Source organism: Sorex fumeus, unplaced genomic scaffold (genome assembly GCF_029834395.1).
Source record: "Sorex fumeus unplaced genomic scaffold, SorFum_2.1 ptg000299l, whole genome shotgun sequence".
Lineage (NCBI taxonomy): Eukaryota > Metazoa > Chordata > Mammalia > Eulipotyphla > Soricidae > Sorex > Sorex fumeus.
In genome coordinates this window covers 17,486-89,574 of record NW_026606356.1, presented here as the reverse complement: position 1 = coordinate 89,574, position 72,089 = coordinate 17,486, and positions in this window count along the sequence as shown.

Below are 72,089 nucleotides of genomic sequence, written 5' to 3'. Positions count from 1 at the left end.
AAACCAGTTTGAGGGCACTAGTGTCAGCGCAGTGAGAAGGAGAAAGGTTTGCATCCATTTGCTCCCCTACAGACCCTCCAGGAGTGATCCCTGAGCACTGCCTGGTGTGTCTCTAAAGAAGACAAACTTCAAAATAAAAGGACCAAAAAAAGGATCGATCCTGAGAGCCATCCATTTTGGTGAGATGTTTTCAATGGCCCCCGTGGCTCGTCGTGTCTGCAGGGATGCAGGGTTGCCTTCACTCCATGCATCGGGCGCTCCACACTGAGCTCCACACTGAGCTTGAACTGAACCCTGACTGGAATCTATTTTCTTTTCTCTTGGAATGGTGTGTCAGCTTTCTGCTATCACTGTCGCTGTCCTCCCATGGTTCATCGATTTGCTCGAGCTGGCCTAGTAAGGTCCCCCGTTGGAGACTTGGTTGTTATTGTGTGTGGCATGTCGAATACATCACGGGGAGCTTGCCAGGCTTCGCCGTGCGGGCGAGATACTCTCCGTAGCTTGCCGGGCTCTCCGAGAGGGGTGGAGGAATCGAACTCAGGTCGGCCATGTTGGCTGCGTGCAAGGCAAACGCCCTACCGCGGTGCTCTCTCTCTAACGCTTTCTGCAAAGGGAGATATTTCCACTCGTGTCTGTTTTTTGAGTTTACAAAAAAATAAAACACCGAACATATGGGGCTTTCCTAGTGCATTATTTATGAGGGACAAGATCAGTAAAAAGTGGCGGCCCCTGGTAGAAGGGGTACTCTGAAGGCCAGTTTTGTGGCAGGACACAAGCATCCTCCCGTTAGCATCCCAGAACTCTCAGTCTCCACATTGTTAGTAGCAGGACCATTCGGACCTGGGAGGTGCTTTCGTGCTTTCTTTCTCACTGAATTCCTGACATCCAGGCAGTTCCTGGGGTGCAGTAGAGGCTTCAGAGTGATGCGGAGCTTAGGGCGGTGCAGTGGGGTCTGTACACAGTACAGGGGTTGTGGGATTGAGTGTGCCTTTGTTGCATTTTGGCATGGGGCTGAGCACTGGGGCTACAGGCCTTGGGGTTGCGGAACCCACCCAAGGGCTAGGGGCTTGAGTGGCCAACACTCCCAACATGGGACTTGTCGGTACAAATCCTGAAGCCTTTAGCCTTGACGTAGATGCTATAGAATCTGCAGATTCATGTTCAGGGTCGGGGCTGCAGCCCCCTAAAGGCAAGAGACTCTGTTGCAGACCGTCCTATTCATTGGCGGTTGTGATGGGGAGGGGCCTTTTTGGAAGCGTGGTTCACGCAGGTGGGAGGTTTAGGCCAATGAAATTTTAATTTGGGGGTTTGTTTTAGTTGTTTTTTTTATGTTTTGTGGGGGGAGTGAGAGAGGACATACCCTAAGATGCTCACTCCTGGCTCAGTGCTCAGGAATCATTCCTGGCGGTGCTCTGGGATCTGGGATGCTGAAGCTTGATTGGGGCGAGGAGGGCAAGCATCTTGCCTGCTTTACTGTCTGTCTAATTCCAACGCTGATGTTTTTTTCCAGATGAGGAATTTAGACTCATCTTCAGTTATGAAAAATCCTCTATGCTTCATCTCTTCCTGACTGGGCGATCCCTGGATACTGGCTCTTGGGGTGAGTATAGCAGGTCAAGGATTTAATTTTCCTTGCTCAGGAAGGAAGATGTTCTTATTGTCGCATTGGGGGGGGGGAACTTTGCTCAGGGGTCACTCCTGGCTTGCTGGCAAGAAATTTACTTTGAAAGGGCCAGAGGTATGGTGCAGCAAGTAGGGTGCTTGCCTTGCATGCAGCTAACACAGATTTGATCAGCTGCATCCCAGCAAACCTCAGACATTCCAGGACAGATCCCTGAATGCAGAGCTAGGAGTACTCCTGACACTGTTGGTTCTGGCTCAGACACACACACACGGAATATCTGACAGCAGAGATAGAAGTGTGCTCCTGCAGCATAGGTTTTAAGGACCCACTGTTTGACTCTTGAACTATTTTATGCTACAATTTGTCAGGGTACGTGGATTTATTTCCCTCTATTTGGATAGAGTTTACTGTTTGTCATTGCTGTATTTTGGGGTCACACACTACAGTACTCAGGCCTTACTCCTGCTCTGACCTCAGGGATCACAGCTGTCGGGGTCCCTCGACAATCGGGTGCCTGGCTAGAGGACTTGGTCAGGCAATTGCAAGCTGCTCATACCTGCTGTGTCATCACACAGTCCTCCAAGATAGGATATTTATTATAGGTAAAAGGTAGGCACAGCCAGGAGTGTTTCCTCAGCCCAGAGGTAGTAAAAAGCCCTATAGGTTGCTGTGTGGGGACTATGTGGTGTCTGGCCCTTTAAAACCCTGACCGGAAGTGTAGGTGAGGTCACAGAGCCCCGCCTTTCCCTGGGGTCTTTGTGGGCGGAGCAATCTCCACCCTGTTTGTTGCCTGGTGAGGAGCGGGGGTGGGGCGGGAAGGGGGCGGCCAGGGCGTGGGGGCGTCCCATAGGGCCAGTTTCCTCGCTGGCCTGGCCGCTGAGTGGTCCATCTGGGAGCTCTGAGCCTCCGCCGCCTGCCCAGCCCGGGATGCCCCCAGCGCCCGCCTTTTCGAGAGGTTTGTCTCTCCCTTCCGTCTATCTTAGCGCATCGCATCCAGGGAGGTTTTTATTTAGGAGGCGCGTGCGGGGAGGGGGGCGGTGAGGGAATGGGGGGGGTCGGTGGTGCCTGGCAGGTGGGCTGACAAGTGAAGTGGAAGCTTCGGGAGCAAAAGTCGTTCGGAAAGGGTCAGGAACAACGGAAATCAGGACGACCAGAAGAGAGAGAGTTTTCTTTTCAGGTTTGTTTTTCATTGTGCGTCCTGGTAGCCCTGGCCGGGGCGGCCCCATGGGGTCGGGGGCACGAGACCCTCGCCCTCCCCTCCAAGCCATCGCTCCGGCCCCCAACCGGAGAGGAACGTGTCGGAGCCCGAGGGAGCCCCAGCTTGCCCGCAAGTCTGAACACACTGCCTCATTCCTTTCTTTCCACAAATTCGTAGTCATCTGTTGCGTTTCATTGCATAACTCAAACTGCAGATTCAGGTTTTGGCATTGCAGCCATTTGATTTGAGAGTGGAGTCAGTGGGTGTGAGTCGGCTGGTAAAATTTGCACGTTGGGGACAGATATTCTGCTGGCAGGGGATCAAGGATGTGATTTTGATGGTGGATGACAGGGCACTGCAGAGAGGAAATCGAGAGCCTAATGCTTGGCGTAGAGGCCCTTCCTGAGCTTCACTGGGTGGTGAAATCACTGCTCAAAACCGAAAGAAATTTCTATTTTTTCCTTTGAACAAAATGTTTATTTCTATTTCTTCCATTTGATCGAAACTGGTAATTGTTTGAAAACAACTAGTTTGGGCTTTGGGGGGGGGAGCGATAGATCAGTGGGTGTAGACTTGGTTTTTACGCGACCGGCCCGGGTTTTATTCCTGGCGTCCCTTTTGGTCCCCTGAGGACCACCATGAGGAATTCCTCAGTGCAGAGACAGCAGTAACCCCTGTGCTTCACCAGGTGTGACCCAAAAAGCCAAAACTGAAAAAGAAAACCAGTTTGAGGGCACTAGTGTCAGCGCAGTGAGAAGGAGAAAGGTTTGCATCCATTTGCTCCCCTACAGACCCTCCAGGAGTGATCCCTGAGCACTGCCTGGTGTGTCTCTAAAGAAGACAAACTTCAAAATAAAAGGACCAAAAAAAGGATCGATCCTGAGAGCCATCCATTTTGGTGAGATGTTTTCAATGGCCCCCGTGGCTCGTCGTGTCTGCAGGGATGCAGGGTTGCCTTCACTCCATGCATCGGGCGCTCCACACTGAGCTCCACACTGAGCTTGAACTGAACCCTGGCTGGAATCTATTTTCTTTTCTCTTGGAATGGTGTGTCAGCTTTCTGCTATCACTGTCGCTGTCCTCCCATGGTTCATCGATTTGCTCGAGCTGGCCTAGTAAGTTCCCCCGTTGGAGACTTGGTTGTTATTGTGTGTGGCATGTCGAATACATCACGGGGAGCTTGCCAGGCTTCGCCGTGCGGGCGAGATACTCTCCGTAGCTTGCCGGGCTCTCCGAGAGGGGTGGAGGAATCGAACTCAGGTCGGCCATGTTGGCTGCGTGCAAGGCAAACGCCCTACAGCGGTGCTCTCTCTCTAACGCTTTCTGCAAAGGGAGATATTTCCACTCGTGTCTGTTTATTGAGTTTACAAAAAAATAAAACACCGAACATATGGGGCTTTCCTAGTGCATTATTTATGAGGGACAAGATCAGTAAAAAGTGGCGGCCCCTGGTAGAAGGGGTACTCTGAAGGCCAGTTTTGTGGCAGGACACAAGCATCCTCCTGTTAGCATCCCAGAACTCTCAGTCTCCACATTGTAAGTAGCGGGACCATTCGGACCTGGGAGGTGCTTTCGTGCTTTCTTTCTCACTGAATTCCTGACATCCAGGCAGTTCCTGGGGTGCAGTAGAGGCTTCAGAGTGATGCGGAGCTTAGGGCGGTGCAGTGGGGTCTGTACACAGTACAGGGGTTGTGGGATTGAGTGTGCCCTTGTTGCATTTTGGCATGGGGCTGAGCACTGGGGCTACAGGCCTTGGGGTTGCGGAACCCACCCAAGGGCTAGGGGCTTGAGTGGCCAACACTCCCAACATGGGACTTGTCGGTACAAATCCTGAAGCCTTTAGCCTTGACGTAGATGCTATAGAATCTGCAGATTCATGTTCAGGGTCGGGGCTGCAGCCCCCTAAAGGCAAGAGACTCTGTTGCAGACCGTCCTATTCATTGGCGGTTGTGATGGGGAGGGGCCTTTTTGGAAGCGTGGTTCACGCAGGTGGGAGGTTTAGGCCAATGAAATTTTAATTTGGGGGTTTGTTTTAGTTGTTTTTTTTATGTTTTGTGGGGGGAGTGAGAGAGGACATACCCTAAGATGCTCACTCCTGGCTCAGTGCTCAGGAATCATTCCTGGCGGTGCTCTGGGATCTGGGATGCTGAAGCTTGATTGGGGCGAGGAGGGCAAGCATCTTGCCTGCTTTACTGTCTGTCTAATTCCAACGCTGATGTTTTTTTCCAGATGAGGAATTTAGACTCATCTTCAGTTATGAAAAATCCTCTATGCTTCATCTCTTCCTGACTGGGCGATCCCTGGATACTGGCTCTTGGGGTGAGTATAGCAGGTCAAGGATTTAATTTTCCTTGCTCAGGAAGGAAGATGTTCTTATTGTCGCATGGGGGGGGGGAACTTTGCTCAGGGGTCACTCCTGGCTTGCTGGCAAGAAATTTACTTTGAAAGGGCCAGAGGTATGGTGCAGCAAGTAGGGTGCTTGCCTTGCATGCAGCTAACACAGATTTGATCAGCTGCATCCCAGCAAACCTCAGACATTCCAGGACAGATCCCTGAATGCAGAGCTAGGAGTACTCCTGACACTGTTGGTTCTGGCTCAGACACACACACACGGAATATCTGACAGCAGAGATAGAAGTGTGCTCCTGCAGCATAGGTTTTAAGGACCCACTGTTTGACTCTTGAACTATTTTATGCTACAATTTGTCAGGGTACGTGGATTTATTTCCCTCTATTTGGATAGAGTTTACTGTTTGTCATTGCTGTATTTTGGGGTCACACACTACAGTACTCAGGCCTTACTCCTGCTCTGACCTCAGGGATCACAGCTGTCGGGGTCCCTCGACAATCGGGTGCCTGGCTAGAGGACTTGGTCAGGCAATTGCAAGCTGCTCATACCTGCTGTGTCATCACACAGTCCTCCAAGATAGGATATTTATTATAGGTAAAAGGTAGGCACAGCCAGGAGTGTTTCCTCAGCCCAGAGGTAGTAAAAAGCCCTATAGGTTGCTGTGTGGGGACTATGTGGTGTCTGGCCCTTTAAAACCCTGACCGGAAGTGTAGGTGAGGTCACAGAGCCCCGCCTTTCCCTGGGGTCTTTGTGGGCGGAGCAATCTCCACCCTGTTTGTTGCCTGGTGAGGAGCGGGGGTGGGGCGGGAAGGGGGCGGCCAGGGCGTGGGGGCGTCCCATAGGGCCAGTTTCCTCGCTGGCCTGGCCGCTGAGTGGTCCATCTGGGAGCTCTGAGCCTCCGCCGCCTGCCCAGCCCGGGATGCCCCCAGCGCCCGCCTTTTCGAGAGGTTTGTCTCTCCCTTCCGTCTATCTTAGCGCATCGCATCCAGGGAGGTTTTTATTTAGGAGGCGCGTGCGGGGAGGGGGGCGGTGAGGGAATGGGGGGGGTCGGTGGTGCCTGGCAGGTGGGCTGACAAGTGAAGTGGAAGCTTCGGGAGCAAAAGTCGTTCGGAAAGGGTCAGGAACAACGGAAATCAGGACGACCAGAAGAGAGAGAGTTTTCTTTTCAGGTTTGTTTTTCATTGTGCGTCCTGGTAGCCCTGGCCGGGGCGGCCCCATGGGGTCGGGGGCACGAGACCCTCGCCCTCCCCTCCAAGCCATCGCTCCGGCCCCCAACCGGAGAGGAACGTGTCGGAGCCCGAGGGAGCCCCAGCTTGCCCGCAAGTCTGAACACACTGCCTCATTCCTTTCTTTCCACAAATTCGTAGTCATCTGTTGCGTTTCATTGCATAACTCAAACTGCAGATTCAGGTTTTGGCATTGCAGCCATTTGATTTGAGAGTGGAGTCACTGGGTGTGAGTCGGCTGGTAAAATTTTCACGTTGGGGACAGATATTCTGCTGGCAGGGGATCAAGGATGTGATTTTGATGGTGGATGACAGGGCACTGCAGAGAGGAAATCGAGAGCCTAATGCTTGGCGTAGAGGCCCTTCCTGAGCTTCACTGGGTGGTGAAATCACTGCTCAAAACCGAAAGAAATTTCTATTTTTTCCTTTGAACAAAATGTTTATTTCTATTTCTTCCATTTGATCGAAACTGGTAATTGTTTGAAAACAACTAGTTTGGGCTTTGGGGGGGGGAGCGATAGATCAGTGGGTGTAGACTTGGTTTTTACGCGACCGGCCCGGGTTTTATTCCTGGCGTCCCTTTTGGTCCCCTGAGGACCACCATGAGGAATTCCTCAGTGCAGAGACAGCAGTAACCCCTGTGCTTCACCAGGTGTGACCCAAAAAGCCAAAACTGAAAAAGAAAACCAGTTTGAGGGCACTAGTGTCAGCGCAGTGAGAAGGAGAAAGGTTTGCATCCATTTGCTCCCCTACAGACCCTCCAGGAGTGATCCCTGAGCACTGCCTGGTGTGTCTCTAAAGAAGACAAACTTCAAAATAAAAGGACCAAAAAAAGGATCGATCCTGAGAGCCATCCATTTTGGTGAGATGTTTTCAATGGCCCCCGTGGCTCGTCGTGTCTGCAGGGATGCAGGGTTGCCTTCACTCCATGCATCGGGCGCTCCACACTGAGCTCCACACTGAGCTTGAACTGAACCCTGGCTGGAATCTATTTTCTTTTCTCTTGGAATGGTGTGTCAGCTTTCTGCTATCACTGTCGCTGTCCTCCCATGGTTCATCGATTTGCTCGAGCTGGCCTAGTAAGGTCCCCCGTTGGAGACTTGGTTGTTATTGTGTGTGGCATGTCGAATACATCACGGGGAGCTTGCCAGGCTTCGCCGTGCGGGCGAGATACTCTCCGTAGCTTGCCGGGCTCTCCGAGAGGGGTGGAGGAATCGAACTCAGGTCGGCCATGTTGGCTGCGTGCAAGGCAAACGCCCTACCGCGGTGCTCTCTCTCTAACGCTTTCTGCAAAGGGAGATATTTCCACTCGTGTCTGTTTATTGAGTTTACAAAAAAATAAAACACCGAACATATGGGGCTTTCCTAGTGCATTATTTATGAGGGACAAGATCAGTAAAAAGTGGCGGCCCCTGGTAGAAGGGGTACTCTGAAGGCCAGTTTTGTGGCAGGACACAAGCATCCTCCCGTTAGCATCCCAGAACTCTCAGTCTCCACATTGTTAGTAGCGGGACCATTCGGACCTGGGAGGTGCTTTCGTGCTTTCTTTCTCACTGAATTCCTGACATCCAGGCAGTTCCTGGGGTGCAGTAGAGGCTTCAGAGTGATGCGGAGCTTAGGGCGGTGCAGTGGGGTCTGTACACAGTACAGGGGTTGTGGGATTGAGTGTGCCCTTGTTGCATTTTGGCATGGGGCTGAGCACTGGGGCTACAGGCCTTGGGGTTGCGGAACCCACCCAAGGGCTAGGGGCTTGAGTGGCCAACACTCCCAACATGGGACTTGTCGGTACAAATCCTGAAGCCTTTAGCCTTGACGTAGATGCTATAGAATCTACAGATTCATGTTCAGGGTCGGGGCTGCAGCCCCCTAAAGGCAAGAGACTCTGTTGCAGACCGTCCTATTCATTGGCGGTTGGGATGGGGAGGGGCCTTTTTGGAAGCGTGGTTCACGCAGGTGGGAGGTTTAGGCCAATGAAATTTTAATTTGGGGGTTTGTTTTAGTTGTTTTTTTATGTTTTGTGGGGGGAGTGAGAGAGGACATACCCTAAGATGCTCACTCCTGGCTCAGTGCTCAGGAATCATTCCTGGCGGTGCTCTGGGATCTGGGATGCTGAAGCTTGATTGGGGCGAGGAGGGCAAGCATCTTGCCTGCTTTACTGTCTGTCTAATTCCAACGCTGATGTTTTTTTCCAGATGAGGAATTTAGACTCATCTTCAGTTATGAAAAATCCTCTATGCTTCATCTCTTCCTGACTGGGCGATCCCTGGATACTGGCTCTTGGGGTGAGTATAGCAGGTCAAGGATTTAATTTTCCTTGCTCTTGAAGGAAGATGTTCTTATTGTCGCATGGGGGGGGGAAACTTTGCTCAGGGGTCACTCCTGGCTTGCTGGCAAGAAATTTACTTTGAAAGGGCCAGAGGTATGGTGCAGCAAGTAGGGTGCTTGCCTTGCATGCAGCTAACACAGATTTGATCAGCTGCATCCCAGCAAACCTCAGACATTCCAGGACAGATCCCTGAATGCAGAGCTAGGAGTACTCCTGACACTGTTGGTTCTGGCTCAGACACACACACACGGAATATCTGACAGCAGAGATAGAAGTGTGCTCCTGCAGCATAGGTTTTAAGGACCCACTGTTTGACTCTTGAACTATTTTATGCTACAATTTGTCAGGGTACGTGGATTTATTTCCCTCTATTTGGATAGAGTTTACTGTTTGTCATTGCTGTATTTTGGGGTCACACACTACAGTACTCAGGCCTTACTCCTGCTCTGACCTCAGGGATCACAGCTGTCGGGGTCCCTCGACAATCGGGTGCCTGGCTAGAGGACTTGGTCAGGCAATTGCAAGCTGCTCATACCTGCTGTGTCATCACACAGTCCTCCAAGATAGGATATTTATTATAGGTAAAAGGTAGGCACAGCCAGGAGTGTTTCCTCAGCCCAGAGGTAGTAAAAAGCCCTATAGGTTGCTGTGTGGGGACTATGTGGTGTCTGGCCCTTTAAAACCCTGACCGGAAGTGTAGGTGAGGTCACAGAGCCCCGCCTTTCCCTGGGGTCTTTGTGGGCGGAGCAATCTCCACCCTGTTTGTTGCCTGGTGAGGAGCGGGGGTGGGGCGGGAAGGGGGCGGCCAGGGCGTGGGGGCGTCCCATAGGGCCAGTTTCCTCGCTGGCCTGGCCGCTGAGTGGTCCATCTGGGAGCTCTGAGCCTCCGCCGCCTGCCCAGCCCGGGATGCCCCCAGCGCCCGCCTTTTCGAGAGGTTTGTCTCTCCCTTCCGTCTATCTTAGCGCATCGCATCCAGGGAGGTTTTTATTTAGGAGGCGCGTGCGGGGAGGGGGGGGGTGAGGGAATGGGGGGGTCGGTGGTGCCTGGCAGGTGGGCTGACAAGTGAAGTGGAAGGTTCGGGAGCAAAAGTCGTTCGGAAAGGGTCAGGAACAACGGAAATCAGGACGACCAGAAGAGAGAGAGTTTTCTTTTCAGGTTTGTTTTTCATTGTGCGTCCTGGTAGCCCTGGCCGGGGCGGCCCCATGGGGTCGGGGGCACGAGACCCTCGCCCTCCCCTCCAACCCATCGCTCCGGCCCCCAACCGGAGAGGAACGTGTCGGAGCCCGAGGGAGCCCCAGCTTGCCCGCAAGTCTGAACACACTGCCTCATTCCTTCCTTTCCACAAATTCGTAGTCATCTGTTGCGTTTCATTGCATAACTCAAACTGCAGATTCAGGTTTTGGCATTGCAGCCATTTGATTTGAGAGTGGAGTCACTGGGTGTGAGTCGGCTGGTAAAATTTGCACGTTGGGGACAGATATTCTGCTGGCAGGGGATCAAGGATGTGATTTTGATGGTGGATGACAGGGCACTGCAGAGAGGAAATCGAGAGCCTAATGCTTGGCGTAGAGGCCCTTCCTGAGCTTCACTGGGTGGTGAAATCACTGCTCAAAACCGAAAGAAATTTCTATTTTTTCCTTTGAACAAAATGTTTATTTCTATTTCTTCCATTTGATCGAAACTGGTAATTGTTTGAAAACAACTAGTTTGGGCTTTGGGGGGGGAGCGATAGATCAGTGGGTGTAGACTTGGTTTTTACGCGACCGGCCCGGGTTTTATTCCTGGCGTCCCTTTTGGTCCCCTGAGGACCACCATGAGGAATTCCTCAGTGCAGAGACAGCAGTAACCCCTGTGCTTCACCAGGTGTGACCCAAAAAGCCAAAACTGGAAAAGAAAACCAGTTTGAGGGCACTAGTGTCAGCGCAGTGAGAAGGAGAAAGGTTTGCATCCATTTGCTCCCCTACAGACCCTCCAGGAGTGATCCCTGAGCACTGCCTGGTGTGTCTCTAAAGAAGACAAACTTCAAAATAAAAGGACCAAAAAAAGGATCGATCCTGAGAGCCATCCATTTTGGTGAGATGTTTTCAATGGCCCCCGTGGCTCGTCGTGTCTGCAGGGATGCAGGGTTGCCTTCACTCCATGCATCAGGCGCTCCACACTGAGCTCCACACTGAGCTTGAACTGAACCCTGGCTGGAATCTATTTTCTTTTCTCTTGGAATGGTGTGTCAGCTTTCTGCTATCACTGTCGCTGTCCTCCCATGGTTCATCGATTTGCTCGAGCTGGCCTAGTAAGGTCCCCCGTTGGAGACTTGGTTGTTATTGTGTGTGGCATGTCGAATACATCACGGGGAGCTTGCCAGGCTTCGCCGTGCGGGCGAGATACTCTCCGTAGCTTGCCGGGCTCTCCGAGAGGGGTGGAGGAATCGAACTCAGGTCGGCCATGTTGGCTGCGTGCAAGGCAAACGCCCTACCGCGGTGCTCTCTCTCTAACGCTTTCTGCAAAGGGAGATATTTCCACTCGTGTCTGTTTATTGAGTTTACAAAAAAATAAAACATGCATCAGGCGCTCCACACTGAGCTCCACACTGAGCTTGAACTGAACCCTGACTGGAATCTTATTTTCTTTTCTCTTGGAATGGCGTGTCAGCTTTCTGCTATCACTGTCACTGTCCTCATCATTGTTCATGGATTTGCTCGAGCGGGCCCAGTAACGTCTGCGTTGGTGACTTTGTTGTTACTGTGTATGGCGTATAGAATACATCACGGGGAGTTTGCCCGGCTATGCCGTGCGGTCAAGATACTCTCGGGAGCTTGCCGGGCTCTCTGAGAGGGGCGGAAGAATCGAACTCTGAAATTGTGCTTCTGAAACTGCCTCCTGCAGTTTTCCTTGTAGTCAGTGGTCCACTGGTTTGGTGTTTTCAAGGGGTAGTGCATTGACTGGACAGTGCTCCCCGATGTTCTTACCAGCCTCTACTCCTATTCCAGTGTCTGTCCAGCTCTCTGGGATGCTGCTTGGCCAGTTCCTCAGCATCTCCTGGGCTGGCTTGGCCGTCACTGGTTTCACCCCATCTTGATTCGTTCCTCAGGAAAATCAACATCCGATGAGTTGTACCAACTTTCCTGTTTTACCTTGAATCTACCCAGCTGCATATTTCCTTGTTGGACTGTGTGTGAAAGCATTAGGTCATTGTTTGACTGGTCAGTAGAAGATCAAAGTTCTTCTCCTTATCTACAGCACCCCCACTGTGTGACCCCAGAATCTGCCTCTCGGCACTTTTTTCCAGTCTATCCGCCCTTCAGCCAGATTCACCTGGGTGGGCAAAAAGGGTCTCTACCTCTGGTTCATGACACTTTAAGGCTATAGATCCTGGCAGAAGTGGAAGTGATGTCACAGGCTGGCAACCTTCAGATGTCCTTTCTATTCCAGTTGTGGTTGCCTGCATTAGGCCACCATTGGTGTCGTGGGCAGGGAAGAAAATGGAGGCCCTGGGTGGAAGGCGGACTACGAAGGCCGATTTTTTTATCAGGATGGGAGTGGTGGTCCATGAGCTCCCTGTGCCTCCACACTGTGAGCGGTGTGGGCTGTTCCAGTTTGGGGGCCCTTTCATGCTTGTTTTACTCTTGTTTCTGATAGCAGCTGGTTCTTGAGGCAAGGTGAATACTTTAGGGGAACCCAGAGGCTTTAGGGGGTGCAGGGTTCGAGCATGAGTGGGTGATCGTGAGGCACCCCTTTGCCCACCATTGCCTCTTGCTCCACGATCTGTCAGCGGCGGGTGGGCTTGGGGCTGAGGGGTGGCCTGAGTGCGGGGCCTGCGGGACTTGCAGAGAGCAGGACCTGGCTGTCCCGACCCTCCCTGCACGGGACTTCTCTCTGCCCTGATCCGGAGCCTTTGGCGTTGGCATCACATGTGTAAAACCTTCAGATTCACATCAAGGGGCAGGGCCTAAGACCCCTGCCTAGCAGATCCAGTTGTAGTCTCTCTTTTGATTGATTGCCGTGATGTGGTGGGGCCACATGGTGGTTTGTTCCCTGCCGGAGGGTGGGGTTTTAAATGAAACTTTTTCATTATTATTGTTTTGGTTTTCCTTGTGTACCACATCCGGAGATGCTTAGGGTTTACTTTTGGCTCTGAACTCAGGAATTCCTGATGGTGGTACTCAGTGACCATATGGGATGTGAGGAATGATCTGGGTTGGCTGCATGCAAGACAAGTTCCCTGCCTGCTTCACTGTCTCTGATTGCAACTTTTTTGGTTTTTGTCTACATCAAGAATTTTTGCTTCCTAAGGTCCAGTTGCAAAGCACCCCACACTTATGATTTCTCAAGTCTTTGTATTCATTGCAGAATTCATACAGGAAAGAAGCCTTATTATATAAGTAAATAATGTGGGGACATCTTTATTGAATCCTCAGGCCTTACTAGGCATATGAGAATGAATAGTGGAGAGAAAATTTTATGTATGTAATGAATGTGAACAGGGCTTCATGGACCTTCAAGCTTTAGTAAACTTTGAATATTTGTATTGGATGAGTTGATCCCGTATTAACCATCTATAAGGTCAGAACAGGCCCTATCATTTTAGCCAGATTCCTTTGGACAGGGGGTGGTCATAGGTGGTACAAAACTACAGCCAAGAAGGAAATCATCCTCGTATCATATGAAGAGCTACCTATGATGTCACTTCTGTAATGAAAGTTTCTTGCTGAGTATCTCCCACACCGCAGCCATGCCAGTGCCCTGGAATTTTTCCATCACATGTATGTTTAACTTGTACATAGTGGTTCTTTGTGATGGAGGCCATGAGGAAGGTGACTAAATAAAAACAGGTACAAAAATAGGCGCTCTGTGGAACTGTCACAGCTCATCACTGTGTCATTGTTTACTCTCACTGCAACTTGGCCCAGAGGCCCTGGTTTTAGAGAATTATGACAGAGATGAATCACAATGCTGCAGTGAAAACTGCAAAGTAGAAGACCAGGAAATCCTTTATTCTTCCAGTCTTTCTGTGCTAGATTTTGGGGTGCCACACCCCCTGGACTCAGGCTTTACTGTTGGTTCTTAGCTCAGGATTCCAGACTGGGGGTCACATATATCCTTATGGGGCTCAGAATCCAGGTCAGCCATGTGCAAGCAAGTACTTTGTCTTCCGTATCATTTCTACACTCCTTGTATTCATATTTTTTAAAATTTTACATTACATTAAAGATTCCCAGTTGGTGGTTGTTCTGGGAGTTCTCTTTTTGAACTTTGCAGCCCTTTCTCCCCGCTCTGTGAAGTAGAATTTTGCATGAAGGAGACGGTGGTCCGATCCCGTTCGAAATTTTGGGACAACAGCGACATCAGTCAGGCAAAACCGTCGATTGAATATGATGTGGTCTATTTCATTGTGGAATCGTCCACCGGGAGACTCCCATGTCCATCGTTTAGATTCTGCCTTCTGGAACTGTGAGTTACCATGAATGGTCTTGGTCGACATGATGAACTCAGACAGTCTCTCACCCTGTTCGTTCCATTCTAGGCCATGGGTTCCGATGTGAAGTTCTTCAGCTGATCTTCTCGGTCCTATCTTGGCATTAAAATCACCCACAATGATCTTGTAGAAGGTGTGGTCTTCTTTATAGAACTTCTCTAGCTCCATGTAGAACTTCTCGATTTCTCTTTCATCATAATGAGATGTTGGTGCGTAGACAACGAAGATAGAAACTGCAGGCAGTGAGCCACATCTATTCAAATGTAAACGTCCGATTCGGGTTGTTAGGCATTCGAATGAATCAATGCTCTTGGCCAAGTTTGTGTTGATAAGGACACCGACGCCTCCAACACCTCTTTTATCGCATGTTCCGAGGAACAATTCTTCTCCAGTGTCGAAAACGGCATGGTGAGATTCGTGTCTTCTTGTCTCGGTCAGACCAATGATGTCGTACTTGATCATTCGCGCTTGTACCATCAGGTCCTCGATGGATGCATCTGATGCTAGCGTACGTGCATTGAAAGTACAGACGATCATTTTTGTCTTCCTTCGTTGTGGCAGCCTAGGTCGGCCTTGAGATTTTGTCGGCCTCTCCTTTCTCATCCTTCTCAGTGCTGCCATGTCGGTGAAGCCTTCAGGGTCAGGTGAATGAGACCAGTTGTAGTTACTGGTTTTGGCATATCGAATACACAGCGGATAGCTTGCCAGGCTCTTCCGTGTGGGCGGAATACTCTCGGTAGCTTGCCAGTCTTTCCGAGAGGTATAGAGGCTTTTGGGGTGACCTCTAATCACCCTTGTAGGTGTTACCATATTTGAACCCTATCAAATATGGTACGACAATTCCAGAAGACGGGTATTTAGTGTCTTATGATGTGTCGCGCGGCCGCAAGCGGCCGCGCGGTTCCGGAAAGCGTCCTGGAGTGTGGGGACGGCTGGGTAGTGGAAGTAGTGTCGAGAGTGGAAGTCTGCCAGTGGGGTATTTATCTGGGTAGGGTGGGTCTCCTGTGCACAATTCGATCCCTGGGTGGTTGATGGAAGCAGACAGGGCAGGGTAGGGTGGGGCTCCTGATTAGAATCCCTTTGTCACCTGTGGTGGTGGGAGCAAGCAGAGAACCTCTGTCCCTGGGTCCGCCGAGCCTGGAGTCCAAGGTCTCAGAGAGTTCCGCTTACCTTGTTCTGTGGGTCTTCAGTTGTGCGTGGGTCTCGGCCGGAGCTGCCGCGCGGTTCCGGAAAGCGTCCTGGAGTGTGGCGACGGCTGGGTAGTGGAAGTAGTACTATTTGGTACTATTGCGGCAACATGGGAAGATGCCATTGTTGACAACATTGACGAGGAATACGATCGACTGGTTCAGCACCTCCATGAATGTGCGAGGAACGCCAAGAGAGAGATAGCCACAAAAAGTCGCCTATCTTCGAAAACTCTTGAGCTAATTCGCCAGCGTGGTTTGGTGCATGCCTCAGGCAACCGCAAGCTAACGTCCGAGCTTGCAAAGCAGTGCAGAGATGCGATCAAGGAAGACCTCAAAGAGAGAAGAGCAGAAGTACTGGTAGATGCGGCAGAAGCCGGGAAAAGTATTCGTAACGCCCGCCTGTCCTTCGCCAACTATAAGACCAAGATGACTGCCCTCCGACGTCCTGATGGATCTATCACATCCTCCAGAACGGCAATGGAGAAGATTATCCATGACTTCTACTCAAATCTCTTCGATAGCCATGTCCACTTGCCGACATACCAAATTCCACAGGATGGGTATGTCGTTCCCAACGTTCTCCCTTCCGAAATCCGACACGCCATTTCGTCAGTAAAGAAGCAAACAGCACCCGGCCCAGACAAGGTCAGACCTGAACACCTGAAGAACCTGCCGTCAGTACTCATCAATACACTGGCTCGGCTCTTCACTCGCTACCTGTCTGAATGCAAGGTTCCATCTCAGTGGAAAACCAGCAGGACCGTACTACTGTTCAAGAAGGGAGACATCCATGACATTGGCAACTATCGCCCGATCTGCCTATTGTCTGTCATCTACAAGTTGTTCACTCGAGTCATCCTGAATAGGATTGGCAGAACACTAGATGAAGGACAACCATGTGAGCAAGCAGGGTTCCGCAAAGGATTCAGCACCATCGACCATATCCACACGATAACCAAACTCATTGAGGTTTCTCGGGAGTTCAAGATGCCGCTCTGCTTAACGTTCATTGATTTAAAGAAGGCCTTTGATTCTGTTGAGACGGAAGCGGTCATTGAAGCCCTAGCCAATCAGGGCATACAAGCCCAATACATCAGGATCCTCCGTGAGCTGTATTGCGGATTCACTACCAGGATCTCACCATTCTACAAAGAAGTGATCGTTGATGTCAAGAGAGGGGTGCGGCAGGGTGATACCATTTCACCAAAACTCTTCAGTGCCACCCTCGAGAACATCATGCGACGACTGGAATGGGAAGGAATGGGAGTGAAGATAGATGGTCGGCAACTACACCACCTCCGCTTTGCTGATGACATTGTTTTAATAACACCAAACATCAGCCAAGCGGCACAAATGCTGGCCGACTTTGACCGTGAGTGTGGAAAGGTAGGACTACAGCTGAATCTTACGAAGACAATGTTTATGAGAAATAGCCTTGTTCCTGACGCCCCATTCGCTCTCAATGGAACGACCATCTCCGAATGCAACAGCTATGTGTACCTAGGTCGAGAGGTCAACATGACAAATGACCTGGCACCCGAGCTGCGCAGGAGGAAGAGAGCGGCTTGGAACGCCTTCAAGAACGTCGAAGAAATAGCTAAGAGGACGAAGAACCTCCGGCTCCGGGCACATCTCTTTGATTCCACTGTTCTTCCTGCATTAACATATGCCTCAGAGACCTGGGCCCTACGCAAACAAGATGAGAACGCCATTCAGGTCTCCCAAAGAATAATAGAAAGAGCTATGCTTGGAATATCACGTTTCACTCAAATGAGAGAACGAATCCGGAGTTCTGACATCCGTCGACAATCAAGGATCAGGGACGCTGTCTCATTTGCCAAGGTGTCGAAAATCAGATGGGCTGGTCACGTAATGAGATTTAAAGACGACCGTTGGACTAGAGCTGTTACTGATTGGATTCCACGGGATGTCAAGAGACCGCGTGGCCGCCCACCTACCAGATGGTCAGACTTCTTTGTCAAGGTCATGAACGATCGGTTTGAGGCCCTCCATGTTCCCGGAGCGAAGAGATGCCATTGGGCTACACTAGCACGCGACAGGGACAAATGGAGACGTTACTGGCGCCCGCTCGAGCAAATCGACGACTAACGGGAAGTTAAGTGATTAAGTGAAGTGAAAGATTAATATTCACAAAACGTTTTAACTTGTGAAAATATCCTGACAAGGATCTTCATAGTGAGGTTTGGAGACCATTGAAATGGACTTTGAAATTGTGGAATGGGCCCCTTGAATCAAATGTTTTCCAGGTGGTAGGAACATGGGAGAGCCCCCTGCTTCCCCATCTCAACATGCATTCAGCTTTGATGACTAATAAAGGGGGTCACATTCCAGGATCCCACCCACCTCATTTCAGTAGTACAGGCACTTACGCCCTCACATAGCTCTGAGTCAGTCACTCGCTGACATTGTCAGTCTCCGTCTCATCCCTAGAACATAGAACAGGGAATGTGGGATATGGCATTGGCGGAGAGGGGCGTCTGGAGTTTTGTTCCAACCCAGTGTTGCTTTTTGTGGTCCTGTTGGGTTTCTGCTCAGGTGTAACCCTGTGCCGTGCTCATTGGATTTATCCCTGGAATGGCTGCATGCAAGTCAAGAACCTGTCTCGAACCCGACCAGAACCTGCAGGAACTTTCTAGAATAATGCTGTTGTAGCAGATCTGGCTCCCTGTGAGGGACTCCTGGGATCATTATCAGAAATGGGGAAACAATGAACTTTCCCGACCCTATGTGGTGTCTGGCCCTTTAAGACTCTGACCAGAAGTGTTGGTGAGGTCACAGAGCCCCGCCTTTCCCTGGGGTCTTTGTGGGCGGAGCAATCTCCACCCTGTTTGTTGCCTGGTGAGGAGCAGGGGTGGGGCGGGAAGGGGGCGGCCAGGGCGCAGGGGCGTCGGATAGGGCCAGTTTCCTCGCTGGCCTCGGACTGAGAGTGAGTGGTCGTTCTGGGAGCAGCCCTGAGCCTCTGCCCTTTCCCCACCGAGGGTCGCCCCCAGCGCCCGCCTTTTCGAAAGGTTTGTCTGTCTACTCATTTCTATTTTAGCGCATCGCATCGAGGGGGGGGAGTTTTTTTTATTTTGGAGGCGCGTGAGGAGGGGGCGTCGGTCCCGGGCAGGTGGGCTGCCAAGTAAGGTGGAAGGTTGGAGAGAGAAAGTCGTTCGTTCGGAAAGTGTCAGGAACAACGGAAATCAGGACCACCAGAAGAGCAAGAGTTTCCTTCTCAGGTTTGTTTCTCATTGTGCGTCCTGGTGGCCCTGGCCAGGGCGGCCCCATGGGGTCGGGGGCACGAGACCCTCGCCCTCCCCCCCAACCCATCGCTCTGGCTGCCAACCGGAGAGGAACGTGCCGGAGCCCGAGGGAGCCCCAGCTTGCCCGCAAGTCTCATGGCCCTTGCTGGACCACTACAGCTTTGGCTCTGCGCCAGGGACCCTGGGAGCCCGGGGGCCTCACCAGGGGTGGGGCGTGGGGACATCTCGAGAATGGCCCCCGGCTGCCTACCTACATCCCCCACGTTCCAGGCCGACTTTCGTGTCTAGTCGGATTGAAAAGGAGTCAAGGGGGGTCACTCCTGGCTTGCTGGGAAGAAATTTTCTTTGCAAGTGCCAGTGGTAAGGTACAACAAGTAGGGTGTTTGCCTTGCATGCAGCTGACACAGATTTGATCAGCTGCATCCCTGTAAGCCTCAGACATTCCAGGACAGATCCCTGAATGCAGAGCAAGAGTAGTCCTGACACTGTTGGTTCTGGCTGAGACACACACACACACACTCATACACACAGACACGAAATATCTGGCTCAGAACTCAGGAATTATTCCTGGTAGTCTTTGTTCACGTGGGTAAATGATAAAGTAGGGACCTGTGTGGGGGCAGGACTGTGAAGGCAGATTTTGTCTTGTTACTGGAGGGCTGACCTCCCTTGAGTACCGGCTCCTCCCAGTCTCCGCACTGTGAGATGCAGTCCCTACCACCTCGGGTGGGGCGCTTTTGTTCTTGATTTTCCTGTATTCCCCAATATCCAGATCGTTCCTGGGTTATGATGGGGGCGCTTCGGCCACTGTCCCTTTAAGTCCATGTTGGGGCAGCCGCAAGTGGGTGTAGGGCTGAGTGCGGTGGCTGTGGGCTTTGAGGTCTGGGTTCTGCTGAGGGCTCGGCCTTGGCCCTCTGGACCCTCCCAGCTGACCCAGGTTGGGACCTGACACAGTTTCCCTGCTGTAGAATCTCCAGATTCACTTCGAGGGGCAGAGCCTCAAGCCCATTCATAGCCTAGAGACCCTGTTGCCGTCCGGCTTTTTCATTGGCTGCCTCCGTGGATCAGCCCAGGCTGGTAGATCTGCAGGTGGCTGGGGTTTGCCAATGATAGTTTTCTTCGGCCTTTCAGCTATTTCATTTCGAAACTCAGTCACCAAGTATGAATGAGCTGGTAATATTTGCAAATTTTGAGTCAATATTATTATGCCAATGAAGAAGGTCAGTGGACCAGCACGTTATTTTCAAGGTGCTGGGCATGGCCAGGAAAAATCCAGAGTCTAATGCTTGGGGTAGTCCTTACCTTCACTGAATGATGACAGCACTGCTCAAAACCTGAAGACATTTGTAATATGTTTCACGGGAATGCCATGATTTTTTCATTTGATCGAAAGTATCTGCAAATGGTAATAATTGAAAAGAGCTGATCTTTAAACTGCTCTATCCCCAGAGCTCCATATGGTTCCCAGAGACCCACCGGGAGTAATCCCTGGGTAGTGTATGGTGTGCCCATGCCCAGAAATGAAAACAAACTCAAAAACAGAAAAAGCCATTTATCCTGCACGGAATCCACCTGTGGTGAGATGTTTTCAATGGCCCCTGTGGTCAGTCTCAGCAGTGTGGGATGCATCGTTGCCTTCACAAATGCATCGCAGGCACCTCGCTGAGCTAGAACCGAACCCACGGTTTGGTGTCTTTTATTTTCTCTTGAAACTGGTGTATCAGTTTTCCGCAGAGGGAGTTATTTGTTCATTGAGTTGAAAAAAAAATTTAAACAAATTAATTCCCCCTCGTTCATCAATTTTGCATGTGCATCTTACAGAAACATTAGTTTATTCCCTGGTAATGCAATTCACATTTCGGGAATTGCGTTTGTGTGGTGCAAATGTTAGGAACCAACCTGCAGTTCTGAATGTCTTTTTCCATGGAGACTCTAAAGTCATAGGGTGATAATTGGAATCCTCTGCTCTTTGACAGGGAAGCAGCCAGCCTGAGTGGAATGTCTCTGATCCTGCGCAGTGAAAATGTCTCGAGTGAGCATTTGTGCCCTCAGCCCCATGGGGATGCCAAAACAGGTAGGATGGCCCCTGAGGGTGATCCAAATGGAGAGAGCGACCTCACTCTGAAGAAGCCCTCCCCTGGGAAAAGGTCCATACAGTCTGTTGTTCTCAGACCACAGACACAAACTCCAATACTGGAGCAGTTCCTAGAATGTGGGAGAGGAGCACTATTTGTAGTGAGTTCCTCACACCGGAAAGCCCATAAGCAAAGTCACCATGGACTGACCCTGTCTAAGAGTAAGCAATGTGGGGGAGCTTCCTCGTGTTCCCAGGACTGTGATGTTTGTTCCCTTAGAAATCCACAGTGGACAGAATCCCCAGGAGTGTCGGCAGCAAGGGCGTGGCTTGAGTCCAGCGTCATCCAAATGTGCTGACATGAACATCCACACAGGAAGGAAACCCCATACACATAAGGACTGTGCAAATGCCTTCACTCGACCCTCTAACCCATTAAAACTTTGGAGAATTCATACGGGAGAGGAACCATATGTGTGTGAGCAATGTGGGAAGGTCTCTGCTTACTCCTCACACGTTTTTAGACACAGGAAAATTCACAGTGGAGAGAAACCTCATAAATATAAGGCATGTGAAAAGGCCTTCACTCGATCCTCGACCCCCACTGGGCATATGCAAACTCAAACTGAAGAAAAGCCTTATATGTGTAAGGAATGTGGGAATGCCTTTGGTATTCCTCCAGCCTTACTCGTCATGTGAGAATTCACACTGGAGAGAAACCTTACGTTTGTAAGGAATGTGGGAAGGCTTGCACTGTGTCCTCATGCCTTACTGATCATACGAGAATTCACTTTGAACAGAATCCTTATGTAAGAAATGTGGGAAGGCCTTTGCTATTTCTTCAAACCTAACTGTTCATATGAGAATTCACACTGGAGAGAAACCTTATGTTTGTAAGGCATGTGGAAAGTCCTTCATTCTATCCTCAGCCCTTACTCGGAATATGAAATCTCACAATGGAGAGAAATCTTATGTATGTAAGGTATGTGGGAAGGCCTTTGGTTATTCCTCAAGCCTTCCTAGTCATATGAGAAATCACACTGGAGAGAAACCTTATGTTCGTAAGGAATGTGGGAAGGCCTATGTTTTTGCCTCAAACCTTACTGGTCATATTAGAATTCACACTGGTGAGAGACATGTTTGTAAGGACTGTGGGAAGTCCTTCCGTCTGCCCTCAGGCCTTACTACACATAGAGCAGTTCACACTGGAGTGAAATCTCATGTATGTCAAGAATGTGGGAAGGCCTTTGTGTTTCTTTGTAGTCTTAGGAAACATAAAATTCACATTTGATAATTCAGTCCCCTAATAACAGTTTTAAATATCAAAACCGGCCCCTTCGATAAAGCCTGTGTTGTTTGGACCATGATATAAGGTGCTACAAAAGTGCAGCCAGGAAAGAAATGATCCTGGTGGTGTGTAACAAACTTTCTGTGATGTCAGATTTTCGTATCTTGTGAAAGTCAGTAGGAATGTGAATAAAAAAGGCAAAAAAATCCCCTAGGCTCAGGGCTGTGAAGGCTCACCACTTTCTGAATCTTTGCTCTGGTTCTGACTTATTTTTTTGTTTTGGTTCACATACAGCGATGCTCAGGGGTTACTCCTGCTTCTCCAGTCAGGAATTACTCCTCTTGGTGCATATGGGTTGGCGGGGATTGAACCAGTGTCGGCCCAGTGCAAGGTAAATGCCCTCCCTCTGGACTATTGCTCCAACTGCTGTGGCTTAAATTGGAGGCTCTGGGTTTGGGGTATTAAGACAGAGAAACAGCCATACTGTGGTTCTTCAACTACTCCTGATTCATGTTCTTTGGAACTTCACCCAGCTGAGCCCTACTCCTGCCTCTCAGCTCAGGCATCCATACCTGGGGGACTCAGGATTCTTATGGGCTGCTGTGGTTGGACTCCAGGTCTACCATGTGTGACCAGCTCCTTCCTCCATGTCATCTCTGCCTCCCTTGTATTCAGGTACTGGTTAGCATTGTGTAAGAATAAAGAATTGATATTTTTGAAAGTGTCATCTTAGGCAAATGGCCCCAGCAAGGTTTTTTAATGGAGTGCAATGAAGACAGTTTGTTTTTAATGTTTCAAACTTTGTTTTTCCTATCTTTTTGGTTCTTACCCAGAAAATTTAGGGATTACTCGGGGTGGTGCTCTGGGACCCTATTAAATATGGTGCAAGACAAAAGTCCTACCTGCCATCCTATCTCATTGACCCCTATTGGAAACAGTTTAAATGAATGTTACTGAGTGTAGAAAGACGTTTGAAAGGGTAGAAGGGGCCCTTGAATCAAATGTCTTACAAATGCTGGGAATATGGACCAGCTCCCCATATTCCAGCAGGCCGTTCTGTTTACCTGTGATTACTCACAAGGATGGTCATGTTCCTGAATACCCCCCAATCAGTTCAATAATACTTCAGAAAAAAGTAATTGTTGAATTTGGAATTAGCAAAGTCCCATCAATCTAGTAGTCACCAGAATGATCAAAAGGATTCTGATCTGCTTATTGGTCATACGAGGCTCCAAAGTGACCAATATGGTTTACTGCCCATTAACCTCCATTCTCAGGGTAGGAATATATGATATTGGTGGTGGTGCACAACTGGCAGTGCTCAGGGCCTACTCCTGGCTTTACAATTTGATGGTGTTCAGGGAACCGTTTGGAATTCTGAGGGTTGAGCCCAGATTGACCACATTTAAGGCAAGCACCCAAGCCTCTTGCCCCCTACTCTGGTTTTGAAATTGTGCTTCTGAAACTGCTTCCTGCAGTTTTCCTTGTAGTCAAGGGTCCACTGGTTTGGTGTTTCCAAGGGGTAGTGCATTGACTGGACAGTGTTTCCCGATGTTCTTACCAGCCTCTACTCCTGTTCCAGTGTCTGTCCAGCTCTCTGGGCTGCTGCTTGTCCAGTTCCTCTGCATCTCCTGGGCTGGCTTGGCCGTCACTGGTTTCACCCCATCTTGATTCGTTCCTCAAGAAACTCAACATCCGGTGACTTGTACCAACCTTCCTGTTTTACCTTGAATCAACCCAGCTGCGTTTTTCCTTGTTGGACTGTGTGTGAAAGCATTGGGTCATTGTTTGACTGACCAGTAGAAGATCAAGGTTCTTCTCCTTATCTACAGCCCCCCAATGTGTGACCCCAGAATCTGCCTCTCGACACTTTTTTCCAGTCTATCCGCCCTTCAGCCAGATTCACCTGGATGGGCAAAAAGGGTCTCTGCCTCTGGTTCATGACACGTTAAGGCTCCAGGTCCTGGCAGAAGTGGAAGTGACGTCACAGGCCGGCAACCTTCAGATGTCCTTTCTATTCCAGTTGTGGTTGCCTGCTTTAGGCCACCATTGGTGTCGTGGACAGGGAAGGAAATGGAGGCCCTGGGTGGAAGGCGGACTACGAAGGCCGATTTTTTAGTCAGGATGGGAGTGGTGGTCCATGAGCTCCCGGTGCCTCCACACTGTGAGCGGTGTGGGCTGTTCCAGTTTGGGGGCCCTTTCATGCTTGTTTTTCTCTTGTTTCTGATAGCAGCTGATTCTTGAGGCAAGGTGAATGCTTTAGGGGAACCCAGAGGCTTTAGGGGGTGCAGGGTTTGAGTGTGAGTGGGTGATCGTGAGGCTCCCCTTTGCCCAACATTGCCTCTTGCTCCACGATCTGTCAGCGGCGGGTGGGCTTGGGGCTGAGGGGTGGCCTGAGTGCAGGGCCTGCGGGACTTGCAGAGAGCAGGACCTGGCTGTCCCGACCCTCCCTGCATGGGACTTCGCTCTTCCCTGATCCGGTGCCTTTGGCTCAGGCATCACATGTGTAAAACCTTCAGATTCACTTCAAGGGGCAGGGCCTAAGACCCCTGCCCTAGCAGATCCAGTTGTAGTCTCTCTTTTGATTGATTGCCATGATGTGGTGGGGCCACATGGTGGTTTGTTCCCTGCCGGAGGGTGGGGTTTTAAATGAAACTTTTTCATCATTATTGTTTTGGTTTGCCTTGTGTACCACATCCGGAGATGCTTGGGGTTTACTTTTGCCTCTGAACTCAGGAATTCCTGATGGTGGTACTCAGTGACCTTATGGGATGTGAGGAATGATCTGGGTTGGCTGCATGCAAGACAAGTTCCCTGCCTGCTTCACTGTCACTGATTGCAACTTTTTTGGTTTTTTTCTACATCAAGAATTTTTGCTTCCTAATCTCCAGTAGCAAAGCATCCCGCACTTATGATTTCTCAAGTCTTTGTATTCATTGCAGAATTCATACAGGAAAGAAGCCTTATATAAGTAAATAATGTGGTAACGTCTTTATTGAATCCTCAGGCCTTACTAGGCATATGAGAATGAATAGTGGAGAGAAAATTTTATGTGTGTAATGAATGTGAACAGGGCTTCATGGACCTTCAAGCTTTAGGAAACTTTGTAAAATTTATACTGGATGAGTTGATCCGTTATTAACCATCTATAAGGTCAGAACAGGCCCTATCGGTTTAGCCAGATTCCTTTGGACAGGGGGTGGTCATAGGTGGTACAAAACTACAGCCAAGAAGGAAATCATCCTCGTATCATAGGATGAGCTACCTATGATGTCACTTCTGTAAGGATAGTTTCTTGCTGAGTATCTCCCACACCACAGCTATGCCAGTGCCCTGGAATTTTTCCATCACATGTATGTTTAGCTTGTACATAGTGGGTCTTTGTGATGGAGGCCATGAGGAAGGTGACTAAATAAAAACAGGTACAAAAATAGGCCCTCTGTGGAACTGTCACAGCTCATCACTGTGTCATTGTTTACTCTCACTCCAACTTGGCCCAGAGGCCCTGGTTTTAGAGAATTATGACAGAGATGAATCACAAAGCTGCAGTGAAAACTGCAAAGTGGAAGATCAGGAAATCCTTTATTCTTCCAGTCTTTCTGTGCTAGGTTTTGGGGTGCCACACCCCCTGGACTCAGGCTGTACTGTTGGTTCTTAGCTCAGGAATCCAGACTGGGGGTCACTTATATCCTTATGGGGCTCAGAATCCAGGTCAGCCATGTGCAAGCAAGTACTTTGTCTTCGGTATCATTTCTACACTCCTTGTATTTATATTTTTTTAAATTTTACATTACATTAAAGATTAATATTCACAAAAAGTTTTAACTTGTGAAAATATCCTGACAAGGATCTTTATAGTGAGGATTGGAGACCATTGAAATGGACTTTGAAATTGTGGAAGGGGCGCCTTGACTCAATTGTTTTCCAGGTGGTAGGAACATGGGAGAGCCCCCTGCTTCCCCATCTCAACATGCATTCAGCTTTGATGACTGACTAATAAAGGGGGTCACATTCCAGGATCCCACCCACCTCATTTCAGTAGTGTTAGGACAAAACAAAACTTGCCTTTGGAAGGAGTTAAATCCCAACCATCATGTTTTCACCTGGCTGATGATAATGATTTCGATTGTCGGAGAGCCCGGCGAGCTACTGAGAGTATCTCGCCCACAGGGCAAAACCTGGCAAGCTACCCATGATATAATCGATCTGCCACAACAAGTCTCACAATGGAGATATTACTGGGCCCATTCAGGAGATGAACAACGGGAGGCCGGTGCTAGAGATTGTCTGAAAAGCCTAGTAGGGCTACAAATTTACCAGTATGCTTTGGTTCCTTTGGTTAAATATATGCCTCTATTCTTAGGAATGTTGGATATCATGGGATTTGTTTATTGAACTATACTTCTGGGGGGAGGGACATACCTGTCAGTTACTCCTGTTGCTCCTTGGGCCATGATTTGGCGTACAGGGATGGACTCCAGATGACCAGTTTCAATGCAAGTGTCAAGCTTCTGCACTCTCCCTCCTGGTTCATGCTCTGGGTTGAAATTGCGTTTCTGAAACGGCCTCCTTGGTTTTCCTTGTAGATGAGTGTTCACTGCTCGCCTGTTGTCAAGCATAGAACATTGACTTGAAAGTGCTCTCTGATGTTCTTACCTGCCTTTGCTGCTGTTGCAGTGTCTCTTCAACTCTCTGGGCTTGCTGCTAGGCCAGTTCCTCTCTGCATCTCCAGGGCTGGCTTGGGAGTCACTGCTTTCACCCGGTCTTGATTAATGACTTCCCGAAGAAACTCATTGTTCCATGCCACACCTGCTCCCTATCTGCCTGTTTGACTTTGAATGAACCCGCTGTTCATTTATTCTGATGGACTGTGTGTGAGAGCATTGGCTCATTGTTTGCCCAGTACAAAACCAGGGGACTTCTCCGTACTGCCTTCTAGCCCTCCACTGTGTGACCGGCCACTCCGGCAGCTGCCTCTCCACCCCTCTATGCGAGCCCATCCCTGTTGCTCACAGATTCACCTGGGTGGGCATAGTGGTTCTCTGCACTTCTGGATCCGGGCTCTTAAAGGCTGCTTGTGGGGATGGAAGTGATATCACAATGGGGCCTTCCTGGTGCTTCTATTCCTGAAAATTGGGTCAATGTCATTGTTCACGTGAGTAAAGGACAGTTAGGGCCCCTGTGAGGAAGCGGGATTCGGAAGGCCAATTTTGTGGCAGAACGGGTCTGATCTCCTGTGAGTGCCTGGCGATTCCCATCTCCATACTGAGCTGCGGCTCTCCACCAGGTTGGGCGGGGGGTGGGGGGGGGTGCGCTTTCATGCTTGTTTTTGACTTCTTTCCTCATATCCAGACAGTTACTGATGTGGGGCAGATATTTCAGGGGGTACATTGGGACTGTTCCAGGGTGCAGGGGAGGAGGGTGTGAATGACTGATCCTGGGAGGCTTCTGGTACCACTATGCCTCCAGGTCTGCGATAGGACAGCGGTCGTTAGGTGTGGGGCTGAACGCAGGGCTGTGGACCTTTGGGAAGAGGGAACTACTGAGGGCCGGTCTTCACAGTGCTGACCCCCAGCTGACGTATGTTGAAACCTTGGCCCTAGTCTTGCTGCTGTAAAGTCTCCAGATACACTTTGAGGGGCAGAGCCGCAGCTCGCCCAAAGCCAAGAGACGCTGTTCCTGCCCGTCTTTTCTCATTGGCTTCCCTGGTGGGACGAGGCCTTCCCGAGCAGTAGATCCATTGGTGATTGTTGTTTTAGTTTCCTTTGGGGGCTATATTTGGTGTGGGGGATGGGGGGCTCTTCTTGCGCGAAGATACAATGACATCTTACTCTGACTCCTGGCTCAGGGCTCAGATATTTTTCCTGGAGTACTCTGGGGGCCATAGGGATGCATGGGGATGCAGAGGATTGACTGCTATCAGCAAACAACGCACCCTACTAGCTTTACTGTCTGTCAGAACAGGAACTTCTGCTTCTTCACATCACGTTGCAAATCCCTGTCCTTGACCCCTGTTTATAGAGGTGAGTACTGGGGGTAAAGGGTGTGTGAGTTTGTTGGTAAGTGCATGTGTGTGTGTGTGTGTGTAGAAAGTGTGTTTTTTTTAGAGGAAAGGGGCTGCCCCATTCTCGGCTATGGTTGTGGGGGGCAGCCCTTTTGCCAGCGCAGGGGGAGCTAATGCACGGGATCTGGCCTCTGATTCAGCCCCTGGCTGTGGCTGTGAGAACCTTCTGTGGGACGCAGGGACGAGGCCCCAGGTCAAGGTAGGGCTGAATTTTCTCCCTTGTAGCCAAGCCCAGAGCTTGTGTCATGAAAGACAGCACAGATATCAACCCATTTTGCTTCTCTTGGGGAGACAGAAGCATCTGGTGTAATCCCCAAGGAGGGTCTGTGAGCCATTGCCCAAGTCTGTGGCTTCTCAGAGCTGGGGATTGTGCTCCTCTCCAATGCTCACCACTCTGACTTCTCCTCCAGGTCTCTGATCCTCAGGAAAAACAGAGGTAGGAGAAGATAGTGACATGTGAATAGAAACACCATCCATAGGTAGGAGAAGAGTGACCAGATAAGGTGATGCAGTGACCTTCTCACTTATCAAGGAGCGCTTAGTCTTCTTGTGCCAAATGTCTCTGAGTTGTTTCAGGAAGGATCCTGCATTGTGCCTCCTTGTTGGAGGGCCTGACTCTGTATGATGCCATGTTTGTTTCAGTTTTGTTGTGTTTCTTTTTGAACCATGCCCAGCTTAAAGAGCACTCATACCTTAGTTCTCAAGGATCACTCCTGACAGATCTCAGGGAGCATATCGGGTGCTGGGGTCAAAGCTGGCATCTGGATACTTTGCTTTGTTTGGAGGACTACATCCAGTGATTCTTGGGATTACTCTTGGCCCTGCACTCTGGCATTGAAACTGGCAGTGGTTGGGGGACCATATGGGAAGTTTGGGTTCACCATCCCGCCATTATCTTCTGTTACTCCATCCTGCTGCTTTGTTTTCTTTCATGTTTATTTTTGTACCACAGTGGAGGTGCCCAGGCCTTCTTGGCTCTTTGTTCTGGATTCCCAGCTGATTCACATCACAGGTGCCCCGAGGGCGCTGGCCCCATTTTCGCCCTGACCGCTATAGTGACTCAGGTCCCAGGACATGTGTTTTCCCTACTTTCTCCTTTCTGCTCTGGAGAGCCTTGCCTGCTCTGTCACATGGTCCCACATTCACTTGCTGTTCTGTTTGAAGTTCTGGGCATCACCGTCTTTTTGGGTCACACCCAGAAATACTCAGCGATTACTCCTGGTGTTGCTCTGGGACCCTGTTAAAGGTAATGCAAGAGAAATTTCCTACCTGCTGTCCTGTCTGTTTGGTCCCTTCTGTACATAGTTTAAATGAACTTTACTGTTCATAGAAAGACGTTTGAAAGGTTGGAAGGGGCCCCTGGAATCAAATATCTAAGAAATGTTGGGAATATGGGTCAGTTCCCAAAGCTTCCCAGATCTCAGCACTCCCCAGGTTCCCCCATCCCATCAGGCTGTTCCGTTTACCTAGGATTACTCAGAAGGTTGTGCACGTTCCTGGATCCCACCTATCAGTTCAATAATATCAGAAAAATAAAGTATTTATTTGGAATTAGCAATATCCCATCAATGTAGTAGTCATCAGAATGATGAAAAGGATTCGGATTTGATTAAAGACCAAAAAAGGCTCCAAGGTTTACTGCCCATTATCCTCCATTCTTAGTGTTGGAATATACTCTAGGTTTTTATATGTACATCACTATCACTATCATTCCATTGTTCATGGGTTTGCTCGAGCGGACACCTGTAACATCTCCATTCGTCCCTGTCACGTGCTAGTGTAGGCTGGTGACATATTGGGGGATCTTTCACGGTCAGGGAAATGGCGATCGTCTTTGTTACTGTTTTTGGCATATTGAGTACGTGGTAGTTTGCCAGGCTCTCCCGTGAGGGCAGGATACTCTCGGTAGCTTCCCGGGCTCTCCAAGAGGGATAGAGGCTTTTGGGGAAACCTCTGATCACATCTATAGCTGTTCCCAGTCAGGTATATACGTGGACAGGATACTCTCGATCGCCTGCCACCGGGTTCTCTGAGAGCCAGAACTTGACAATAAGAGGTTGCGTGGCCCCATGCTTCCGGGAGCTTAGTTTTATAGTCTCTGGATTTTGGCCGGTGATGGGCTTACATGGCAGTTGGTGGGTGTAACTGTCTAGCCACTGGAAGATGGGGGATCTGGGTGGAAGAGGCCCAGTCCCTAACCGAGCAATAGAGGTAAGAGTGGTGCCGGCCTTTTGAAAACACACAGCTCACCACTGTCGCATTCTTTGCTCTGACTCTGGCCTGACTTATTTTTTCTTTTTGTTTCACACCCAGCAGTGCTCATGGCTTACTCCTGCTTCTACTGTAAGGAAATACTCCTGGTGGTGCTTGAGGAACATATGGGATGGCAGGGATTGAGCCGGGTTCGGCGCCGTGCAAGGAAATTACCCTCCCCTTTGGACTATCGCTCCAGCCCCTGTGGCTTGGCTTGGATAGCCCTGTGTTTTGGGGGATTAGAAAAGAGAAACAGCCACAAAGCTACACCCAGCTGATCCCTACTCAGGCATCCAAACCTGGGAGACTCAGGATCATTATGGGGTATTGTGGTTGGAATCCAGGTCTACCGTGTGTGACCAGCTCCTTACCCCATGTGATTTATGCCACCCTTGTATTCAAGGGACTCTGCCTTAACTCTCTGCCCTGAATTCAGTGTTCGACCCCTCAAGCATTCGCCTCTCCTCTCCGTTATCCGAGCCCATCCCATCAGCACCGATTCACCTGGGCTGGCATAATGATCTGTCTACACTTGAGACCTGGCACTTTAAGTCTCCTTGATAATGTATGATGTCACAGAAGGGAATCTTCCATGTGCACTTTTACTTCTTCATGATGTCAAGTGGATCAGTCCTCCTACAGGCACATGTTTAAAAGACAAAAAGATACTTCACTGTGGAGGGGGGACACTGAAGGCCAATTAGTGGCAAGATGTGAGGACCTCTCATCTCCAATTCCTGTACTGTGACTGATGGGGCTGTTCCAGCTTTGGGGGCACTATTTTGGTTGTTTTTCACTTCCCCCATCCATATCCAGTCAGTTTCAGGGGCAGCTCCATGCCCCACAATGGCGAGAGACACTGTTGAAGTTCATTGTGTTCATTGGCAACCTTCAGAAGGAATCCTGGGGGTCTGGTCGTAGCATGTGGCTGGGAGTTGTAAATGAATATTCACTTTTCTGACTATTTTAATTTTTTTTTGGTGGGGTGGGCATACTTGTAGTTCCCCAGAGATTATTCCATGCTCTACCATCAGAAATTGTTTCCATCAATGATCACTGTTTCATATGGGGGGCCGAGGTTTGTTCAGTCTCACAGAGGGATTCACTATATTCTCTTAAGTGTCTCTCCAGCCGCATTTTGGTGCCTTTTTTTTTTATAAAGAATTTCTGCAGCAGGTAGGGCATTTTCTTACACACATCCGATCCTAGTTTGATTCCTTCACCCCTCTCAGAGAGCCCAGCAAGCTACCAAGAGAATCTAGCCCCCAAGGCACAGCCTAGCAGGCTTCCTGTGATGTATTTGATATACCAAAAACAGTAACAAGAAGTCTCACAATTTGTTGTGAGATGTTATTGGTGCCTGCTCGAGCAAATTGATGAACAACGGGAGTACAGTGTAAGTTAGGTTGGAAAACATCTTTCAATTCTTCATCACCTCCCTGACCCTGACCATGTGACCCTGGCTGTTGGAGTGAATGTTGTGTGTAAAGGTGTTTTCTTAAACAAGGATTTATGTTCTATTTTTTCTATTTTATAAGGTAGTTCACTATATTTGATTACATTTCATATTGAAGCACAAATCCCAGCTAATTGGGCTTTTTGAGGAGGAAGAGATATTTGTTTAGGGATCACTCCTGCTGCATTAGAAAGAAATTTATTTAGAAAGAGCCAGAGTGGTACTACAGCAGGTAGGGGGCTCTTACCATGCACAAGACTAACCCAGGTTCAGTTTCTGTAATTCCAACGGTCCCCTAAGCCACACCAAGCATGATCCTTGAGTGCCAAGTTAATATAAGCCCTGAGTACTGCCTGTTTTGACCCAAAAATCAAAGCGCGCACACACACAGATACACACTCGTAATTTTGTGAGCAGAAAGAGGCTAAAGGTTTGTTCATGCTTATTCCCTGTGGCTACTCCCTGACAGAGCCACTTTGGGGGCCGTGGCTGCTGTGGGCATCCCTGAAGCGCAGGGGTGCTTGATCAGAGGGGTTCCTGGCCTAGGAGGCAGCCCTTGGCTGGGCCCATAAGGACCTTCCTTGGGATCCAGGAAGGAGTCCCGAATCTCAGGGCTGCAATATCCTCCCCTGTACAGTGAGCCCATCACTCCTATCCTGACAGACAGCCCAAATCCCAGCCTGCTCTGCATCCTCTGGAGAGTACGGAGCATCTGACAGTGTCTCCCAGCTTTCCCTGGTACCCCAGAGTCCCTGTCAGCAGGACATTTCCTGGTCCAAGGCAGGAGCTTTCCAGGTCAGGGCTAGAGGTTCATCCTCTCTCTGCTCACAGCTATGACTACTATCCCAGGTCTTTGTTTTGGAGTCTACTGCTGATCCTTGGGAATAACAGGCAGGATAAGATCATGCTGAGGCTTGCTACTGGAGGTTGTTTGCATGGAATCTGAGTGAATTTTATTGTTTTCATGAAAACAAAGACTTTGTGCTGCATGTGCCATCTGTTCAGTCCCTCGCTCTCCATTTGTCCTGGGCCTGGTGAACCCCAGATGTCCTGGTCACCTGACTGAAGTAACAGAAAATAAATTACAGTCCTAGCTCAGCAAGCCACGGAGAGTACCTCTCCCGCGCAGCAAAGACTGGCAAGCTACCTGCGGCGTGTTCAATATGCCAAACACAGTAACAACAAGTCTCACAATGGAGATGTTACTGGGCCCGCTCGAGCAAATGGATGAAAAACAGGACAGTGTCTGTGACCAAAAAATATGTGGTCAGGAATGCTTGGAGCCTGGCTCTTTAAGGCTAGGACCAGAAATGCAGATGGCTTCACAGAATGCAGGTCTTTCCATCCCTGCCCTCCACCCAAGGTGGCTTCACTCTCTGGGCAACAGTTACAATCAGCCACCATTGTTGCTGAGGATGAGGCGCGGGGAAGGAGCAGGTATTGGGGTGCCCAGGGAGACTGCGAGCGTCCCTAAGGTCCTTTTGTTTCACCAGCCACCCTGTGGTCTCTCTGAGTGCCCTAAACTGCTGTGGTCTCTGCATAGTGAGTGGTGGGGTCACTCGATGATAGTGTACAGGAATGGTGGCCCCTCACCCAGGACACACCGAGTGCTCCTGACGAAAGCTGTATCTTACTTATTAATTGAATTTTAGGAAACAGTCACTGTCACTGTCCTCCCATTGTTCATTGATTTGCTCGAGCGGGCCCAGTAACATCTCCATTGTGACACTTGTTACTGTGTTTGGCATATGAAATATGTCACTGGTAACTTGCCGGGCTTTGCTTTTCAGGTGAGATACTCTTAGTAGCTTACCGGGTTCTCTAAGAATGGTGGAGGAATCGAACCTGGGTCGGCTGCATGCAAGTCAAATGTCCTACCCGCTGTGCTATTGATCAGAGGAGATTTTTCTGAAGAAAGCTTTTTTTTTTGTGTAAGGAGGACAGTGGCCTTGCATGTAGCTAACCTGGGTTCGAACCCCATGACCACATATGATAACCGGAGCACGGCCAGATGTGATCACCCCAGAACCTGAAAAGGAAACTCCGAGTGGTCAGAAAAGCATGGAGTTAGGGAAGAAAATGAGCTTGGAGAGGAAAGGTGTGCTGGGAAAGTTTCTGAAACAAAATAATGGAACAAATGAGAAAGTAATTTCTTTTAAAATTATTGTTATTTCTTAGAAGGAATTAAGGAAATAGTGGGCTCAAATTTGAATTCTTGAGCGTGTGTTAAATGAGAATTAGTGAATACGCACTTTAAATCATTCTTTTAATGATGAAAATACTGGGCTATTAATGTCAGTGACTTCAATGGGCATAAGAAAATTTTAGCTCGAAAGTTCCAACTTAGCTTCTTAAAGACCTGGTTTCTATTTATAGACATAGTATAAGATTGCCCCCCACCCCACCCCGGACCCCTGTTTTCAATCACAGTGCACACAGTGCAGGATTTTCCCATTTTGGCTGCTTGGAGGTGGAGGCAGGGGATTATTTGGAGATTATGTCCAGGACAGCTTGTTGCCGGCCACCTTTCATTCCTTAGACTGAACCATTGGCTCCCTCGACTTGATCAATTTATTTCAGTTAATTCTGTTTTATTTATTTATTTATTTTTTAGTGGGGTATACACCTTGGTATACTTGGTTACACTTGATGGTGCTCAGGGAACAATATGGGATTCCAGTATTCAAATCTGGTTTTTCTGCTTTCAAGAGAAGCACTTCTCCCGCTGTACTATGTCTCCAGCCCCTTTGCACAGAAAAATTTTGATTTATTATTGTCATTTTGAATTGTAAATTTTGACTCACAGCACTCAGTGCTCTGTGCTAAGTTTAGCATTTGATCTTAACATTGTTCCTGGCACTGCTTGGGGACCCTATCTGCTTTAGAGAACTGAATGTGATTTAGCAGCTAGAATGGAAAGCATCCTATGTACTGTCTCTGCTTACCCTATTTAATTTTTCTACAGAAAATAATATTTTTTTATCTGCCAAGTTTCTTAGCAGAGCCCTACCCATTGACCATCTCTCCCAGACCAGGTGCAGGTACACCTAGTAGGGCGCTTGCCTTGCATGTAGTTTGCCTGATTTCAATCCCCATCATTTCATAGGGTCCAATGAACACAGCCAGGTGTGGCGCAAAGCCCCCCGCAGAAAAAAGTCTCACTCCAGAATTTGTCATGACAATGAGCATTCTTTGAACATCTTTTTGTGCTTTGTGAATATCTTTCCTGTCTGTTTTTTTTTTTTTGCTTTTTTTTTTTTTATTAGACCCAGCGATGCACAGGGGTTACTCCTGGCTCTGTACTCACAAATTAGTCCTCTTGGTGCTCGATGACCATATGGGATACTGGGAATTGAACCCGGGTTGGCCACGTGCAAGGCAAACACTCCATCTGCTGTGCTATCACTCCAGCTCCTTGCCTATTTTCTTGTTTTTCTTTTTGCTACAAACTTGACGATGGTCAGGGACTCTGCCCCTCTGTCCAGATGTCCTTGAGATTCCATGTACCCCACCTTAAACCACATGATCCGCCGTTTGAGCTCTTTTTCCCGGGTCTATCTCACTACGAGGGGAGCAGATGAGGTGGGATTTGGGGCTACATCTGCCAGTGCTGGAGGACTGCAGCCTGTTCTCTGCTCACAGTACTGGTGGACAGTGGGTACCAGGAAAGGCCCCCCCGGGCTTTCAGCTGACTGACATCCACCCCAGCCTGGTGTGCTTTCTCCTGCCCTCAGTTGATATGTTCATTGTAAGTTCTTGGATGTGAACATTCTGGAATATTTCAACTATTAAGCCCGAAACTATGGGTTTCCAAATAACGAGACAGAAAGAGACACTAACTTGATAATGCGAAAGCAGTAGGAGTTGTAATCCAGTATACTGGCGCCAACTATCTCACGCACAGAGTGGCCTCTTGATAGGGACACCGATGTCAGGTAGTAGTTTATATAGGGTTTGATTACCTAAGCAGTAAATTTTGTATAGTTTCAGAAAAAAAAACTTAGCTAGTTACCAAACAAAATTGTTTTGGCAAGTGTCTAGGCTAACAGTGGTGAGGCAGTAGTTAAAAATTTGTTTTCCATAATCATTCACGGTTACATAAGCTCATTCTTTTAGGGTTAACAAAAGACAATTTCTGGGACATTTTGACTAGGGGCATAATGATTGATTGAGCCCCCTGGCAGGGCCCAGGAACTTTCCCAGGTGGGTTCAGTTTGGCTAGTTGCACATTGTTCCATTTCTGGGAAGCTGAGACTGTTTCAATTCCAGGAACCTGGGGCCTCACTGATTGTTCTGATTTCTGCCACCATAACAGGTGTCAGTTTTCCCCTTCCACAGCAAAACACTGTCTGTAGGGAAGTAGTTGGAGGCTCTGAGAAAAATTACAGACTTTTCACCATTAAGATTTCTTTTGGGCCAAGTGTAATATTTGTTCTCCTTTTCCTTACACAAAATCACATACCAAGGGAGAAAAATCATATAGTCTGTTAAAGCCTTGCCTGTAAGCTCTGAGTCCTGCCTAGTGTGGCCCCCAAGCAAAGACAAAGTAAAGAACTGACTCTTGAGAATATAATGCTGGATTCCAAACCTTTGCTGTTGGCACATAACAGCCTCTTTGCTTTTATTTGTGTGTAGGAAGGGTAGGGGATTTGGGATTTCTGCCAGACCCAGCAGTACTCCAAGATCACACCTTGGGAATTCAGGTTGTGACGTTAAGTCAGCCACAGGCATGAGAAGTGTCATGCCCACTGGTTTCTCTTTCTGTCCCCTGCAAACCTTTAAAAATTCTTTGGAACTGCAGACTGTGCTGCTTACTGGCATCATACTGGGATCCACCAGGCACCATCACCCTGCCATGGCCTTTTCCGGCTGGACCTCATCTCTGCGTACTACCCCACCCACCCCCATCATGCCCATCTGTGTCCATTTCACAAGGCTGACAGGATTTATATAGAATTTGAATTGCTGGGGTCAGAGGTAGGCCAGGAGTGCATGTCCTCGCCTTGTAAGCAGCCTGCCATGGGGCAACCTCTGTCAAAATGCAGGGTCCCCCAAACACCCTCATGAATAATCCCAAAGTTCTGCCACTTGTGGCCCTAAAACCCAAATCTGTCCTACAAAACTGGCTGGAGGGGGCTTTGACAAAATACATTTTTTTTCACTTTTGTTTTGTATTTTTTGCGTATGACACCCAGTGGGGTGCCAGGGATTGAACCCAGGTCAGCTGTAGGCCAACACCCTAGCAGACTGTAGCTCTAGTCTATAAATTCATCTATTTTGGGTTGGAGGCTATGTCAGTCGTTGCTCAGCAATTACTCCTTACTCTGTGTTCACTGATCCCCTCGTGCATGGCTTGGGAACTTGTGTGTTGTGGGCAATGAAGCTGGGTCGGTTGAATGCCAGGCAAGCACCCCGTGCTCTGTGCTATTTTTTGGCCATCATAAAAATGCTTTTACTCTGGGTAAAGTCGAGAAAGTTGTGAAATTGGATGTCTCTTTTTCTCATTTGAACACAACTTTCTCTTACATTTGTGTGTTTTGGGACCAGTCAGCAGTTCTATGGGCTTAGTCCTGAATGTGAGCTCAAGAATCACTCCTGGTGGGCTCAGGGAGACCTATGAGATGTTGGGGATCAAAGCAGAGACAGCCACTTGCACAATAAATGCCCTAACTGATGTGCTGTCACTGCTCAGACCTAATTTTCATCTGTAGCACTAGATTCCTGTTTAGATATTAGAGTATTTTCAGAGAATGGACCGAAGTCACCTACTTGCCTTATCTTCATCATGAGTACCCTGGGTGCAAACCCTCTCCTGAAGTTGATGGACCATATGACAGTGTCTGCCCTGTGTGGGTCTGTGACCATGTTTCTAACGGCGAGGCCAGTGAGGACATTTTCGTCGCCAGGACAGGGACTTCCGGCCTGTTAAGGCCCTGGGCTGTTCTCTTCTCTGATGCTCACAGCTCTGATTTGTCCTCCAGGTCGTTGGACATAACTCCCTGCTATTCTAGGGAATTAGAAGCTTGGGACAATGGCAGTGACCCACCTGGCAGACCATCCCCAGGTAGGAGGAGAGTGACAAGATGACAGAAATCAGTGACAGGAGGACACAGACTTCAGGGTCATCCATCTCTGATTTGGTTCTGGAAGGAGCCCTGGGTTGTCACTACTGATTGGAGTGCCCAATGCTCTGCTGTTTGACAACATTTTTGACCCTGTGTTTTTTTGTTGAATTTGGGTTTTGGGGCTATACCCCAAGATGCTGAAGTTGTACTCGCAGCTCAGTGCTCAAGGATCCCTCCTGCCAAGTCTTGGGAGCCCTTTGATGTGCCAGAATAAGAGTCTGATTTGTTCAGGTTTGTTTTGTGAAGTGAAGTGAGGTGATGTGAGGGGAACACCCAGCGATTCTCCAGGGTCACTTATGGTTCTGTATTCGATATTGCGCCTGGCATGGCTTGTTTGAGCAGATGGTATGGTGGGGATCGCCTGCCCCACTCACTGTCCCTGAGTGGACGTACCTGAACGGCCGCCTCTCAGAGGAAGCTCTACAGGAACATGATGCTGGAGACCTGCCAGCACCTGCAGGCTGTTTCTGAGGGCCCTGTGGGTTTAACTTGCCAGGAATCCAGAGAGGCACCTGCGAGTTCAGAAGAGACTGGATTCTTTTGGCCAAAATGTATGACAACAGTGGGAACTGCTGTTTCTCTTGGTCCTCTATTTTTACCCTATTTTTGTTATTTGTTATTGGGCCACACCTGGAGATACGCAGGACTTGTACTCCGGGTTCTGTACTCAGGGAACACTTTTGGTGGACTCTGGACTCCAAATGGAATTCAGCAGATAGACTCCAGTTGGACACATGCAAAGCAAGCGCCCTCCGTCCTCTGCCCCGTATGGTCGCTCAGATTCCTCTCAACAGTTTCCTTCTATTGCCGAATTACTATGGTACCCTTCACTGGAGTGTGTTCATTTTTGGGTTTGATTGGGGGGCTGCATCCACATTTCTCTTGGCTCTGTCCTGAAGGATCACACCTGCCAGTGCTCAGGGGCCCATGAGGTTGCTGTCTGAGTCTGGTGCCTTTCTCACTGTAGTACTGCACCAGCACTTCAACTTCATTTATTATTTCGTTGTTTTATTTCTATTTGATTTGGGAACTACACCTGGTAGTACTCAGAACATTCGTGAATATTTAGGAATTTCTCCCTACAGTGCTCCGGAACGATATAGGATACAGGGATGTAATCCATATTTGTGTATCAGGTGTGTTGTGTGCCTGCCATGCTGTACTGTCACAGTGGTCACAGGTTCATTTTCTTTTCTATTTTTCCTTTTGGGTATTTTGCGTTATTTCTGGCTATGCTCATTGATTGTTCCTGCCTCTGTCCTTAGGAATTACGTCTTGTGTTTCTCAGGGGACCATATGGCATACCTAGGAGTGAACCCGGGTCAGCAACGTGCAAGGAAAACACCCTCCCTGCTGTATTATCACTCTGCGTCCAAGAAGTTCGTCATTTTGGGCCTCACCCTGTCAGACGGTGCACTATTTCACTGTGTGGATTTTCTTCTAATGATCCTTGGGTGTCTTCAGCATGACTCAATATGTCTCTTAAACCTTGGTATTATAACTCTGGATAGGCACCAATCTGGATATAAGGAAAATGGATATTTTGTTCATTCCTTTTCCGTATTTTTGAGGTTTTTATTAGGATCACAAGGGTGTTGACCTGTGTCCTTTCCTTCTAACTAATCTGGGCATTCATTTCTGTGGGGTCAGGACGTTCTGGGATGAAGCCTTTGTTAGTTGCTCAAACCTTTTGAATCACAGGGAAATTCCTCCTGGAAAAAGGCCCTGTATATGTGAGAATTCTCTATTGTCAGCCTTACTGTGCACAGGAAAAATTTTTCTGGAGAGAAGCATTATATATGTCAGGAGTGTGGGAAGGGCTTCATTCACACCATCAACCTTTACCAGTATAGGATATTCCATACTGTAGAGAAATCTTTTGTATGTCAGGCATGTGGGAAAGTGTTTGCTCTTTCTTCAAGTCTTTGTAGTCATACGAAAATACATACTGGAAAGAAACCTCATTTTTTTTTTGCGTTTTGGGTCACACCCGGCAATGCACAGGGGTTGCTCCTAGATCTGCACTCAGGAATTATCCCTGGCAGTGCTCAGGTGACCATATGACATGCTGGGAATCGAACCCGGGTTGCCCACATACAAGGCAAGCACCCTACCTGATTTGCTATTGCTACAGCCCCAGAGAAACCCTTTTTTTTGTATGGAATGTGGGAATGTCTTCTCTTAATCTGGGGGCCTTACTAAATAGTGGAGAAAAAGTTCATCAATGTCTGTCATTTGGGAAGGCCTTCACTCTACCCTTAGTCCTTAAGACTAGTATGAGATTTTGTACTCAGAGAAGCCTTATATATGTAGTGAATGTGGGAAGGTCTTATTCATTCCTCAGCCTTCACTAGGCATATGAAAATGCATACTGGAGAGATCACTTAATCACTTAATCATTTAACTTCCCGTTAGTCGTCGACTAACACAGACACATAGACACACACCGGATGTGAGAGCAGAGAAAAAGAATAAGTATTCAGGATAAGTCCAAAAATGTGATTTAGCACACAGTGTTCAATCCTTTAAGTGTTTCTCTGTAGAATTTGTCTTTGCAGATGAATTTATTTTTGGTTTTGTTTACTTTGTTAGTTACCTTTTGTTGTTGCAGTATTTGTGGTCCACAACCTAAAGCGTTTATGTCTAACTCTTGGCTCTTAGCTTAGGGATCATTTATTCCAAGGTCAGGAGCCCATCTGGGGTGCTCAGGTATCGAACCTGGGTCAGCCACGTGCAAGGCAATATCACCTATATCTTTTTTCCTATATCACCACCTTGGCCACAAGGTATCATATTCATCTTTAAAAAGTAGAATCACTCCTGCTGCTACAACTTTGAGACACAGCTCACATTCTGGTGTATAGTAAACATCCTGGATATTGGGTTAATTTTCCTGTACAGCAAACTTTTTGCACTGTTTCAGATAAATTACTGCACAACAGGAGTGAGTGCTAGATGCAGGCTCATGAAGATGTGTCGGTGGGGTTTAGGACTTTCTGGGGGAGAAACCGGTCATGATCTGGCTGGAAGGTGGAGCTCTGAGGCCAGGGAAGAGAAGTGTATGAGCAAGTGAGTTATTTATGTTATAAAATAAATGAGTGTGGTTGAGTAGATGCATGAAGGAGGGAACAGGCTTGCCAGGCTGGTTGGAGACCATTTGCCACTTATTCCATTCTGCACACTCAACTGTTTCAGCCTCACTACACTCCCCATTCCAATCTCACCCTGCCCCTCAATCTTGTCTTCTTCTGTCCCCTATGGTGGTCTCTCCTCCCTCCATCTTGCAGCCTAAGTCTCCTGCCCACCCTGCAAGCATTCCTGGTAGCAGCTTCACCCAGGTGAGGTAGCACAATGAACATAGGAAAGCCCTTCCTTCCCAGGGTACCCTTCTAAGATAAGACAAAGACCTCCTCCCGAATAGTCAGTCTGTGTCGTTATCACAAGGTACACAGGATTTATCTAGAATTTGAATTTCTAGGGTCAGAGATAGGCCAGGAGTGCAGGCCCTGGCCATTGGAAGCAGCCTGCCACAGTCCAATCCCGGGAAAGCAGAGTCCCCTAGCACTGCCAACAGTTCTTTCCCTGCTGTCCCCCAAACCAAACCCTGACCCGACAAAGTTGCCTGGTGGGCTTTGACTAATATACAAGTTCTTCTTTTTATCCTTTGGCTTCTGGGTCATACCCTGTGGTTGCTGCTTCAAATACCCAGTTGGTGCTGGGGACTGACCCAGGTCAGCCATGTGTGAGGCTTATTAGCTATGAGACTTAGCTCCAGCCTCTAAATTTATTACTTTATTTTTTGTTGTTGGCCACTCCTGGTAATGCTAATGGGTTACTTGTGACTCTGCTCATTGATCCCCCATGAAGATGTGGGGACCCTTTGGTCTGATGGGGATTGAAACTTGGTTGAAGTGTGTGCCAGGCAGCCACCAAATGATCTGTGCTATCTCTGTTGCCATCAAAAAAAAGCTTTTACTCTGATTAAATTCCAGAAAGTTGTGATGGTAGAGGTTCTTATTTCTACTAAGTACCCAACTCACATTTCTTGAGCGTGTTCTTGTTTTGTTCTGGGACCCCATCAAACAGTAGTAAGAGTCTGGGCTTCCTTCACAGTCTGCATTCGGGAATCTCTTGGTGGGCTGTGGGGGCCCTATGGATGCAGGAAATCAAACCAGGATAGCTGTGCGCAAGGCCAGTGCCCTCTTTCCCTCTTTCCCTGTGTTCTGTTTTCCGGCTCCCACACTTAGTTTTCATCAATTCGGCTAGATATGTCTGTTCAAATAGTATAAAATTTTCAGTTAAAGAAAAAGGACAGCAGGTCAGCTGCTTGCTTTTCCTTCCCTGAAAGTGATGGGCAGCTTAGATCACAACCCACTTTTATGTCCCCTGGAGAGGAAGGAGCATCTGGCAACTCTGAGACGTACCTCGGGGTGGTCAGGGCCTTTCCAGCTTCAGTGCGGGGACTTCCGGTGACGGCTTTGGGTTGTGCTCCTCTCTGGTGTTCACGGCTATGACTTCTTTTCCAGGGGTTTCTACGGAGCCTCCTGCTGATCCTTGGGCACTACAGAAGCTGCAAACAATGGTGATGTATCATGTGTCGCACTGTCCCCAGGTGGGAGCAGAGTGATATGGTGACATGACACAGTGACAAGCACGTACTCGCGCTCGCCTCCACTCGCACTCCCCTGCTACTGACCTCTCACCATTGCAAGGTCCAGGTGGCAACCCAGGGACAGACTTAAAGAAAAAGGCAGTCGGGGTCACTCCTTAGGGCGGGGGCGCTAAGGTTCCGCGGGAAGAAACAATCCCCCTCCCCCCGCCCCCCAACTCCCCACTGATTTCAATTTTTTTCCGCAGAAGCCAGGAGGGCATTGCTACAACACACAGCTCAAAAGGGTTTTTAATAAAAATTTTTTTAAAAAATGAATAAAAGAAAAGGACTATCTTTTCATCAAAAGGACTATCTTTTCATCAAAGGACTATCTATCTTTTCATCAAAGGGAAAAGTAAGGATATTCAGTACTACCTGTCTGTTCAAATGTCACTGAAGATATTGTTTGCTTGATCCTATCAGAGGATACAGCCAAGTTGGCTTAAATTTATACCTTTCATTTCTGAGTTTGAATGTTGTTGTATTATAATTCTGTTGGTGAACAGTTTCAGTTTTTATCAGGACTGAGACTTTTCTCTAGATAGAACGTTTCCCCTTTCTGGCCTCAAGAGGGGATTTGTCCCAAATGAAACGAGTGTAGACGTTGTGCCAGATATCTTTTTTCTCAGAGCTTCATGGTCATTCTCCATCTGCTAAGAAGCAGCTGAGGCTACTCAGCAGCATCTAACATATTCAGGTCTCTACACAAACATAGCATGTCTGAGGCTCCCTGGATAACAGCTTGTGTTTGCAGGGGCTTGTTGGAGATGAAATCCAATATTCTCAGACACAACTAGACAGGGAGAGATGAGTGAGGGCACTTCAAATGAGCTCTTTAGAAAACCAAGGCATTTCTTTATTGAAAACTGTATGTGATGTCGTGGGTTTTTTCGTCTGCTACTGGGAGTAGAGAGGTCCTGATGATATTGCAGGTCTTGCACCCCTAGTCATCACTAAGGGGAAAATGAAAATAGACCCTGGGTCCTATCAAAAGGACTGCAGAAAGGTTGTAGAAATCAGTGCTGTTGGCTTTACAAAGGCAAAAAATTTAACCCCCTACAATCCCCCTCAGGAACCTGATTGGCATTAATACCCTGTCCTCTGTGTGTGTGTGTGTTTGTGTGTGTGTAGGAAGCATAGAAATAGCTTTATTCATTTAGCAATAGGAGGGATTTCTATTTTGTCTCCAAGGGCACTGAAAGGGATTATCAATTGTGGATTCATACTGGAAAACTGGCAGCACCATATCTTCTAGTAGGTAAGTTTCTGAAAATTTGATAAGATGGATATGTTTTCCTAACTCCTGAGAGCCAGAATTGGCCAGAAAGTTTAACTACTAAATATGAAGCATAAATACTAAGTATTAAGCATTTCCATAGTGGCAGTCTCAAGTACCTAATAGTAGAGTTGGGAAGAATAGTGTGGATTTTTCTCTTCAATTCCCAAAAGCAGAACTAGTTTACCAAACTTTTAAAAAAAAATCTGTCAGCAGTATGTATTATTTACTTTCGCCTACACATTTGTCTTTCCTATACAGATCTTGAATTCTTTTTCCTTATAAGATTAGGCTACCCATTAAGGTTTGCTAGTTTGACCCCCACATTGTAAGTAGGTAAGGTCTACTAAATCATAGATTGGAGATCGAGAGATCCCAAGAATTTTCTGAAGAGTTGATATAGCTTAACATCAAAGGAGAAACAGGACTGCCTGGAAATACTGTATTTCTATGCCAACACAGGAAACGTGCATTCCAAGCAACATTGTCTTTCTCTTTGCCCTTCTTTCCCTTGCCCACTTAAAATGGCTTTGGCGGAGTCCCTCTGTGAGTAGACCTAGGGATGGGTAGACAGAGGGCTAGGAATAGATCCTATCCCGTTGCAGTGTGCAGCACCAGCGCCAGGACCACTCAGCCTTAAGTCTCCATTGTGGTTTTTCTCTGTGTAGGTCACGAGATACCATACAATATCCAAATGAGCCATGTCAGAAGCAACCTTGGCATCGTGGTACCGACGACTGAGGACATAGCTTTCATCCAGCCACCACTCTTAACAAGAGCACACCTTCATCCAAGGTCAAGATGCCAGTTTATTCTGAAACCCACCCCCAGGACTCCTGCATTGACCAAAAATGGTGAGTAGCTGCTCCTCTGCACAGTCCTGCTGCGTTTTGATGCCAAAGGTTTCGTTCCTGAAAACAGTACCGAGATCCACACTTGCAGTCGGATGAGGTGGTTTTTGAATTATCCTAAAGCAAAGACCATTTTAGGAGGTGGTCATTACGGAAATTCTTGTCTTTCTACATTATTCATTGCTCTTAAACTGTAGGCACATTACGGCGTTGGAGGCTCCATTGAGCGATGCAGGTGTGCAATGCCTTTCTACCATGGGACATTGTACTGTGTGTTTCTCAAAATAGTCCCATATTCAAAAGAGGTAGTTTGGAAGGGTCATCCCCTACCTGCATCCTGGGTCAGATGATTTCCATAGAACTCTCTTTTGGGTCCATTCATCTAACATGCATTCCCTAGAAACATAGCCATCTCCTACCTATGCCATCAAGAAAAAGAACTCTAGATGATAAAGTGACATTAAATGGAGGGGGTCCCAAGTGTGAGCTTTGAAGTCTTTAGTCTGAAAAGGAGATTGATCTGGTTTAATTTTCCTGTTATGAATACAAACCAGGTGTCTGTATTTGCAATAAAAACAAAAGAATCATTGGGATAGTGAAAAGTCCATGCTGAATTTCCATGGTTGTCTTTTGTCAATGTGAACCGACTGAGGGACCCAGAAGTAACTCTCTTATATATCTACTGCACACACCCTCACCCTATTTTCCTGATTTCTTTTGGCCACTCCTGACTCTGCCCTCAGGTACTGAATGTGGGTTGGCCATGTGTGTGCAAGACAAAAGCCCTACCTGCTGTACGATCTCTCCAGCCTCTAAAAAATTTGAGGTAACAGTGCTTTTCAGGAAACTTGAACATCACATGCCAAATGATACATACAAATAGACAGATATGCATATTAGGAAATGTCTCAGGAACTCTGCTGAGACCATCCATATTTCATTTGCTTTTTTTCCAACTGAGATTTATTCTGAGAAATCTTGTCTCACAGGTGGTTGAATACATAAATTACCACAAACAATACTCTTTTCCCCACTTCAAGGAAGTAGTCAAGACTTTGTGAAAACTTTCAGTCACGTCAGTCACAGTTTTAAAAGCAAGACAGCTTTATTTAGTATCTAGCAGCAAGACAGATGTTATTTGAATATATCAAATGAACTAGACAGACTGACCAACAGTTGAATTGGCAAAAACAAAAGGCTGATTACTCAACATTTTTTTCTGTGACTTAAGAAGGGAGAGTTGTAGTGGACTTTTTTATGTTTTCAATTTACTTTTCAATAAAGTTGTTTGGGATAATTTGTTACATTACATATTCTAACAACGATCCCACTGCTATTGTACCTTCCCACCACCATTCTTTCCAATTCTTCCAACCACCCCTGAAGCCTGCCCCTAGATCAGAGCCTGAGTTATTGATTTTCTATGGCTTGTTATCAATAATTTGCTACAAACAGTCAAAAGATGTTCCTGTAGAAGAAAGTGTGTGAAGATTATCATAGCTCATCATGGAGCCCTTAGGCCCTTGTAGAAGAGATTATTAACATGCTGTTACAGGTTAAGTCTTAAGTCATGATATCTTGTTCATAAAGATTGGTTGCCTTGTACTTTCCATCCCATCCAATGTGGTGTGCTCCTCCTTATTTATCAGTGATGTGAGTTTGAGAGGTTGCTCTAAGAATTCTAAAATTTTGAATGGGCTGATCCACCAGAACATATTCTAATTGGACTGAAATCACTTTTATTTTAAAGTGACTCTTTTTGGATCAGAACCCTGAGTTTTTTTTTTTCTTCAAACAAATCTGGAATTGAGCTGAGAGCTACCTGGAATGATCTAACGTAGCTTTGATGGAAGACTCTTCCCAAATAGAAGGACAATAGATAACCACATGCCTGCCAATATCATCATCAGTAACTTAAAGGATACAAAACTCAATTGACCTCTAGCAGAATTCTAGAAAGGTTTTGGTCATCTAGTCTACTAGTGTTAGGAAACATCACATAAGCCTGCTCAGATCAATTAGAATTTGCTTTTAAATAGAGAGTCCACAACTTCTCCACACCCTGTTCCTTGAACTCAAAAAGTATTCTGAAAGTCAGTTTCACGTTAGAAGCAGAGACTAGTTTGGAGAAGACTCTTTCATGGGCTTTATAAGTATTTTGATTCTTGGCACAATTGGTTACCATTCATCAATAGAGTAGCTCAGAAGATAGGCTCCAGTACTTGAGTTTCCTCCTTAGATGAATATGGTATGTGCCATTGCAATGTATGAAACACTAGTCGAGCCACTTTTTAGCACAGATTTAGGGAGTAGTTCTCGTCCTACTTTAGATTACAATGCTGGGGTTCCAGTATCAGGTATTGCCATAACTAGGTTCCAGAGTCCCATGGGTGCTTGTCTCTTCCTTCAAGCAGAGGACAGAGCAGGAAAGAGAAATACAAACGGTATTCCGAGGGAATGAAGTAGAGAAAGCTTCCACCAGAGGAGAGTGTTGAGCTTTTTGCAGCAGGAAGTAAACACACACTGTCTGTGGCACTGTGGCACTGTCCTCCCATTGTTCATCGATTTGCTCGAGCAGGCACGGCACAAGTGGAATGAAATATGAAACAGAAAAAAGAAAAGCAAGTGGAGAAATTTGGCAGAAATATTTTTATATTTGGAATCAGGGAGGAGAATGGGGAAGTCTGTGTTAGAAAGGAACAGGAAAATACTGAGGAGGAGAAAAGTTAGCAGAGAAATTTGGCTTTTAAGTGACTATTGGTTCGCCGAACAAACAGATGACACTTAAAACAAGCGTCTGTAGTAAAATGTCTTGGTGGGATGTTGACTATAATAGCATGAATATATAGAATGATGAACTACCAGAAAACACATGGGCTTTCGTCCACCTGGCAGTTCCCTAGTGATGCCCCGATATGAAGCACCATTCTGCTTTTCCTCCCTACAGAACATACTACGGCTCCTTTATGAGAGGGGGCCCTTGACAGAAGGCATATTTCATCAATCCGCAAGTGTGAAGGCGTACAGGGAATTAAAAGAAAAATTAAATGCCGGCACTGATGTACAGATTTATGGCGAGCCACTTTTTGTGGTGGCCTCCGTTTTCCAGGTACGAAAGGTTCTCCCTTAATTCACTATGTTCTGTGTTGCTCAGGAGAAATACAATGGGATTCCCTCGCGTAACAATGTCAGAATAAACTGTAAGCCTGAAGGGTTCTAGAAAAACATCAGGAGCTAGAGAGATAATACAACTATTAGGGCACTTGCCTTACACTCAGCCTAGGAGGATTCAATCCCAATCACATTTAGATGGTCTCCCACGTCCTGTCAAGTGTAAGCCCTGGGCAAGGCTGCATGTGGCCCAAAACCAAAAAGAAAAAAGAAAAAAAGAAAGAAATCACACTTTATCAGGTCAGCATTGAGTTTTTTTAAAGCCACCAGGAAGTCTAAGAGAGAACACAGCAGGGAAAGCATTTGCCTTGCACACAGCCCAAAAGCCTATAACAGAAGTATGCATAGCATGATTCTCAAAGCAAACATCCTGATACAAAAACTTTCACGCAGTCTACCTACCTTCTTAACGCTGGCAAGATTTTCTAAAGGAAGCTCATTAAACTTGAAAACTAAAGTTTGCCACAAGAAGCATTTGCCTAAGGAAGAGATATTGCTTGGGTGAGTGGGGTGGGCTGGGGTTGGGGAGCCACTGAAAACTCCACTCTTTTGAACCTTTACGATTCTTGCTGCGCCCCATTAATGCCATCCCATGCAGGACAATCCTGTGGTGCCAGTGATTGAAACTGAGGCTCCTGCGTACACAGCATCCTCTCTAGCCTGCTAACATCCCTTCTAATAGAGGCAAAGGTTGGGAAGGAAGAACCACAGAATCTGGACTGCCTTTCTCAAAGAACTCCCAACGTCGGCCTTGTTGGCGTTCCTCGCACTTAGACTTAGGGTACCAGAGTTTGATCCACAGTTGAGCTAGAGATGAAAAATGCAGAATCAGAGGCATCTTTTAGCAGTTTTGAACTTTTAGATTTGAACTCAGCAGGAGCTTCTGTAGACCTGCTTTACGTTCCCACCTCCCAGCAGGGTTGGAATGCACCAGAGCCAGGAGAGAGAAAGGTCCTGGAATAAACATATCCAACTCAGGAAGTATGGTGAAATGGCACACTCTGCCCATCCCTAGTGAGTGCAATTTAGGAATAGGAAGTGAGCCGGCTCTGCTCCTTGACAACTCTGAAGTAGAGGTTTGCAATGAAGCACCTCTCAAAAGAACTGAAGATTGGTATTAGGTTTTCTCATCTGGTTTGGCCAGAGTATATGATGACTTGTCAATCCTAAATATAATCCAAGGTATACATGCTGTGCTTACCCAGCTGTGATACTGTAAGGTTTTTTTTCTGTTTTGAGATGTCAGATTTTCTCTCATCTTTAAGGAATTTAAACCACATGTCTTGAAAGTTAATTTTACTGTTCTTCACCAGGTTTAGAATGTGAATTCTTAAATTTTGTACAAAATCCTAAGGTTATACACAACAAAACTTAAGAAGAGTTTAACTGCAAGTGATTTGTGCAAAAATAAAATAAAAAACTATCAGTATAGTGCAAAGTCTGTTCAAGTGAGTCCCAGCTATCTGTTTGCATGCAGTTACCAGAAACATCTTGGTTTCTAACCAGATTCTAACTTGATTCTAACCAGAAGTTAGAATCGATCAGAAAAAGGACCGAGTCAGTCATGTTCCTACATGTGAAATCAATTTATTAATAGGTAACATGACATCAAGGGGTTTTTGTAACAGTCATAAAAACATTCTAGCTTCCAGTTTATTTTTTAAAATTTTTAAGTTTTTTCATTTTTGGAGCATTACAGAGCCGTTCATAATTGAATTCCAGTCATACAATATTCTAGCACCCATCCCTCCAGCAGTGTACATTTCCAGCACCAGAGTCCCCAGGTTCCTGCCCAACACCCCTTACCCCCTCCCCTTGCTGCCTCTTTGGTAGGTGCTTTTCTGAACTCTCTCTCTCTCTCTCTCTCTCTCTCTCTCTCTCTCTCTCTCTCTCTCTCTCTCTCTCTCTCTCGCCCTCTCTGGCTCTCTAACCTTTTGGATATTTTATATTTTCTGCTAAGTATATTTTGTGCTAAGATTGTCATAAACCAACAAGTCAGGCACAAGATTCTTGCCAAGAGAATGACTGTTCCTCGTGAGCATATTGAGCACTCGAAGAGACTAGCCAACTGTCTCTAACGGGAAGGAAAATTGTCCCAAAAAGAAGGAAGCCAGAGAGAAAGGGACTTGGGCTCAGCTGAAGTGCCAGCCTGCTCCGCCCAGAGAACCAAAAAGCAAAGATTTCCCATCACTAAAGCTCCTCAAATACACAACCAATCTGGACAGTGGTTTTTGCCAGTTCAGTTCTAAGTAGCAGGCTGAAGAGGATGCTTCAAGGCTCTGTGTTCCCGTGCTATTAGAGATGTTGCCTCCTTTAGGTTGCCCATATTTGGATAGATCAGCTTCAGAGAAGTGAAAAGTATCTGAGAGCTACTCACTTAGGGCAGCTAGGCTCAGGCTGAAGCAATCTGACACTTTGCTCTGAAGTATAAGTTGGAAACTCTTTAAGATGGATGTGGGCCCAAGAGCTAGTACAGGGCAAGATGCTTTCCTTGCACGTGGAGGGTTCGTACTTGGACCCCCAGCACCTGTATTTGGTCCTCTGAGGATCACGAGGAGTGACCCCTGAACACTGAAAACCAACCAAAAGAATGGGGGTTGGGATAGAGGAAAGCTTTATAGCCACAGAAAGTCAGGGCGAAGGATTGTAAACATAGTGCCACCCCTTTTCCAAGGTAGCAACTGCCTTTGTATATGCTTTCTTCTGTCTCTGTGTCTACAGCAGCCCAAGGTAGAATACATCCCCAAGAGCTCCCTTTGTGTGTGGTGTGTGTCTGTTGCCCCGAGGGGAGGCGAGCCTGGCCTGCTGCTTCGACCCCTACGCCTGACTGCTAGGGGCGACGAGCCTCTGGCCTGGCCGAGATGTGCCTGCAGCAGGAGACCCTGGCGGGGCTGCCCGAGGCCCCCTGGGGGGGAGGGAGTGAGGAGGGGCTTGAGCTCTTGCTAACCAGCCCCTGAGAGCTTTAAATCCGCGGAGTTCTGCCTCTCCGCGACCCCCGAACATTCCCGAACGTTCCCTCCTTCCCCACCCTCACGCCCCGCCGCGCCGCCCTCTCCGGGTCGCTCGGTCCCCGCTGTCCTCGCTGCTGCCTGACGCAGCTGCTGCCGACCGCGTCTTCTCTGCTCTTTCTCCCAGCCCGCTCGGCTCCTCCATTAGTCCGCCCGGGCGCCGGGAGTTCGACCGGGGGTGTGGGGGGGGGCGGGGGGGGACTTCGGGACCCCCCCCCCCCCCGGCGCCCCTGGGCGCGGGTCCCCGCGGTGGTGGCCCAGGCCAGCGACAGGGCCCACAGAGGACGGGAGGCGACCACCGGATCCCCCCGCCTATGCTGCAGAATCCTGGGGGAGGCAGCCAGGGTCTAGGTCTGGGGATGCGGGAGGCTGCAGGCAAGGACCCTTGGGGGCGGGGCGGGGCAGGGCTGTCGAGGTGGGCGTGTGTGGCCTGTCACAGCAGCCCGCCAGCAGCTTGTGGGCTGGCCATGTGGCGGCGCCATCGACCAGCGGCTCCAGTGGCGCTAGCAAGTGCTTGTGGTTGTGGGGGGGGGGATGTTGCTATCTCTGCCCTGCCCAGTCCACACCCACAAGACGTAGTCACAGTTGCTTCCTGCCCTTTTCTTTCATTTTCTTTCTTTTTTCAAAAACCTTTTATTAAAAAGCCTTTTTTTAGGGCTGGAGCGGTAGCACAGCGGGTAGGGCGTCTGCCTTGCACGCAGCCAACATGGCCGACCCGAGTTCGATTCCTCCGCCCCTCTCGGAGAGCCAGGCAAGCTACCGAGAGTATTCGATATGCCAGACACAGTAACAGCAAAGTCTCCAATGGAGACGTTACTGGGCCCACTCGAGCAAATCGATGATCAACGGGAGGGCCTCTACTTTACTCAGAGTCCTAAAGCTGATTTTGTTTCATTAGTTCATCTGTGTTTACTTGCAATATCTTACACACTTAAGAGTCATATGATGTTTATCCTTTTCTCTCCGGCTTATATCACTTAGCATAAGGAACGAGAAAAGAAATGGTCTCTTAAATAGCTCACCTTAACACTATCCTCTCAAGCAGCATTCTGACCTTTTACATATGGCCTGTAGGTGGCAGCAACAGCATGCTATGGAATCTGCATTCTGCCCTTTCAGGGCGCGCATTTCATAGGAGGGTCTGAGTGTTAGGTCCTTCCTTCCTTCCTTCATCCTTTTTTCTTCCTTCCTTACCTCCCTCCCTCCATCCTTCCCTCATTCCCTTTTTTCTTTCTTTCGTTCTTTTTTCTTTCTTCCGCGCCTTACCTGCTCCGGGCGCCCGCCCACACGCTCAGCGTCCAGCTGGTTCCCACGTGCTGGCAGGGACCCCCCCACGCCCGCCCCTCACCTGCTCCGAGCGCCCCCACACACGCTCAGCGTCCAGCTGGGCCCCACGCGCGGGCCAAGGAGCAGCAGCCTGGCATGGCGGTCGCAGCCCAGGGCCTCGGAGGTGGCGCTCAGGCTCCGGGCGGTCTCCAAGGAGCCATCGCCAGCGGTCGGCGGTCAACGCCCGTGACGTAGGCCGCACAGGCGCGCGGGACACCGATTGCGCCACCAGCGCGAGATGCGGGAGGTGGGGAGCGCCAGCCCAAGGTCCCAGCCAGGCCTGCCCCTCCCGCCTTCCTGCTGACCTTTAAAGGCCAGAGCATTGCCCCGACGGGAGGCGAGCCGCGGGCCCGCTGCTCCAACCCCTGCGCCCGGACGCCAGTGGATCAGAGCGCCTGGGCCGCTCGGAGGCCGCGCTGCGTCGCGAGCCTCTAGCCTGGCCGCATTGTGCCCGTGGCAGGAGAGCCTGGCGGGAACGCGGGGAGCATCTGGGCCCGCCCGAGGCCCCCAGGGCAGGAGGACGCGGAGCACGGTCCGCGGGGGGAGGGGGCGGCTCCTGCCCTGCGCGCGCCTGCGGCTGCGGGGTTTAAATCCCCGGAGTTCGGCCGGCCGCGGCGCGAGCCCCGAACGTTCCCTCATTTCCCACCCTCACGCCCCGCCGCGCCGCCCTCTCCGGGTCGCTCGGTCCCCATTGTCCTCGCCGCCGCTCGACGCAGCTGCTGCTACCGACTGTGACCGGGTCTTTTCTGATCTTCCGCCCAGCCCGCTCGGCTCCTCCCTCCGTCCGCCCGGGCACCCGTGCTCGGCCGGGGGGCCCCCCATTGGGGACCCCCCGGCGCTCGGCGCCCTTGGGCGCGGGTCCCCGTGGTGGTGGCCCAGGCCATTGGCCAGCGACAGGGGCCGCAGAGGACGGTAGGAGACCACCGGGTCCCCTCGCCTATTGCAGAATCCTGGGGGAGGCGGTGGGGGTCGAAGGTCCGGGAGTATGGGGGCTGCGGGCAGGTCCAGTTGGGGCCGGGGCGGGGCTGTCGAGGTGGGCATGGGTGGCCTGTCACAGCAGGCGGCCAGCAGCTTGTGGCTGGGCCACTTCGCAGCGCCGCTGCCCACCAGCAGATCCTGTTGCCCGAACAAGTGCTCGGGGTTGTGGGCGGGCCCAGGGGATGTGGCTCTCTCTGCTCTGCCCCTCCTCACCCCCAAGATGTAGTCACAGTTGCTCCCCGCCCTTTTCTTTTATTCTATTTTTTTTTTTAATTAAAAAGCCTTTTGATTTGTGTGTCCTGCCAATGCCCTCCTGGTTTCTGCAGAAACAAATTGAAATCAGTGTGGAACAGGGGGAGGAGGGGGTCTGTTTCTTCCCGCGGGACCTTAGCGCCCCAGCCCTAAGGAGTGACCCCCACTGCCTCTTTCTGTAAGTCTGTACCAGGTTGCCACCGGGAGTGTGCAAGGGTGAGAGGTCAGTTGTAGGGGAGTGCGAGTGGAGGCGAGTGGGAAGGTGTTCACTGACTCCTGACCTTGGACCTCGACCTTGCCCCAGAGCCCACTGTGAGCATAGGTGAAGTGGGTGAGGAATGGACTCCAGTATATATTGAAAGCACCTAGGGTCCTTCCTGGTCACTTGTCAGGGAGAAAGGGAGGGAGAGGGAGATGGGGTAGAGGGAGATCACTAAGAGAAAAAGAGAGAGAGAGAGAGAGAGAGAGAGAGAGAGAGAGAGAGAGAGAGAGAGAGAGAGAGAGAATTTGAATCCAAGATGTGTCTCCTTGTTTCACTGGGTAATTCAGCATTCTAGCAAAAGGAAAAGCATCTAAGAGCTTGATCATTTCTCAATTGGTACTTAAACAGTAAATCAAGGGTTACTCTTTGCCCTCCCCCCAGATTCTTTGTAGTCATCACAACCATTGTCCTGAGATTCCACCCTTTGCCCTACCCATCACCCTAATGGATTTTCACTTGACCATTTCAGTCTTTTCCTTTTGAAAAGAGGAAGTAGGTTCTGTGAACTGGTCTTCCTACACTTTATTACCCACTTGGGGTTTATGAGAGTGAGGTTCTAGAACTTTTGCTTTTCACAATGTTTTTCCAACGAAGGTATCTTGGTTTTTAGTATGAATGGGCATACCTGTTGAATCACACACCCCCCATAGTCCCATGTCTAGCTGTGGGATTATTTCCAAACAAATCACATGACTATGGTTCACAATCTCCCTGTATCCCAAATACTCAACAGACTTGGTCTCCTTTAATGTTTCGTCATACGTTTTTTAATTTTATTTTGGGTCCCATCTAGAGATACTCAGTGAGTACTTCCTGTTTGGTACGCGTAGAGAGGGAGTGAGAAGGGAGTATTGGGGGTGGTGGCACTCTGGGACTCATGTGGTGTCAATACCTACTCAGGTCCCCAGCATGCAAAGCATGAAGAATAGGCCTTGGAGCCAGCTTTCCTGTAAGAGCTTTACTTTTGGGTATGGGGTTGTATTGAGTCATGACATATACTTGGAAAAAACTCTACAAGAGTTAGAATGGTAATTACTCAGCACTAAGCCTTGTGTCATCATTGTTTACATTGCCAGTTGCAGCCAAATAAACTATTAGTCCATTAGTAAGGGTAAATTGTGTTTTATAACTTCTTTGGGTTTCATATATCTACAAGTATTTTGGGAAATGATGTATGATGTCTTTGGGGGCCACACCTTGTAGCTCCCAGGGCATACTCCGGACTCTGTGCTCAGGGATAACTCCTGGCAGTGTTCTGGGCACCCTCTGTGGTGCCAGGGATCGAAGAGGGCCACATGTGAGGCAAGTACCTAACCTCTCTAGCCCCCAAAATGTATTTCTTAATGAATGATTTCCACCAGAGGTGTACTGGCCAGACCACTCTAATCGATTAGTTTATTTGGATTTCAATGTTAGCTCTGTTACTCTGTAATCCTGAAAAGAACCTTTGGTCACAGTGTCTTCTGTTGTCAAATACTAAACTAAAATACAGTGCAGAACAAAGTGCACTGAAAAGCTACATTGACCACAATCACATCTTTTCTTCTATGACAAGGTAATTCTATAGAACTTCAAGAATCATTCAGTCAAACACTAATTGTATGAAAACCATCCTGTCTACTTGTCCAGTGGCATTGCCCATGCCTCCAATGTAGTTCACATTCCTAGAAACTCCTCCGTTCACTGACTTCTGAACTTCTGATTGGTTCCCTCCCTGTAAAATGGGGTCATAATCCGTAGATGATACATATCAAAAGTGATAGGAAGGAATAAATTATAAGAAAACTTTGTATAAAGTAGATCTTGCTAAGTGTAAGTAGATATAAAACAGTACAAAGGAATTTCCATTTGTTGAGTATAAGAACATTTACCTGATTATCCGTTGAATACTGTTTAATTTAGCTTCCCTTACCATGACGAAAACACCAAAAGTTGAGTGACTTTAGCAACAATTTTTTCTCTTAGTTCTAGTGATGGTGAAAAAGTATGGTTGGAATTCCAGCTAATTTCTAGTTCGAGCCATCCTCTTGCTGTTCTCTTCCATAGAAGAGAGTATGGGTGAAAGCAGAGTGGAGAGGAAGATGGAGGTGGTGGTAAGAGAGATATCATTGGGCTCTTTTGATGAGGCCACTGGTCTCCTCAGAGGATCCAACTCTTCAGAGTGCCTTATGCCAAGCTAATGCTAACGCTTTCTCAAAGGGTCCATATCTTCATACTGCCATCCAATGGGAAATGAAAGCTCTGTGAGCATGAAATGAAAGCATGTGAATTTGAGGTATTCTGAACATCAGTAAGTCAAGGTAAAAAGGCCCTCCCGTTGATCATCGATTTGCTCGAGCGGGCCCAGTAACGTCTCCATTGGAGACTTTGTTGTTACTGTGTCTGACATATCGAATACGTCATGAGGAGCTTGCCAGGCTCTGCCGTACAAACAAGATACTCTGGGGAGCTTGCCGGGCTCTCCGAGAGGGGCGGAGGAATCAAACTCGGGTCGGCCATGTTGGCTGCGTGCAAGGCAAACGCCCTACCGCTGTGCTATCGCTCCAGCCCATGAACATCAGTCCATAAGACTATGAACATCAGTCCATAAGACTATGAATATCCAGCCTATGAACATCAGTCCATAAGACTACTAATTAAAGCAGTCATTCTTAAGAAATACCAAATGTTACAAGGTTACAAAATGGGTCAAATAAAGATGAGTTTATTCACCATGATCTTGGTAAAGGAAATCCGAAAAGTTCTTGAAGTGAATGTGGACAATACAAACCTGTTCCATGTGGTATAGGCAAGAACGTGCTCTTACACCGGAAGGAAATGAGCCAGTGTGGGGTGAACAGCAGAGCCCGAGTCTGAACCCAGATTTCTCAACTTCATTTCTTTTCCTAACCTAACTAGAGCTGATTTTGCTATGAAACATAAGATATCAAGAGAGACGATTCTGAATTTTGGATGTAACCATCTGAGAAAAGCACATTGGAGAGGTTTGACTCCAGAGAGCTAGTTTCCTTCCTTGGATGCAGAGACTTGATCCTCCGCATGCCACACTGAATTGATGTTTATTCGGTAAACAGTGCCTATCTGGATTCTCCCACAAACCAGACCCATAGGAATGCCAAGATCTCACCTCTGCTGAGGGAGAGGTGTAATTCGGTTAAAGTTGCTCAGGCCTAAGAACCATGAAGCCTGTGGGCAAACACAATCATTGTTCCATGGCCTTCCAACCTATCCCTGGGTATCAGTCAGTTTCAACATTTTTTCTAAGGCACATGCATTTGAGGACGTTTTCAGTCAGACCTGCTTTCTTATGCTTAATGCAGTGCTTGTTGCTGGAAGGCTTGCGCTAGTTTCCAGACTCATAGGACTAGTTTCCCAAATTCTGTGTGGGTGGTCCTACACCACAGGTGAGTTCCTCATAGAAAACCATCCTCTGAAACTCAGTGGAACCCACTGGAAACACTCTCAATTCAGTCAACATTTGATTACATGACTTCAGTGTAAGGGGGAAATTAACGTTTCATAGTTATTTTTTTACTTAAAATGTGAACGCAACATTTCATTGAAACATAGCAATTGAGGGGGGCTGGAGCGATAGCACAGCAGGCAGGATGTTTGCCCTACACGCAGCCAACATGGCCGACACGGGTTCGATTCCCAGCATCCCATATAGTCCCCTGAACACTGCCAGGAGTAATTTCTGAGTTCATGAGCCAGGAGTAATTCCTGAGTATCACCGGGTGTGACCCAAAAAGCAAAATAAATAAATAAATAAAAGAAACATAGCAATTGAACTATCAGTTGGTGGCTCTAAAATTCATATAAGAACAATAATTTTTTGATTAAATGTGATGGCTCTCATTCATATTCAGCACAGTTGTCTTTTAGAAATGCCAATTTAGAAACTTCCTTTCTCCGAGTTTTTGTGGGTTGCGGGGGGGACAATTATATGTCTCAGATTGTAAAGACTCAAGTCACAGCTACCTGTATAGCACAGTTGTGCTTTTGGTTCTGAAGTGAAGCCTGCTGAGATACAGTTTTATCACTGATTAACATCTGCTGTGTCTCCTGTGTTGTGACTTGAAGAAAAGTCTGCAAGACCAAAGGTGAGATTCAGGAGAAGGCACAGAAGGGGATACTTGCAGGAAAGAAAACCTTCCACTTGAGTCATTTCCTTTCTAGCTGTCATTCAGGATGTGGTGGTTGCTCTTTCCCAAGTTCAGACATCCTGTGCCACACAGACCCAGCTGCAACTTAACAAAATACAGAAGATAAAAACTTTATCTTCCTAGAAAGTATCAGCAATTGAAAACTCTCAGTTTCACCTTACTGCCTCTTAAACTTTAATAGACTACTGTCAGAAAAAGAAACAGAAATGTCATATATGTTTACATATACACAAATAAGTGTGTATTTATAGATTTATTTGAAATATAGAATATGTAATTATTATATGGTATAAATATTCTTATGTAAAATATAATATATTATTTATAGTTCAATGTATAAGTAAATATGAACATTTAGAATATTATGTCATTTAAATATATATAAAATATGTATGTTTATATATAATTAATATATAAATAAATAATAGAAATGTGTACATTATGTGTCTATATATTATATATATGCAAATATTACATTTCATAATAAAACATAATAAATTCTATGTGTATAATTTATTTGTTATAAAATATCTATCATCTGTAAAATATAATTACATATCTTTTTATATATACACTTTTATGTGTGTCATATCCGCATATCCATATATATATAGACAGACATGTGTTTAAGTCTGTAGACATATATGTATGTATTTGTCTAAAACAATGCATTCCATATGTTATACCTATATACACACTTCTGTGTACATACACTTGATGAGTATGCAGTGACTTGAGTGCACATTTTCTTACTGTGCATAGTTCTCTGAGGAGAACATTTGGCATAAACCTGGTTGTAGAGTGAAGCTCTGATTCCCATTGTAGTGGTATTTGCAGATGGAATGGTTTGGGGAGAGATTTTAGTGAGATGAGATGTGACAGTGGCATTCTTGTGATGGTATTGATGTTTCAGCAAAAGGCTGGCTTCGCACTCTGTCAGCTCTTGAAGGTACCCAGGATGACACCTTCCTGGGAACCAAGAAGAGCCCTCACCAAGAACTGCATCCTCCAGCACCTTGTCCTGGGATTTCCCTGCCTCTAGACCCTGACGAACAAATGTCTAACAGCCTTTCTCTGTTAGTTTGCTATTATACTCCACACTGAGACTCCCTGAAAAATTACGTGGAGGGTAAGTTTTGTCTGGTTGTTAGTTTGAGTGTCTCAGTGGAGTTGATCGCAGGGGAGCTGCATGTCCCACACAAACTAGAAGCCTGCAGGATGACAGCTCAGCTTGGTCATGGCACCTGAGGCTACCTAGGATAGGGCTGATGTCCAGCCTTGGTTTCTTACCTCAAGACTCAGCCTCAGTGTGGGAGACAGGAAAGGGGGTGAGGAAACTGCCTTTGTCAGTGGCCAGTGAAGGGGCCTGAAGGCAATATAACTCAGATCATTGGATCATTTTGTTGCGGTCTCATTTTCCGTATTCAGGAGAAGTTTAGACGAGAAACTTCCAATGGGCAGCAGAAACAGCCCCATCAGGGCTGGTATATCAGTGCTGCACTTAGCAGCCCTGACCTAATTTCAATAGACACTGGCATGTGGCATGACTGAAAAGTAAACCCTGTTGGTGAATGTCTGGTCACTTAGAAAAGTGGATTCTAAATATGGAATATGTGTATGCTCACATCTGCTTACGTTTCAGAAACCCAGAAGCTTACTCTTTGGCTTTCCCTGTTTCTTTGGGCCCTATTTGCACCTCAGAGAGTGTTTTTCTATTCTGTTCCTCCTTGTACACCAGGAGTATCAGCTTCTTTCTAGCCCCTAGGAGAAGTTGGATAAACCTAAGCTCTTTTGCATTCTCATTTCATACACTATTTGGGGAAAATTCTTTTACCATCACGATTTGAGGGTTGATCATCATCTGCCCACCGCCACCCCTTAACCCCCTCCCCCACACACACACACATACTTGAGAAATGAGGTAGGACTCTTGAGTCTGAGCTACTGGACCATTAGGTGAGTCAGCACTTTGTCCAGCAGGCAGCTGGATACAACTGGGGAGCCAGAGAGTATATAGTGTGCAAATACCAACTATGTGGGCAGCAATGTGGAAAACATAGTAAAGTTCAAAAATGGTGTGAGGATTATGAAGGACGAATCTGTGGGGCCTCACCTTGCCTACTTCAAGTCAATGTCCAAAGAGAATCGTGACCAGACAAACTCACCAAAGTACAAGTTCAATCAACTGGATGGCTCCAACACTCTCCAGAGTCCAACACTCTCCGGAAGCATGTTTGGTAGGTGGAGGCAGAGGCACAAAGAATCTTAAGGCACATTCTTGCCTCCTTGATTCATACCCAGAGGTTATGTTCTTCTTTCTAAAGCATTACTCTGCTGTTACACTAGCAAGGTGCTTTCTGTATCCAAGGACTTGTGTCATGATGGCACTTTATTGGATTCCTTCTTATAGGTTGAACACTTTTCATTTTACTGAAATGAAAGGATTTGGAGGAGTCAAGCTGGAGAACCAGAGTTCCGAATTCGGGACATGAGTCATCTGGCCTGGTGCCCACACTTCTCTAATATTATATAGATTCCTGTGTTTATTGTTGTGATTCTAAGTTGTTGTCTCATGGGAAAAGGGAAGCTTGTCAAATGTAAATATATTTCTGAACCTCAGAAAATAACATATTCTTTAGTCATCTGAAGATATTTGCTTGAATCAATGGCCCAAACCACTTCTGAATGACATGATTCTGAGTGAGTAGATCCTCCTTACGATAGAACAACTGACTATAGCAGAAATATCTGCTCATCTAGCAACCAAAACCCTCCTTGTGATGATAGAACCATAAAGCATGACACAAAGTTGCAAAGAATTTTCTCATTCCCTTGCGAAGACAGTGTCTTTAAGATTCAGTGGCTTGAGTATGTGCCCACATAGATACGCTTCAGGAGTGTAGGGAGACAAGAAAGAGTTTCTTAGTCACAGTGGGTGGAGTCAGTTTGAAGAAGTGAATTTGTAAATTCAACAGTTTCCTTATCCTTGAAACTTCTTTCAAGACTTTTCTCCAAGTCTTCGTTTCAATTCTATGATCATTTTAAGCATCTGAAAGTAACTTTCAAAAGATTTTTTTTTCAAAGTGACTTTAGCACCTTGTGACTCAAATGGGACTGGAATAAAACACTGAACAATTTGTAGATCATATGACTTGCAACTTCCATACTCCACTTTTGATACAGGTTTCTTTCCCTTTCACCTCTATGAGAACCAGAATCACCACCATCAGAGCCACTGACAGGTTTTCCAATTAGTGTCTCGTGATTAACATGAAGTTAAAAAATTCCAATGAGAGACTCCTTCCAGGGATTTATGGCAAGCATGTTTTCAGAATGCTAGGAAATAAAAGAAAGAAACTTTTCTGCTTTGGTCACCTGTTTACAACTTCCTATTCCGATCCAAGTGTCCTGGTTACCACCTTCAACTCTCAGATGCAGGAAGTGGATACCCAAATCTTGAGGATCTGCTCTTGGAAATGCTGAATTAGACAGGTAGGCATGTGCCTCCCATTTTTGAGGGTTTCAGACTGAGAGCTGCTGAACCATTTGGTACAGAAATATGTTAGAAAAAAATGCAAAGAAACCATTTCCATTATCAGTTGATTGTTAGAAGGAGAAAGAAAATGATCACTTCCAGCCATGAACCAGTTTGGTGAGACAGCCTGGTGGTTTAGTAATTTAGTTCTTTATTTCGTCTGAAGAGCTCGACTGAGATAAAGTTCCTAGGACATAATATTCGTGGGTATCAAATATACAGGCTGTTGGCTTTAGTCTCTACACATAAACATGCCTCCATGATAGCAATTTCAGAACATTGTCATTATCCCAGAAGGCAACACCGTACTCTCGACCATCATCTCGGTTCCCTTCCCTGCCCAACCCCAACTCTAGGCACATGCTACCCTGCTCTTGAGTTTCTGTCGGTTTATGTCTTCTGGAAGTTTTGTAGAAATAATCATGCACCCATGTTGTTGCATGTCTTAATACTTTTCTTGCCAAGTCATATTTTATATAAAGCCAGGCACCCACTTGTTGCATCTATCAATGCAGTCTTGACTCAAATGGTATTAGATTTTGCGGGCATTTGCCACATTTCGGTAGGCATTCATAAGTGACATTTAAAATCCACAGGAAACCTCCCTACATCGAATAGATAAGTCTGTGCCAGGCACTGGGGGTACAAGGCAATGATAGGGCTACTAACAAATGGTTTATTAAATGAACTGTTTCTAAGGAAGGGAGAAAAAGTCTCTAAAGGACTGATGTCTGCTCTCTAAGAAGAAGGCCTAAAAGCTACATAATAGAAAGCGCTATCACACAGGCATCATAAATCAAGTAAGCACTGGACACAGGGAGTGAGTCTCTTTTGAAAGATAGAGTTCAACTGGTTGGAATAGACTTTGTCGATTAGCTGGCTTTATTACCATCATATGGAGTTGTTGCTGAAGTATAAAAGAAAACAGTTTGAGTTTCATCTTTCATGGGGAGCTCTGTTCATTTACTCTTTGGCAGAATAGATGTTTTGTCTCTGAAACGGAATTCTGTTGTTCAGGAGACATCTGGTAAAACAGCTATTAAAGTATTCTTTTCTGGTAGAAATGACTGCTTAGTAGAACAGCAGCAGTTTGTAAATGGAATCATGATTCTCTCTTACCGCTTCTTCCAGTTTCCTCCTCCTTGTTCCCATGTGGCAGCAAAGGAGTAAATAGATTATGCTTTGTATTTCATTAGTTTTTAGCTCACCTCAAATTTCTGTTTCTTTTCCTGAGGAGTAGTTAAATGATGTGTTATCAAGAATTTACCTAAACCCTAATGCAATGGATGGTTTTGCCTACTATGGGATCGTATCTTTTTTTTTAAGTTCGGTTACCTTTTCTCCCCACTGTAATTTTATTTTAAAAACTTGACTTTAGAAATATTCAATAGGAGAGATAGTACATGGAAGTCATTTGCCTTGCATGCAGCTGAGCGGGGTTCGATAATTTGCGTCACATGGCCCCCAGAGTACAGAGCCAGGAGTAAGAAAAGGCAGTCCGTGGGTAACTTAGAGGCCATGGGAACATCAGCAGCGTTGAGGTGAGGTGTTTGCCTGTATGTAAACCACAGAGCCAATAGTTTGATTGGCTTGGAAACCAAATTGGGATCAAACTTAAACGTGTCTGTAATGGATGCATGCCTGAGGAAGGGGTTGTGGGAACCTGGAGAAGGGAAGATGACACTGGTGGTAGAATTGGTGTTGGGATATTGGATGCCCGACACCCTAATATAGAAAGCTTTGTAAATCATGGTGCCTCAATTAAAATTTTGATAATAGAAAAAGCCCTCAATTTACAGACTAATTCTTTGGATAACTTCATCGGAAGGAAATACATTTATCACTAATGTTAATATTCTGTACAGCACTATGAACAGTGATTCCATTAAAGCCAAAATAAAAAGGAAGGAAGAATAATGTCAGAGAAGGTGGGATTTCCCAATATAAACATATGTACACTTAAAGGTCCCTTAAATCCCTTAAGAATACAGTCTCCATCTTTTAACTCTCTTCCTCCTTGACTTGATTTCTTCAAATTCTGTCCTTCCTGGAAGCCGGGATTGCAGCCTCTCAAGCCTGTGAAGTAGTATAGAGCCTGCCCTGAGGAATCTATGACTCAGAGGGAATTGTTCCTGCCCCTGCTCCAACAGGGGTCCAAACAAGTTTTATATCAGCTGACAACTGTTATGATGATGTTTGGTTCATGGAATGTAGCACTGGAGCACTGTCCTCCAGTTGTTCACCGCTTTGCTCGAGCGGGCACCAGTAACATCTCCATCGTGAGACTGCTGTTACTATTTTTGGCATATTGAATACGCCACAGCGAGCTTGACAGGCTCTGCTGTTCGGGCAGGATACTCTGAGTAATTTGCTGGGCTATCCGAGAGGGACGAAGGAATCGAACCCGGGCCTACCGCTATGCTATTGGGCCCGTCCTAGTGTACTCCACATACAATTCCTTGCTCTCTGACCCTAAACAACTATTACCTCTTTATAGTGACACTGTTTCAGATGTCACTGTTTCATCTACATAATGGGATCATAAGCTCCTTCAAAGGTAACACAAAAGTTGTGGAGCTGGGGACCTGATGATGGTACAGCAACTAGCACATTAGCCTTGCACATGCCCACACTGGGTTCGATACCCAGCATTTCATAGGTTTCCTGGAGCACCTCCAGGACTAGTTCCTGAGTGCAGAGCCAGGTGTAACTCCTTAGCACCGCCAGGTATGACCTCCAAAGTCAAAACAGTTTGAAAACCTTTATTTTGATGGGTTTTTTCCCTCTCAACAGGACGGAAAAATGCCAGAGACACCTGATACTGCAGCATCTCTCAATATTGGTGGGACACCCGAGGAACAGCCTGGTGTTCAGGAACAACCTAATGTGGAGGAACATCCTGGTGTTCAGGAACAACCTAATGTGGAGGAACATCCTGGTGTTCAGGAACAACCTAATGTGGAGGAACATCCTGGTGTTCAGGAACAACCTAATGTGGAGGAACATCCTGGTGTTCAGGAACAACCTAATGTGGAGGAACAGCCTGGTGTTCAGGAACAACCTAATGTGGAGGAACAGCCTGGTGTTCAGGAACAACCTAATGTGGAGGAACATCCTGGTGTTCAGGAACAACCTAATGTGGAGGAACATCCTGGTGTTCAGGAACAACCTAATGTGGAGGAACAGCCTGGTGTTCAGGAACAACCTAATGTGGAGGAACATCCTGGTGTTCAGGAACAACCTAATGTGGAGGAACAGCCTGGTGTTCAGGAACAACCTAATGTGGAGGAACATCCTGATGTAGAGGAAAATCCTGGTGTCGAGTAAGTGGAAGCTTTGAATCAACACTGGTTACTAGCCATGTTATTTCATGTATGTTTCCTGAACATTTCAGCACCTGAACTCTTCACCTGCTATTAGAAAATAGGACTCATGAAGTTGTCTAATAAGGCCTCTTCTTTTTTTTTTCTTTTTAATTTTTATTAGTGAGACACCATGAGGTACAGTTGTAGACTTACAAATTTTTGTGCTTGGGTTTCAATTATAAAATGATCCATCCTTCCACCAGTGCCCATATCCCACCACCACGGATCCCAGTATCCCTCCCACCCCCCACCAGGGCATTCATTCACTTTTGTTCTCTCTCTCCTATAGGGTGTTGTGGTTTGCAAAAGATAAGGCCTCTTCTTTAGATGAGTTGTAAGGCCTTCCAGGTGATATTTGTGATCAGTTACTTTGAAATTGATTCAGAAGTGAATGTTCTATCACATTGGATACAAACACATAGGTCCCACTTTTTGATAAAATTTCTTTAGAGAGGGGCTGGAGAGAGCTCAGTGGACTGAGCACATTTTTGCATACAGGAGGCTCGGGATCAAACTCCAGCACAGCACCCCATTGTCCCCAAGCACCAGGAAGAGCAGCCTCTAAGAGTAGTCCCTGGGAGGTGGGAGTTGTCCTTTAGCATCACCTATCAAGCGCTGAACAAAAAAGAAGTTTATTTGTAAAGAAATTAGATAGGATAGCCCAAAGGTCGAGTGTACCTGTGGCCCCCAAACCTAAAAAAGACCCATTCTGGAAAGAGCAATCAAAAGATAGGAGGAAAAGTCATTTTAATGCTGCTCTACAGATTGGTTTCACACAAATCTTTTCTTATAATGCATGTTAAGATCTGATAGTTATGCATGATCCTAAGGCACTTTTATAAATTTCAGGCAAGAAGAACAACATGACTCTAACATCACAGTGGATGGTAAAGTTGGATTATCAATGAATATCATAAATTGTTTCCTTTAACTATGGTTAAGTCTGTCAGTAAATTTGTAAAAATGTGAAGTGAATAAGCTAAATCAGTTAAATATATTCTGAAATGGTCATGTAATCTACTGGGGCTCCATCCTATTTCAGTACACATTTCATTTTTAATCTTTTGTAATGTATAGGAACTGACTGGCTATTCGTTCCATTTATTTCTAACTGTGAAATGACATTTTAACTTAGTAGTTTGTATCTCCAAAGGACTCAGGTGATTTTCTTCAAGCTATGTATCCCTTTTGTAAAAGGAAGTCCATGTCAATGTTATTTACCCTTATTTGAAGTGAGCATACATTTGATACATGGTGAATGCTGTGCTGACTTAATATAAAATCTGTGCAAAGGCATGGCATTCTTCTACTTTGGCACCATGACTCACAAAGCTGTTAAAAATTGATCCTCTATGCATATTTCCATGTCATCTGAAAAGAGTGATAATTAGACTTCCAGGTGGATCTCTTTGATTTTTTTTTGCTAGCTTAAATACTACTGGGGCTTTCAATACTATGTTGAATAACAGTGGAGAAAGTGGCATCCTTGCATTGTGTATGATGTCAGAGGGAAGCCTTTTAGGTTTTCACCATTGTGTGAAATACTGGCTGTAGTTTATTGTCAATGGTTGTTACTATCTTAAGGAAGTTTGCTTCTATGCCTGCTGTGTTGAGGATTTTTATCATGAGTGGGTGTTGGATTCATCAAAAGCTTTTTTATCCAGTAGTATAATCATACAGATGTCTCTGTATCAAACAATACAATCAATGTTATACACAATATCATATAATCAATGGAAATTGTTAAAAAATTTATTTTATTGCATATGACATTACTTTGCTTCCATTGAACACTCTTTTCATTCCTTACATGAGACCCAGTTAATTGTGGTGTATTGGTACTTACAACTGGTATGTTGTTGAATTCAGTTTGCTAAGATTTGTTATGGATTTTTAAATTGATGATCAATTGTGATATTCATCTGAAAATTTTTCAGGTCATATTTCTATCTGCTTTCAGTATCCATGTAATTTTGCTTTCCTAGAGATTTGCCTAGTCCTCTTTATTTCACATTTGAGAAGTTTGAGGAATATTAAGTATTCAATCTTTTTGAAAGGTATGCTAGAACTTACCCATGAACCTATCTAGACGAGTCTCCTCCTGGGGAGATTTGGAATGACCGTTTTAATTTCCTTGCTTGGAATTGGTCTGTTCTGTTTTTATATTTCTTCAGTATTGCCATTTGAGAGGTTTTATGATTCTAAAAAGCCACGCCTTTCTCCCTGGTTCTCCTGCGTGGCGGCATCTTCTGTAACCTGTATTTTTGTAGTTAGATGCTGCTTATATTGCCAGCTCTTGATTGTCTGAAAATGTATTTATCCCTCCCTCAAGTCTGACAGTTTTGCAAGATAGAAGGCTCTAGACTGGAGAGTCATTCAATGCTTTGAATATGTCACTCCCTTCTCCTATGGTTTCAGAGGAGAGATCTGTTGTGAATTTTCTTGCCTGTCTCTCAGTTGCCTTTGTGATGAGGATGGGTAAATCAAATGCAGGAAAGTCGGGTGGTAAGGCACTAAATGGGGCATGGTTCCTGAATGACATAGGGAAATAAGTCCCAGCTTCCCTCCAGTCACCTATGGAAAGCCAAGGCATGACAGGTTTTAGTGCCAAAACTATATTGTGTAAACAAATTCCAAGGAGTGAAACTTAGTTCACTCTCTTCCTAAAGTTAGCAATTTCCGGCCAGCCATCCCTGCTTTCCCCAAAAGGTCATGTTTTATGTCACTGAAATAATCCATAAATGTAAATATAGATGTCAAATCAAAATGATTCATAGTGATTTTCGAGTGTTTGACGCCTCCAGGCAGGTGAAAATAGAATTCCTTCATGACCACTAAGGCAAAAATAAAAACTCTTTTTTTATAGTACTATTCCCTGTAGTTGGCTGCGTGCAAGGCAAACACCCTACTGCTATGCTATCTCCCTCCCCTCTTCACACCACCACCCTTCGCAAAGTCCCCTCCCATCCTCCACCACCCTTCCCGTCCCCCCCCACGCCCCCCACTCCAGCAACTCTCACCATCCGTCCCATCCGCGCCCCCACCCGGGACTCCGGCCCCGCTGCGTCCCGAGGTCGACCAGTTGAGCCACCCGGATCTTTTTATTTTAAAATATCAATTTACTTCTTGAATCACCGTGAGAAACAGTTACAAAGCTTTCGGGTTGAAATCTCAGTCCTACAACCAGTGCACCAGTGCCCATTTTCCTCCACCACCACTACCACCACTGAACACCGAAATCCCGTCTCTCTCTCTCTCTCCTCCCCCTCTTTCCTCTCTCCCTCTCTCCCTCCCCCTCTCCCTCTTCCTCCCTGGATCCCATTCTATATCGGCATCACTTTCGCATGTGCTCTCCTCCCGCTCGAGGTCCATCCCTGCGCAGACCTCGCCTCGCCTCGCCTGGGTCCGGTCGGGTCTGTCAGTCCCTCTGGCACTCGGATCTCCAGGCCGGCCGGCCGGTGACCCTGTCTTTCGAGCGACTGCCAACAACTGGCGCTCCCCTTCCCCCTTTCCTTCCTGAGCCTTTTTTTTTCTAGTTCTTCCTGCAGCCCTTCCCCCTCCCCCTTCCTGCACCTTTTTGCCCCCTCCTGGCCGCTTTTATATTTCTTCCCCACCCCCATCGGTGGGGGAGGGGGCGGCAGGGAGGCCGCCTGCAGGCAGTATTCCAGGAGGGGGAGGAGCGGGGACAGACCTGTCCAGTACTGAAGCACAGCGGGAAGGCGTTGGCCTTGCATGCAGCGGGCTCCGTAGAGCCAGGTTCCATTCCTCTGCCCCTCTCAGAGAGCCAGGCAAGCTCCCCGTGAGGTATTCTATATGCCAAACCCAATAACAACAAGTCTCATGATGGAGACGTTACTGGGCCCGCTCGAGCAAATTGATGAACAACGGGAGGACCGTGACCGTGACTATTCCCTGTACTAGTTTTTACATCTAATATAAAATGAAAGCCAGGTGTTAAGCAGCAGTAACATTTTCATAGACCAGCACCAGCTTGTGGATTAATGGTTGAAAACCACTACTCTAGAAGAAATCGAATAGACTGAGACATTTGAATATCTCCACCCATTGTGGGAAAGAGGAAAAAGCAAACCGGGATGCTAGACAGCAAATAAGACACAGGAATCCCTTCTAATAAATCACGGTATGTCCTGCACGTGGGACATATATCAAAAGGGAATTTTCTTTCTTAGATTGCCCTATCTAGAGTTTATATACTTCTTATAGTTCGAAGAACACTAAACTTTTCATATATTTAAGCATTAATTTTCATATCAAGAAATAATTGAACTTTGTGTTTTTTTAAACCATTTCAGAAGGTTCTTCTTGCTGTTCCTCATTCTGTTGCTTGAAATGGTAAGATCATCTACCTTCTCTAAAAGTTCGATATATTAACTCTTAGTAGGTATATCATCTAACCACCTTATCCTTTAACATAGCCTGAGTGTATACATATGAAATGTGTAATTGACGATGTGGTAACATTTTTTTCCCTTTGATACTGGTCATTTAAAAAAAATTCGCTTCAAATTTGATCTCTAGACCATATACTCCATAGATACAACCATTGGCAGTGGTTCTCAAAGCTGGTTGTAGTTACATAGAATATGCAGACCAGGTAAGATCTGCTTGTTTGGGCAATTTTAAAAAATCTCTAAAGATTTGTGTTTGGCAGTAGAAGACTTTTGAGCCAATACATCTCCACCTGCATTGAAAAGAGAACCCAGAAAAAGAACTCAGGAGCAATCCGTCTTCAATGATTTAGGTAGAACTGAAGCACTTTTCTCCCGTTGTTCATGGATTTGCTCGAGTGGGCACCAGTAACGTCTCCATTGTGAGACTTGTTGTTACTGTGTTTGGCATATCAAATACCCCACAGGTAGCTTGCCAGGCTCTGCTGTGTGGGCAGGATACTCTCGGTCGCTTTCTGAGCTCTCTGAGATGGACAGAAGGATCGAACCCAGTTGGTTGTGTGCAAGGCAAACGCCCTAGCCGCTGCGCTATCGCACCAGCCCAAGAGAGTTTAGGTAACACCTGAGAACATGTTGGCAGTGACTATATGCCATTCTGTGTACTGACCGGGTTCTGACTTCAAAGGTGAATGCATATGTTGAAACTCATTGTACACCTAAGATAAAACATTGGAGTGGTTGAATTTAAATTGGACTATACATGTCTTATAAAATTTCAACTTTGCTCTGTTTGAATTTTTTTTCTAATGAACTATTCAAAACTTCTGTGTGGCAGTTGACTAGAAATATTTAGTGCACTGAACCATTGTACTGGAAAACATAAAGACCCTTGAATATAGCCACTAGAAACTGTGATTTTGTTGAAACCCATTTAATTGTTTGACTAAAGATTGTGGTGCTTGATAATTACAGGCAGGGTGCTACTTTCCATGATGAACCTTATGGTTGTTCACCCACCTTGACCACTCAGAGAGAATTACTGCTGAGTAGTCCTGTTGAATTGAAGAGAGGCATCCAGAAACAGGACCGCCATTTATTTCTCTATGAGGATATACTTATTATCGCCAAAATCAAGTAAGTAGAATGCACAATGTAGTTCATATTATAAAACAGCATTACCACTAAACTGTTGTTCATATTATAAAACAGCATTACCATTACACTGGTTCTGAGCGATAGGAAGTCACATTTCTCTGGGCATTCTCTCCTCCTGCCTGTTTAAGTTTCAATTACTTTAGGAGTGTTCCTGACATAGTGAATTTGGTGACCTGACAAGGAGGTTTGACGACCGTGGTCCTAAGGAGTTGGAGTTGGGGAAGATGACGTAGATATTGTTAGAAATCTCTTCCATTGCTGACCTAAAGTAGATCATTTTCTCAGCCCCCGGAGACGATTCCTTGTGGTGACTCTACTTCAATCTAATTCTTTCTGACTTCTTTTCTCTTTCACTTTCATCTTGGGCTCTGCTTTTATGCTCTGTGAGTTTTTGTTTTTCATTATAGCCAAAATAGAAGAGAACACCATGTGAACCAAATCTCCAAAAAGAAACATGATTTTTCAATTTTATTTATTTAATTTTTATAATGTAGGAGCACTGCTATTTATCCAGCCATTGGTTAAGGTCACTGAATTGGGCATGAATTCCACATTACTTCTTTATTAAAAAAATTTTTTTAATTGTACAAGTTAGTTCACAATGTTTGATTACATTCAATTTTCAAGCACCAATCCCACCACCATTCCACCTTCCCTCCACCAAATTCGGGATGTTTCCGTCCCAAACCCCAATCCCTGTCACAAAACATAACTGAAGTAATATATTTTGTATTGTCTGTTATGAAGAACTGCTGAACATGCTTACAAAAAAGTGCTCATATAGGAAACAGTGTGAAGATTGTTTTATTTTGGCAGGAGCCATTAAGATATTCTTAGGATATTATTAACATTAATATATTGTAAAAGTTTGGGTGGTGTGAGCTTTGGTATACATCTCTGAAAATATGTATATATGCAGATTGTCTGATCTGTGGATATATTTTTTTCACTCTATTATTTGCTGCCAACTATCTGAATCCCATCGACTGTGGTGTGGTAATTATGGAAAATGGGTAGGGAGTGTTTTATAATTTGCTTTGTGGCCGCTTTCATGGTGGCACAGTCCAGGGATATATTTAGTCATATGTGAGGTTCGCCTAAGCATGTGGGGAGCAGCCTTGAGCATGGCGTCGGATAGGTTGTGGAAGTTTTTGGCTGCCAGAGCTGGGTCTCGTGGGGCAGGGAGGGCTTCCACCCGCGCCCCCTCTGGGGGACCCTGAATGGAAAACAGCCTGGTGCAGAGTCCTGTGGCATGGTTATCGGGGGCGCATGTCATGCTCCCTTTAGGGAGAAGCAGCCATGTGATCTGGACGGTGGCCGGTGATGAGATTATCTGGCACCGGCAGGAGGTGGCTTATGGTTGTGACTCCTTGGTGGCCTGAGACTGGGGCAACCGGGCAGAGGATCTCTGCTCCTGTTCCCTCTGAGCCCAGAGACCAAGGTCACAAAGTTCCCCATTACCTGGGTTCTGTAGGACTTCACTCATGCGTGAGGCTCGGCCTGAGCTCTTGGAGAGGGGCCTTGAGTGTGGCACAGGTTCCTGCCTACCTCTGCGCTACAGGCCCTAATTGCCTCTTTGGATCTCGTTTGAGATTTATGGGCCTCTAAAATAAGGCCAATAAATGAGGTGGTTTGTGGGTATGTCTCCCACATACCTAACTTTTGGCCGTTGAATTTCTTGGTAAACTTGGCCCCAGGTTGTTGGGGTCTGGCCAAAGGCACAACAGCAGTTTTGGGGTATCTGGAAGCCTAAAGGAAGGCACCATCAGGCACC